This window comes from Nuphar pumila, chromosome 2 (assembly GCF_984573655.1).
Source record: "Nuphar pumila chromosome 2, dmNupPumi1.hap1.1, whole genome shotgun sequence".
Classification (NCBI taxonomy): Eukaryota; Viridiplantae; Streptophyta; class Magnoliopsida; order Nymphaeales; family Nymphaeaceae; genus Nuphar; species Nuphar pumila.
In genome coordinates, this window is record NC_143250.1 from 91996109 (window position 1) to 92068197 (window position 72089).

General features: G+C 37.5%; 4 protein-coding genes across 5 annotated transcripts in view; 2 read left to right on the top strand and 2 right to left on the bottom strand.

The window, feature by feature from the left end:
- The first annotated feature begins 19252 nt into the window (after positions 1 to 19252).
- LOC149846107 (aquaporin SIP1-1-like) lies at positions 19253 to 36873 on the top strand. The gene is made up of 3 exons (XM_089997852.1): positions 19253 to 19824; positions 19958 to 20230; positions 36324 to 36873. Exons 1-3 carry the CDS (start codon positions 19534 to 19536, stop codon positions 36468 to 36470), a joined length of 711 nt encoding a protein of 236 aa, XP_089853978.1. The 5' UTR covers positions 19253 to 19533; the 3' UTR covers positions 36471 to 36873.
- A 1543-nt stretch (positions 36874 to 38416) lies between these two features.
- Positions 38417 to 40844, top strand: LOC149846108 (uncharacterized). The gene is made up of 3 exons (XM_089997853.1): positions 38417 to 38772; positions 38898 to 38995; positions 39074 to 40844. Exons 1-3 carry the CDS (start codon positions 38423 to 38425, stop codon positions 40444 to 40446), a joined length of 1821 nt encoding a protein of 606 aa, XP_089853979.1. The 5' UTR covers positions 38417 to 38422; the 3' UTR covers positions 40447 to 40844.
- A 1106-nt stretch (positions 40845 to 41950) lies between these two features.
- Positions 41951 to 50489, bottom strand: LOC149846109 (ankyrin repeat domain-containing protein 2B-like). The gene is made up of 8 exons (XM_089996179.1): positions 50327 to 50489; positions 47304 to 47440; positions 45110 to 45319; positions 44861 to 45009; positions 44596 to 44767; positions 43014 to 43106; positions 42626 to 42765; positions 41951 to 42278 (listed from the first exon to the last, which is right to left on the bottom strand). Exons 1-8 carry the CDS (start codon positions 50337 to 50339, stop codon positions 42179 to 42181), a joined length of 1014 nt encoding a protein of 337 aa, XP_089852305.1. The 5' UTR covers positions 50340 to 50489; the 3' UTR covers positions 41951 to 42178.
- Positions 50490 to 68009: 17520 nt separating this feature from the next.
- The window catches only part of LOC149846110 (ras-related protein RABA5a-like), a 6676-nt gene continuing 2596 nt past the window's right edge, over positions 68010 to 72089 (bottom strand). The window contains exons 1-3 of one of the 2 annotated variants that reach the window (XM_089996178.1): positions 69735 to 69808; positions 68609 to 69185; positions 68010 to 68496 (exon numbers count right to left, since the gene is read on the bottom strand). In XM_089996178.1, coding sequence (XP_089852304.1) covers positions 68171 to 68496; positions 68609 to 68948 — 666 coding nt within the window. In that variant the 5' untranslated portion in view covers positions 68949 to 69185; positions 69735 to 69808 and the 3' untranslated portion in view covers positions 68010 to 68170. Of the gene's footprint in view, positions 68497 to 68608; positions 69186 to 69734; positions 69809 to 72089 lie in introns of those variants that run through there. The other variant, XM_089996177.1, reaches the window with a different exon arrangement.

Below are 72089 nucleotides of genomic sequence, written 5' to 3' on the forward strand. Positions count from 1 at the left end.
CTCGATCACAAGGCATATGAATATAGGAAAGAGATTCGATCTTTTCCTTTATCAATGGGATGGTTTCTCTTTTAAGAGTTATCATCTGACAGCATTCTCATTTGTTTCCGGAACGTTTCTGACCTGTAGCTGTAAATCCACAAGTTACCAGATATGGATTATCTTGTCTCTTGCTGAGATACTCTGATTTGGATTGGATTCTAGACTGGATATTTTAACAACCTACTCAAGCGCAATGGGTCTTGGATTACAATGAGCTTGCTAGTTAAGATATGAAATTGCCGAATCATGAGAGGCTTGGTCAGGATATCCGCAATCTGATCTTTGGATGATATTAACTTTTTTGACATGTTTCTCTCGGACAAAATGGAGATCTATCTCCATGTACTTGCATCCATTGTGATAGACGATATATACAGAAGAATGAAAACTTGCCCGTTACAAAACATGTTGAACCTGCCCACCATGGGAACTTTCTCTATATATGTGAATTTTCTCCATTATATTTGTAAATGTCCTCATGCATGTGCTTCTTATGCGTTTTTTATTAAAAAGAGGCTCGCACATTTTGGGAACATTTCGCAACCATGAGTCGTAAATATCCCTAAATAACCATGAGATAAAAAATGTGAGAGTTGTAAATACTCTCACATTTGTGAATGTCCTAACCTTCGCACGCGAATGTCCTCACACATTTGTGAATGTCCTACTTGTGCCCGTTATGCGATTTTAGTAAAAGAAGTTTGCACATTTTGGGGACCTTTGCAACTCATGGTTGCGAATGTCATGACATGTCAGGCAAAGGGCATTGGTATTTGCAAAAGTATTGTTAAAGGTAAAAAAAAATCTTTAGTGGTGAAAAGCACCACTGAAACCTTTAGAAGAAAATTTTCATATTCTCATTTTGAGGAAAATCACGTGTGAGAGAAAATTTCTCATATTTGAATATTTGAAAGGAAGTTTGCAATATGGAGGAAATTCTCTTATAGGGCCGGCATTGGAGAAGGGGGGAGGAGGCTCTGCCGTCGTAGCACTGGAGGGAGGGGCGACCTTCGCCGAAGGGAGAGGAATGGGGAGAGACGGAGGGAGAGGTTTGACATGTTAATCTGGACCGTAATGAACGAACAATCTAGAGATGGTGGGTAGGTTTAGCATGTTTTGTAATGGGCAAGTTTTCATTTATATATATAACAACCTCACTCACTTGTGAGTTCATTGTAGTGAAAACCCTAAGGTCTCTCTTGCCCACCAAGGGGTATACCCAGCCTTGTCATGGAGACAACAAGCTGCAGCCATTGGTCTCAGCATGTTGATCTTCACAAGTCACCTCTACCATATGAGCAAAGCCCTTTAGGCAAATCTACTATAAGGTTGGTTGTGTGAAAACAAATTGTATATATAGTAATTATAGGGTGCTCCCAAGCACCTACTTCTATCTAACAGAAGCTTCAAAATTTCAAAATTTGAGTGCTTTTTTTGTTGACTAGACCCTATAGATTTGATTTATAATCATTATTTAGTGAAAATCAAGTTTTGGATCATGTGATTATGGCACATTCAAGTTTTTTAAGATCTTTAAAACTCAATAGTTCACAATGTACCAAAATTAGTGACTTAAAAAGCCTATTTTGATGTCCAAAAAACATAATTCCTATCAAATAAATTGTGTTAAATACATCTATAAGGTTTGATTGAGAAGATGCAGCTTATATGTGACACTCTATAATTTGTGAACTTTTTTAAAAAAATAATATTTTGACTTATAATGAAAACAATGGAAGAAAACTTGGTTTATCAAAACCGATTTAAGAAAAAGAATTCTCAATATTGAATTTAACTCGAGTTTAAATCCAATAAGCTTTTCATTTCATTCACATGAGAATTCATTTATACATAGTTAAGTTCCAAATCAACAAAATTCATAACACGTGGAAGTCCCAAAACACACAAGTCTCAAGAATAGAATGGTCCATGATCCCATTCCAGAGATAACTTAATCCTCGCATCCATCACCTACATAACACGCCTACCCATAGGTACCTAAAAAGGAAAAGTAAGCAGGGGTGGAACCAACATTTTCTCAATAAGAAACTCAACCTTTTGTCTCGTGATAGCGAACATGACTAGGTCGACAAGCAAACTAACCTATCAAAGGCCCATAATACAACTGCAAGTCATACTCTCATCTCTATGCAAGATTTGACTCAATACATCCTCAACTTAAGAGGAAACACCAACCATGTGTCATACAAACCAAGACATGCATAATCTTAAATGCATGCACATATTTTAATTATTTTCTCCATTTAAGTTCTTCTTTTTCTTTCTACATGATGCAAATACAATTAACTTGTTTCGATATTAATTATTTTTTCTACGAGAGCACCACCACCTTGGGCCGCTATACGCAAACCAGTCTACATGGAGGTGTATTTTTAAACATTTACATATTTTATTAACCCCAAGAGCACACAATTATACCAGTACAAAGGTCCAAAACCCTTTGTCAAGGCATTTTTTTCTCCAAACAAAGTCGTAGTGCACTACCGCTAGCATACATAGCATGAACCTTCTGCTCTCAGAAGTCTTGTCCCCTAACCCACTATGGTTAGGGACTGGTTCACCCTTAATGACTAAGATGGAGCACACAACAACAACACGCCACCGTCACTGAGAAGGAATTTGTCTGCAACTCAGTATCTCACAGGGTTGGTGCAAACTCGCTCACAAGATGAGTACAAAGTCACTCAAGGTGACAGGTTACCCCATCTTTTAGGGTGTAACCACAAATTTTTTTGTAACTTGTTTCACTTTATTTTTAGTTTATATGCATTAATAAAAATCATCTAGGTACCCACACCAGTACCTTATCCATTTGCCCAATAAGCTACACATGAATTTATTAAACAACATATGTTATTTATGCATAATTTTCATTGCATACATGAGGTCGCCCTTGTACCCCAATCTACATCATACCATGTAGTGCCTATATCAGCACCACCACTTCGTATTGCCATATTTGTAAATACGAGGCAAGCAAAACCATGCATGTCTAAACCACACAATATCATGTTGTCATGCATGCAACAACAACTCTTATCAGTTACACTTAAAGAAAAAGAACATGAACTTACTCATGTGCATCATTTTCTTGCATGAATGCTAACATATGCATTTCAACATATAAATCAGGTTCATTCTTAGACTAACTAGCTCAAACTAGTGCATTATATAAAAAAAAAATACAGCACACAAATGTCTTCTAATATGTTCTCAAGGTGATTCACTTGAATCACATGCTTAACAACCATTACCCGAGCTCAAAACATCCATACATCGCATTCTGGTGCATAGGAGTCAACTCTCCTAAGCACAAGAGTCAACTTGTAGGCCAAAAAAAACTTAAACCATACTCAGGAGTCTACTCTTGGGCCAAACAACTCAAATACAACTCCTAGAAGTCGAAGGAGTAAACTAACAAGGTGTAGGGATCAACTCTTTTCAAAAGGAGTCTACTCTCCCACGACAAGGGTCGACTCTTGGTCTGCAAGGGTCAATTCTCCAGGGAGTAAGAGTTGACTCTTTCAAAAAGTGTCAGCTCAACATAATAGGGGTTGACTCTTCTTTGAAAGGGGTTCACTCTTACAAAGAGAGAGAGTCGACTCTCTCAAATTAAAGAGTCAACTCATTTGAAGTAGGCGTCAACTATTTTGAAATAAGTCAACTCTTCTACATGAAGAGTCAATTCTCTTTTTAAAAACAGGGTAAACCCTACCTAGAGAGATATGAGAGGAGTCGGCCCCCAGGAAGTAGGGGTCGACCATCGGGTTTGCTTGAACTTCTGTAAACAATAGGGGTCAACTTCTGCTCACCAGGGTCGGCTCTTGCACCTTGCAGAATCAGGTAGCTCTACCAAAACACCGTTATGAGTTACGATACTCTACCAAATGACGGTCTTCCTCAACAAACATTGTTTCAATATGCGAGATGTCAAAAATGAACAACTACAACATATATGGTTCATGAAATCTCAAGCATAAAAAAAAACTTTAAGCAATCATAACATGGATGCGAACTTGGGCTAGTCAAGCCAATATATGCATATTTCAACCCAAGGTTCATTTCTAACAAGGTCACAAACACATTTTTCATTCACAACACTCTAATTGTCATTTTCAACAAGGCTTTTTGCCTAAAAAGCCAAATATCAACATAGTTAGGAGCATGTAAATCCAGTAACATGGTAAATCATCAATTCTTCACATGAAATCTGCTACACATACAACCTCAAAAACAACTATCTAGATTTCAAATAAACATATTTAGAAATAGTCTACATGCTAAAACAAAGTTTTAGTTCATGTAATAGATACAAAAATCAGGATTTTAAACCTTTTTATAACAAAGTAGAATTATAAAAATTTCAACTCATTTAATAGTAAAAGCTTAGATTTTTAACACATTTGAACAGAAAAGAATAAAGGAATTTTCAGTTTCTTTAACAATTACAAAAATTAGTAGTATAAACATTCTTGCAACTAAAAATAATACAGATTTGCATTACCCACGATCTTCAACAACAAAATAAAACATATTTTGTTCTTAAAGCTTAACTTGAGCAAAGACACAAGCAAAAGCACATGGTTCAGTTGAAAATTTTAATGGTTCAACCAACTAATGCATGGTTGCCTTGGGCTGGTTCCACCAAATCCCAAGCATAACAATCCAAAAACCGCACACAATCTATATTATTTATCACTTTACCCACTCAAGAGTCGACTCTTGAGCTAAATAGGTAAGAACAACATACAACGATCGACTCTCCTGGTCCAGGAGTTGATCCTCGAGCTAAATTGCCCTTAAAAAGCATGTAGGAGTGGACTCAACTCACTAAAGGAGTCAACTCACAACCTAAAGGAGTAGACTCTCAAGGTGTATGAGTCGACTCTTAGACAAGAGTCAACTCTTACACAAAAGGAGTCTACTTTTCTATGACATGAGTTGACTCTCTTCCTTTCAACAATACCAAATAAGGGAAACAAGGAAGAGTCGACTCCTAGTTTGTAGGAGTCAACCCTCGAGTCCACTAGAACCTAAAATTTTATAAGAGTCGATCTCTGAACTTCAGGAGTTGACCCCTAAGACATTTTAGCTCGGTTTCATGCTTTTGAAACACCAAAATTGTGGGGTTTGAAGCCTCCAACATGACTAAAACTCAACTCCATCACATCTAGGGTGTTTCAAATAAAAAAACAACATCATCAACATTCAATTTTTTTTAACAAATTAAAAGCATTCTAAGCATGATCCCTAACATATTATTTCACAAAAGCACAACACAGTACATTCAGTTCTAGCATGCTCACTACATACGAAATAGAAATTGAGTTCCTACATCGAATTGCTTATCCGGTAGGAATAGGTCTACTAATACACAACACATACTACCAATGCACTATGCACAACTTACACACACGAACTCGGACTCCCAACTACTACACACAAACAAGAGAGTTTTCCACACTAAAACACAACCCAAACACGAATTGAGGTACCACTGAACATTGTTCCAGCTATAGCAACCCTCCAGCAAGGGTGCAGCTTGACCACAAGGTGGTGGTGACACTGGAGGGTCATCCAGTAAGAGAGGGAGAAAGTGAGAGATAGTTGTGTGTGTGTGTGTGAGAGAGAGAGAGAGAGAGTGTGTGTGTATATGTGGGTATGAGAATGAAGAGAGAGAGCACAAGAGAGAGAGAAAGAAAAATTTATAGCCTTAGAGGGGTTCTTATAGGGTCCCACCAAAAGGGTTTGGATCTGGCCTCAAACGGATCTAAGTTTGCACCAAAAGATCTGTAGCTAGTTGGGTTTCAACCAGATTCAACTGGCTAAGAGCATGCATCCCCAGTTAGCCTACTAGTTGGGTTAACTAGGTCCCAACCTAATTGTCTTAACCAAACCAAAGTCAGTAAAAAAGGGAACCCAACCACCTAGCAAGGGTGATGACCCTGGCAAGTCTGACCTGTTGGGGTTGGCTGAGTTGTGTAGCAGTTGTAGATGCTGCCCAACCACAATAACCAAATTGCCCTCTAAAAGCAATTCTTAGCCAAACAAGCCAAAAGAATTCAAATCTAGCCTTTATCCCCCAAAAACTAAAAGAACGTCATTTAATCAATTCAAATAATTTTGGATATATCCCCCCACGCAATTGATTGACTTGGTCAACTCTGGGTTAAACGACTATGTCCTTCGAAATCAAATTCCCCCAAGATAACCTAGAATTGACCAAAATGTTTCTAAAACTTGTTGTACGCACTCCGAACTCGTTTTAACTCTGTTTTTGATGAAATAAAGACCACTCTTGAAAAATCCATAAGAATGTAACTAGACACATCAATTACATAAAAAATTCATCTATGTTATTGTTTTTAGAAACTATAAAATAAAAAAATTGTCAGATATTACACTAAAACCATTAATTCTAGTAGGTGCTCCGGGAGAACCTACTCCCACCTAAAAAAAACTTTAATTTTTGAAAATTCTTGAGTTTTTTTGTTGACCAGACCATATAGATATGATCTACATGTATTTTTTAATAGAAAACAAGTTTTGAATCATGTGAATGTGACCTCTACGAGGTTTTTCAAGATTCTAAAAAATCAATGTCCCACAATGTACCAAATTTTCAAGACTTAAAATTTTTTATTTTTGTATCCAAAAAACAAGATTTCGGATTCATGTTGAATGCATCTATAAAATATGCGAATATATAACTTACACAATTGGTTTCTACTAGGTGGGAGTAGGTGCTCCCCAAGTACCTCCTCCCTAATCACAATCATGGGATCTATTAAGATTCAATGGTTGCCATAATTCATTTATTACAGGATACTAAAAAAATCAAAGTAAAATAAGAATCATTTATTACATTTAACATGGGTTTATAAACTTCTATAATAGATAAATGCATTTCTCTCTCTCTGTGACAAACTTAAATCGGGTGCATTAATCGCATTCACTGTGGTGTTTGAAATTTTCGTACTATAATTTCACTATGTGGCTATGCTCTCTCTATATTTGACAAACTTACGTGCTATATAACCCAATCTCAATCTACCGAGTTTGAGGATACCTCATCCTCAAACCTTGTATTCTATTATTCTAATATGTTTTCACATTATTCCTCCAAAAACTTCCCTACTTGGCACCAATAGCTCTCTCTCTCTCTCTCTCTCTCTCTCTCTCTCTCTCTAGTGACCAATATCACCATGTTTAAAAAAAAATTAAGTGAAAAATTGGTTGGCTGATATTTTCTGATAAAAATGTCAAATTATTTTTAAAAATTCTCCTTGTGAATAATAATTAAAATTGTTTCTATTTTAAAATAAAAAATGTTTCTATTATCATGGGAGTTTGATTGTTGATATTCACAAAATAAAAAACATTGTGTTCGTATGGTTATTATATCTAGCAGTAAGTTTCCAAGTGTTGAATCCTAAACCAATACAACCACAACTCACAAGCTTCAAATCTGTGTTGAACCAACAAACTATCTGAAGCATTCTCTTTATTATTACAAAATTTTATCTATTCATAACTTTTTAAATAAAAAACATTTATAAAATAAAACACATTTTATAACCCCACAATCTCTTTTTCTCATGTTGACATGTGTGTGTGAGAGAGAGAGCATAGCCACGTAGAGATATCAAATGTTATATTGAGATATCAAATGCAATTAATGCTCATTAATTTACTTTAGTTTCTTTGAGAGAGAGAGAGAGAGACAATAGCTACGAAAAAAAAGTTTTTATAGAAGTTAGAAAAGTCTGCCTTTAATATTGCATATTGAGTTCATTTATTTTTAAGCAACCGGCTAATCACAACCAGTGGATTGTTAAAGATCCAATGGTTGTTATATTATTAAGGAGTAGGTGCACCGGGACCACCATATATATATGAGAATGAGAATGTTGATTCTTTATTGCCCCCTTCTTGTTAGGTTATCATTAGGACCCTCAAAAAATCGCAAGCTTAAGTGTTTTACACTAGATATGAACCGTTGCATGTGTTATTGAAAACAAGTTTTGTTTCAAATTGAATTGATGTAAAAATATAAATATTTTATCATCAAAATTTAGTACAATATCAACCATTGTTTTTTTACCTACTCAAAAAGCACATATGAGCATAAAGTTGTTTAATCAAAAATATGTTTTCTATTAAAAAACAATGATAAAGGCATAAGACACTTAATTTTATGATTTTGGAGAGTCCTTAAAGTGACTAGGGGTGTCACCGGGCCGGGTTTACCTGCATGTTACCCGTACCAAACCCTATAGGGTCTGAGTATGGCGATAAATAAGAAAACACAATTAAGACTTGGGTTTGGACCCAAACATCCAATTAATACATGGATCCAGGTTTAGTTTGTGAATTTTTATACCAGACCCGAGCCCGCCCTGAGTTCCGATTAAGATTCTTAATTTTTCAATGTAAAATTGATAAAAATGGTATTTTGTCTGGCCAGTATGGCCCAGATCGGGTTTATGTAGTTCTTATTGGGTCTGGGTATGGTTTCTCTTATGGTAAACCCGACACCATACCTAAGTCCAAACCACTGATTGTGTTGATTTTCATAGGCCGTATGAATAGAATATGAAAATGAATCAAACATGTGAAATATACCTGATGATGCATGAAATGCATATCATTCTTATCATAAATTCATGCATTTATATGTGCTTTTATAGGATAAATAACCACGTTTATATTATTTTAGATACAAAGAAGCCACAGTTCGAATTTCACTCAAAATCGATTTAAAAAAAGAAAGATAGAGCTATTTCAAGGTAAATTAATCAGTTTTTGAGCTGGTTTGGATCCAGATCCGATCTAAAGTCTCCATCTTGGACCTTGGACCATACCCAAAGTCAATCCAATCCTAGATCCAAAGATCCAAGCTGAAAATTTTCAGGAAAACCCCCTTCAAAAGTGGCGCCTAGAGGTAAGTTGCAAATTTTTGGAATTTAGGTAGTTTTTCTGAATATTTTCTAACCTAGGTGTGTTTTAGAATTTTGTTAAAATATGTACTATAAAAACTAATCTTTTCATTAGGAAAAGTTGTCCAGACCTAGGGATTCACACCCCTTCTTCTTCTTCTCCAAAATCGTCCCTTCTTCCTCTCCATTGTCATCCTCTTTCTCTTTCCTGGTTCTTCTTCTTCTTCTCTTTTCTTTTCTTTATTCTTGTTTTCTTTGTGTTTTCTCTATAGTTTTGTTTGCTTTGTTGTGTTTTTATTGCAGATCAAAGTGGTTGGAGCTTCTTATTCGGATTTGGCGTGGGAACTCCATCTACTTCCATAGTCGGCGGTCGAGAATCTTCTTCATTTGCAACTGTCGACCCTCTATGCTTCTCCAATGATCTCCTTCCTCGTCGATTTGGGTCCAGTCTTAGATCCAGCAAGGTAACACATATAGCAGCAGATCTAAGAGACGTGTGACATGATTTTCAAAGCCTCAAATTGCTCTTTTCTTCTCCAAACTCGTCGGGCAACCCTTGAGGTGCGCCTTCTCACCCATTGCTTGTAGTTAAGATTGATTCTAATTAGATTTATGCATATTTATTTATTCTGCATATTTATTTATTTTGTTGCATCATAGTTTAGATATATAGGATTAGATCTTCTTTTATCACGGTTTTATCTGGTTTAAGTGTTTTTAAATAAGAAAAAATTGTTTCTTTCATTCATAAAAGAGTGTTTAGATTTCTGCATAATTAGATTTTTGTATAATTCTATTGTTGCACTATTTTCAAAAATCATTTTGGCCTTCTTTCTATAGTGATTAATTTTTGTTTTATTTTTTTCTAGCAGTTTAATATATTTAATTTATAAAACAAATATGCTTTAAGCTGTTTTTTTAGCCGGATTATCGGTGGTGAATTCAAGAACCAGATTTGTCTAGAACCTCTCAAGCGATAGGCCTAAAACAGAACCGTAAATTGTTTTGCTTCTCCATGCCAATCTTAAAGTTATTTTAAGCTAAAATTTGGAGAGTAGTATGATATATATGTCTAGAATCTACAATCCAAATTTGGGATCAATTGAATTAGTTGTTCAAGAGATATCAACATTTTATCAGGGTTTTATCTGGATTTTGCAAAACTGATTTTTGCCGAATCAAGATCCGACCCAACTCTGATCCCTGATTTTTCCATGATAGAATACTATGAATTTGCTGGTGATTTTTGTTCCTGTGTTTTTTATTCAAGAGAGTCATGTCTATATTTTTTTCTGATTTATTGAGTTGGTTTTATAGGTCATTTTGTCTTCTTTTCTTTTTCTTGCAGAAAATTGAGTTTACATAGTTAAAATTTGAGTCTTTGCAAAAATCGTGTTTTAGTCTTTTTATAGTTAAAATTGTTTCTTGTCTTAATTTAATTCTATTAAGGTAATTAAGAGTTCTTTATGTAGTAGCTTAGATTAGTTGCTAATTTGCTATGGTTGTGTAATTAGTTTTAGGAAGTTGCTAAATTATAAATCCTGCATTTTAATTCGTAAGTAGTGTATGCTTAAGTAGTTTCTATTTTTCTTGAATATTTATTTTCTAATTTAGTTAATTAAGTTTTAAAATTTTTTGTGCTATAATTTTAGAATAGAATTAGTTTCTAATTTGCCTCGTGATTTGGTTTAGATAGTTACTTTCTTATTTTTTATTTTTGTTAATTACTTTAATTGAATAATTTAAGTTAGTTAAGTAGTCTAGTCATGGGGTTCTTAGACATTAATTAGCTTTAGTTAGATAGATTAATTTAGATGGTTTACTTTTATTTTATTTATTTGCTTTGCATTATCATTACTCTTTGTTTCAATTGTTGAATTAATTAGTCTTCACTTGCTTTAAGTAGTTTAGTTGGTAACGTTTAATTGTTAGTATTCGGTTATTGTCAATATTGTAGTTAGTATAGATAATTTAGTTTTACTTGTTTTCAGTGGTATAATTGTTTTTCTTTATTTATTTCATATTTTAGAATAGAATAGCAGTCATTGAGCATCTATTTTAGCAGTAATTTAGTTTGAATTATATGTGTTTAATTAGATTATTAATTGTATTAATTATAATTAAAGTATAGTTAATACTAGTGTAGTTGCAAAATATCAACAAAATTTTATCAAACTTTGGGTTGTCATTTTATGTGGTTTTCTGTAGAGTTTTGACCTGAAGTAAGTTTCGTTAGCTTCGTCAAGATGGTGACTTAAATTCTAGAAAGTTTCATCTAAATTAGAATTGATTTGACTATGTCTACATATTGTTTTCAAAAACCGGTTTTCTGTGAAACTACATTCCTTATTTCATAACGGCAGGGATAGTTTTGTCTTTTCTAATGTTGTTTGACATGTTTTTGACAAAGTTCAGTCCAGGGGTAAGTTGGGCATGTAAGTTTAAGGTTTAAGCTAGGTATCAGCTGAATTTGGTATCTTGTCAATTTGTTTTGACCTTGCCCATAGTCTGTCCAACCCAAACAGTCCCTGTCTTAGTCGTTTTTAGCTAGTTTAGGGTAGTTAAGTAATTTTCATTAATTCTTGTTTATGCCTTGATATTGCTGCATTTTTTCTAGTTTATTTAAGTGTTTTTAGCAGAGTTTGTGCTCTAGTTTTTGTGAGAAAACCAGAGGGGTTTAGTTGATCAAGTTAGATTAGATTAATTATAGTGTAGTTTCTCTAAGTTTTTTTTTCTTGCTTAATTATTTTAGTGGTAACTTAGATAATTTATTATTTTAGTTAATTATTGTATTTCCTGTTATTTTTAATTTAGATTAGAATAATTTAGTCGATTAACTCTTATTTTGTTATTTAGTTATAATGTTAATTTGTAGTATAAATGTTGATGCAGAGCATCCTGAAGATCTAAACATTGAAGACAAGTTGGATCCAAATCTAGCTCACTAGACCCGATCCAGGATGTGATCCGTTGCAGATCCAATCATACAAGACTACATGAGTCCAATTGGATCTTCGAGAACCCAAATTAGTTTTGAATGTCGTATTTTAATTTTTGAGATATTTTGGATTTATCTTCTCAGAGATTGTATTTTTTTTATTCTATTTTGTCAAAATAAGAAATTATATTAAATATTTTTTTATATTTTTGTAGGTGTCGAATTCTACGAATCCGAATAGTTCTAGTGCCCTGTAGGATTTCTTTTGTAGTACTAGAGGGTGTATGGGGATCCAGGGTAGTTTTATTTTTTTATTTGCATTTTATATTAATGCATTTCAGCATGGGTCCGAATTTCAGCTAATTTGGAACTTGCCTAAGATCCAGATCCATAAATGGACCCCCTAGTTGGCGCCACCCTAGTGTAGACAATTCTAAGGCCCATTTGAATTCTAATTTGACTTTGAAAGTCAATTGGGGTGTTGGAGTATTGTTAATGCCCTTGTTCTAAAAATGGTTTTTTCTAAACCTTGGAATGGAGGAAGCCTTGGAAAGGCCCTCCCTCTCTTTATGATGACCATTTTTGGAGTTTAAGAGCCCAAGGAAGGAGGGGGGGGGGCATCTAGCAAGGGGAGCTTTTGTTTTGTTGAAGAAAAAATTCTACAAAGTTTGGAAGGTGTTAGACGTGAATGGTTGGATGATTCTCAAGGGAAGACCTTGTTTTACTTGTTGCTGTGAATGAGCAAGGGTGAAGACAGATTAGTTGCTTTGGTGTTCAAGTGTTCTAGAAGTCAGAGTTTGTGGTTTCATCAATCTGTGCTCATCGTGGTCGAGCGGTGTTGCTGCTACAATGCGAGTTGCTTGTGGCTGCAAGAGATACACATTTCTACAACCTATTATCATTTCCTGTTTGCATGCTTGTTATCGTTGATTTGCTGAAAACAACTGTTGAAAATTGTGGTGTTATTTCCAAAGTGTTAATGATATTGTTCAGGTGGATTTAGTTATTCTGAAACTCATTTTGTTGATGTATGTTTTGGGTTTTGGTGAATCTCATTTTTTTCCACTAAGGAAGTCATTTCTGCACTCGGGTCTGTCTGACGTAGTCTTAGTGTTTCAACCGTATCTTTCTAGTTACTGATCCGAATCAAGTGATCTTTGACTTGTTGGAAAGATAAGATCCTCCCCTTCAAGTTTTCTGTTTACTGTTTTTCTTGAAGCATCATTTTTTGCTATGAAAAATCCTAACAAGTTTCTGACGTCTGGACAAGATTAGAGTTTTGTCTGGTGTTTTGCATCCCTGCTATTGTTCTGTGTCTTCATTATATCTCCTTATATGTTGCATTAAAATTTAGGAGCCATAGCTTGATAGAAAGCCAACGTTTGTCTCTTTAAGTTTTTTGTTTAACTTTTTGCCTGATTCATTTTTGTTGAGCATCAAAATCACTGGTAAAGTTACTCTATTGCATGTGGCCTAAGTTAGACTCTATCATTTGAAGTTTCTGCTAGGGTTCCGTATTTGAATCATACCTTGCCCATTGCTTGGTTGCTTAGTGATTTGATTGATGTTTTGGAAATATAACACTGAAAGGAACAACTTTCATGTTTTACATATTTAGTGATTTGATTTTTTGCTGCATCAAAAAATTGGTTTGTTTCTGCATACTAAAAATCCCCCAAACTGAAACTCGTACAAAGAACATATCAATGCATTTGGCTCATATCTTCCTGGGTATAAATCCAAAAGTTGTAAACCCAAGCTTGTTGGAAAGATTAGATAATTTCAGACACTTTTTATGTTCTGATTTTTTCCAAACTTAGCAATCTGAGGGTTTAAAAATCCTTTCCAAGTTGTTAGATTGGTCACCGGTCTGTTCTGGGTGTCATGTCCATCTGCCTCATAAAATCTATTATAACTCTACATATGCAGATCTTCATCCAGCATCGTCAAATCCATTGCAAAGTTATGTGTATCGTGCAACTTTTCCATGTTGGCCACCTTTGTAAAAACAGAGTGCTCAGGCTTCGAATCATAAATTGTTTGAGTCTTGTTCGAACTCACCTGCTTTACTTAGCTTTCGCACGTGAAGATCCATTTGGATCTTGGATCGTGAATCGACTTATATGTTGATTCTACACCATTTTGGTATCAGAGCGAGGGTTGTCAGATTTTTTAATCAGACATGATTCAGGTGTTGTTCGCGGTTCATCCAAAAAAAAATTTTTTAGGGCTTTGTCGTCATGGCTTGGCGATAAGGAGGGCGCGGTCACAATGATAGAAATCATTTTTTGAGAATTCATTGGTCTCAAAGAGTGAGCCAGTTTGATTCTGATGATGAATATGATATTTCTACATACCCATATTTGAGTAGAACATGTGTCACCCCTAGAAGAATAAATTGGAAAATGCCTGAATTTGCAGGAACAAGTGATCCCAAAGATTTTTTAGAATAGTTAAGCAGGGTCAAGGCAAATCTGGTGTTCTGGGCAGTTCCTGAATACAATAAGGTAGGATTAGTTGGCCTTAAATTGAAGGGTTGAGCTGCCATTTGGTAAAGACTACTCAAGCAGTCTCATGTTCGTCTAGGTACAGATCCCATTGTTCATTGGGAACACATGGAGAAAAAATTGCGCACACAATTTTTACCTTTGAAGTCTCATAGTGAATTATATTCGAAATGTTCGGAGTCAAGTTATGCAAAATTTTTGCATAGGGATATGAGTCGATATACTCATAAGTTATCTTTACCATCTATTCGTTGACCCAATCTCATCTCATTTAAAACTATTAATGTTAGGGTTAGGTTTGAGGATACTTCGTATCTAAGTTGCGAGGATGAAGAAATCCCCATTTCTTATGGCTTAGAACCTCAGAAAATCAAAGAAGTCATAGGCGAGAATAACGATTTTGAAATTGATTCGGATTGCAAAAAAGAGTTTTAGTGCGAAGAAATTAGTCGCACTCATGTTATCTTCAAAAAGTATCCTCTAGAGGAGCCTTTTCATGAAATCTTTGGTGACCCAGTCTTCGATGACATTGAAGAAGAGGAACCCTCACCTAAATTAAGGATGTTCCTATGTGTGAAATTGCTAACGAACCTATTTTAGAGAAGATGTATGAAGAGATGTCGCACATTTCTTTATTTTGGGAAAAAGAACCGATAGAAGAACTTTCTAGTATCAGTCTTATCAACTCGGTCTTTGAAAAATTCTATGAGCACGTAGAAGAAATAGTCTTTCCTAAAGATGTGATTGACATTGTTGTCGACAATGACCTCACGCATGTCATTAATAATTCCAACTTTGAGCAAAATATAAAAATAAAAAAAATAGATTCTAATATTGGTGATCAACAGCAAACATGTATCATTGAAAGGTTAGGAGCTCAAAATAAAAAAAAAATTGTTGAATTGTTAAAAAATTTTGAGACTCATTTTAGTCTTAAATGTGAGTCAAACACATTAGGTCTTGCAAGCATGAAAGCTCCAATTTTTTTTTATGACCATCAGGGGTTTACTGATAATCTTGCTTATACCTCATTGATCAATTCTAATAGTAAGTTTGCGCTGTTGTTATATTGTGTTGCTTGTAAATTGTCTTGTAATTGCCAACAATTTTATGCTAAATTTGATATATTGAATAGCATGATATATAGACAATTGTTATCTATAGCTGATCCAAATTTTGTTACAATCATTAGAGCTTTGGTGCAAGGTAAAGTTGTTAAATACAATATCTTAGATGCTTTTGTGCTTCAATCATATTATTCTGAATTACATTTTCCAAAGCATATTGAATTGCATTACATAAATTATTATTCTCATTTTTATATGAAGTTAACTACCTTGCTTAGTTTATTTCTTATCCCTGTGGACAGATACTGCATTGATTTTATTTTGAATTTGTGTAGGGATTATGGAGTTTTGCATGACAAAGACAAGGCTCCGAGGACAAAGCCTTTCGATCCAAGGGGGAATAATGCAGAGCATCCTGAAGATCTAAACATTGAAGACAAGTTGGATCCAAATCCAACTCACCAGACCCAATCCAGGATGTGATACATTGCAGATCCAATCATACAAGATTATCTGAATCCAGTTCGATTTTTAAGAACTCAAATCCGTTTTAAATGTCGTATTTCAATTTCTGAGATATTTTGCATTTATCTTCTCATAGATTATATTTTTATTTTTTTATTTTATTTTGTTAAATTAAGGAATCATATTAAATATATATATATATATATTATTTTTTTAGGTGATGAATTCTACGGATCTGGATAGTTCTAGTGCCCTATAGGATTTCTTTTGTAGTACTAGAGGGTGTATGGGGATCCAAGGTAGTTTTTATTTTTTATTTGCATTTTATTTTAATGCATTTTAGTGTGGGTCCAGATTTAAGCTAATTTGGATCTTACCTAAGATTCATATCCATAAATGGACCCCCTAGTTGGCGCCACCCTAGTGTGGACAATTCTAAGCCCCATTTGAATTCTAATTTGACTTTGAAAGTCAATTGGGCTGTTAGAGTATTGTTAATGCCTTTATTTTAGAAAAGGCCTTTTCTAAACCTTGGGATGGAGGAAGCCTTAGAAAGACCCCCCCCCTCTCTTTATGATGACTATTTTCGGAGTTTTAAGAGCCCAAGGAGGGGGGGGGGATCTAGTCGGGGGAGCTTTTGTTTTGTTGAAGAAATTTTTTTGCAAAGTTTGGAAGGTGTTAGACGTGAATGGTTGGTTGGTTCTCAAGAGAAGACCTTGTTTTACTTGTTGTTGTGAATGAGCAAGGGTGAAGGCTGATTAGTTGCTTTGGTGTTCAAGTGTTCTAGAAGTCAGAGTTCGTGGTTTCATCAATCTGTGCTCATCGTGGTCGAGCGGTGTTGCTGCTGCAGTGCGAGTTGCTTGTGGCTTCAAGAGATACACATTTCTACAACCTATTATCATTTCTTGTTTGCATGCTTGTTATCGTTGATTTGCTGAAAACAATTGTTGAAGACTGTGGTGTTATTTCCAAAGTGTTAATGATATTGTTCAGGTGAATTTGGTTATTCTGAAACTCGTTTTGTTGATGTATGTTTTGGGTTTTAGTGAATCTCATTTTTTTCTGCTAAGGAAGCCATTTCTGCACTCGGGTCTGTCTGATATAGTCTCAGTGTTTCAACCGTATCTCTCTAGTTACTGGTCTGAATCGAGTGATCTTTGGCTTGTTGGAAAGATAAGATCCTCCCCTTCAAGTTTTATGTTTACTATTTTTCTTGAAGCATCATTTTTTTGCTATGAAAAATCCTAGAAAATTTCTGACGTCTGGACAAGATCAGAGTTATGTCTGGTGTTTTGCATCTCTGCTACTGTTCCGTGTCTTCATTATATCTCCTTATCTATTGCATGAAAATTTAGGAGCCATAGCTTGATGGAAAGCCAACGTTTGTCTCTTTAAGTTTTCTGATTAACTTTTTGCTTGATTCATTTTTGTTGAGCATCAAAACACATTGGTAAAGTTACTCTATTGCATGTGGCCTAAGTTAGACTCTATCATTTGAAGTTTCTGCTAGGGTTCTGTATTTGAATCATATCTTGCCCATTGCTTGATTGCTTAGTGATTTGATTGATGTTTTGGAAAGATAACACTTAAAGGAACAACTTTTATGTTTGACATATTTAGTGATTCGATTGTTTGCTGCATCAAAAAATTGGTTTGTTTCTGCATACTAGAAATCCCCAAACTGAAACTCGTACAGAGAACATATCAATGTATTTGGATCATATCTTCCTGGGTATAAATTCAAAAGTTGCAAACATAGGCTTGTTGAAAAGATTAAATAATTCTGAACACCTTTTATGTTCTGAGTTTTTCTAAACTCAGTCATATGAGGGGTCAAAAAACCTTTCAAAGTTGTCAAACTAGTCACCAGTCTGTTCTAGGTGTCCTGTCCATCCACCTCATAGAATCTATCATAACTTTGCCTACACAGATATGAATCCGGCGTTGTAAGATTCATTAGAAAGGTGTGTATGTCGCACAACTTTTCCGTGTTGGCCATTTTTGTCGAAACAAAGTGCTCAGACTTCGAATCACAGATTGTTTGAGTCATATTCAGACTCACCTACTTTACTTAGCTTCTGCGCGTGAAGATCCATTTGGATCGTGAATCGACTCATACTTTGATTAACTCTTATTTTGTTGTTTAGTTATAATGTTATTTGGTACTATAAATTTAGTATAGTTTTGCTTTGACAGGCCGTTCATTTACGGTGTGCTTTTGGACAAGGAGGAGGGCAACCTAAGGTGGCTATCAATTGAGGTTTCTTGGTTATGCACGAGCCTGGTCCCAAGTTTAGATTAAGATTAACTTTTGCTTTTGTATTTTCTTATTTGCATTGTATTTCGGAGATAGTGTAATTTTTTTTCTTTGAGATATTAATAAAGTGAGTTTGTAAGTGAAATAGTGTGCCTTAATCCCATTCTCTAAGGAAATGACTTGCCACTCTACGTTAGTGCAAAAACTGGTTTAAAATTTATTATTTGGTGTGCAATTTTTTGTTTAAAAATTATTGTCTTCAAAAATTGCATCAATACCCATATTTATCATCTTTCCAACAAGCCTAAGAATATGAAAAAGTGATCTACCAGCGCAAATATATTTCCTTTATCACTGTGACAGTGACAAGAATAAAAACAAAAAATAAAACAAAGATTGTGGATTTAGATCAAGATCTAAAAACACACAAAATGGAGTTTGCAGTGTTATCGTGACAACTTCGATCTTTAAATAGTCTCATAGTGGTTGTCATTACGTGGATACTTGATTTTTGAAAGCAAAAATAAAGTTTTTTTCATTAAAAATTTATTAAAAAAATAAATCCGAGATTCGGATCCGAATTTCAGAAGAGTGTGGGAAACCCATACCCAAAAATCAGGGCCAAGTCTAGTTCAACCTGGGTCCGAACCAAACCCCCGACCGGTTGACATGTAATATTTGAAAGCATATACAGTTCTTGTTAAATAATTGGTATGGTAGCCATGTTTTTGTAAAATTAACTTTATTATTATTATTATTTATGACAAGAAACCCTCGCTGAAGCCAGAAAATCCTAGGTGAGGCCCCATGACCACTCTACCTAAGAGTGGCCCACCTCTGAAAACTATAGACACATCTGTGTGCCAGAGAGGTTTATTACAGTGCCTTCGTCTTAGCACCTTTACAACAACCCCTCTAGCCGGCCATGACGGTGATATCATGATAGCAAAGCTGTTAACCTAGTCTGAAAACTAACTTTTAAAAGAAAATAAGTGGTATTTTTCATTTATCTAAACATGCATGAGTGTTTTCCATTGTTTTTTTTTATGATGAGGGGCTGAACAGCGTTTTTTCTTCCAATATTGGAGTTTTTTTTTTTTTATGACGAGGGGTTGTGTTTCTAGAAGTGACGTAGGTTCCTGACAGGTTGTTCTCCCGTGAAAAGCGGGAGAGCATCTTAAGACGAGTCCTGACCCATGTCGACTCTCCCCTCAAATCGAGTCCAACCTCATCTCCTCTTTCCATTTTTTAATTCAGAGAGACAGAAAGGAGAAGGGGAAGGAGAAGAAAGACCAAGATGGGTGTGGTGAAACTGGCCATTGGGGACGCAGTGGTTACCTTCTTGTGGGTGTTCTGCGTGTCTACGCTACGCCCGCTCACTTCCATCGTATCCTCCTACCTGCAGGTCAAGCCCCCACTTACCCTCCTGGTGACGACCGCCATCGTCTTCCTCCTCGTCTTCACCTTCACCTTCATCGGACGAATCCTTGGTGGTGCCAGTTTCAATCCGACGTCCACGGCTTGCTTCCACGCTGCCGGCTTCGGGCGCGATAGCCTCTTCTCCGTGGCCGTCCGTTTCCCCGCTCAGGTACGAACAAGATCCCCACCAAACCAATCTCTCTTATTCATCAGATTCCTTGTTCCTTTGATTCCATACAAAGGTCTTCTGTGGAGCTTTTTGCGTTTTCTTTTTGTCGGTGCTGCAATTTTTCGTTGTTTAGGCAATTGGTGCAGTGGGTGGTGTATTGGCCGTCAAGGAATTCATGCCTGTGAAGTACAAGCACATGCTCGGCGGACCGTCGCTGAAGGTCGATTTGCACACCGGCGCCATTGCTGAAGGAGTCTTGACGTTCATTCTCTGCCTTGCTCTCCTTCTCATCGTCTTCAAGGGCCCTAAGAGTTCAATTCTGAAGACGTGGTTGCTCTCCGTGTCAACTGTCACGCTCTTCACGAACGGATCTGGTTACACTGGTCCATCGATGAACCCCGCCAATGTAATCTCGAAACCTTCTATGCTCTGTTATTTACCACCTCTTTTTTCTTTTCTTTTCCTTTCTTCTTCTTGTTGTTTGTGATCCAAATAAAGAATGCACGGGATCTTTGTTCTTACTCCTTTTGATAGTGGTGGTTATTTGAAAATTTTGAGATTGGTATCTTTTGCGGTAAAGATTGTTTAAGTTTCTATCATGCTTTTTTAGTAGCGTCAGTATCTCTGAATCACAAAATTAAGAGCATGCATCTTGTATATTGGTGTGCTTTTTTTTTTTCAAAGCATAATCTGGGCCATCATGTAATTCTTGATTGTGAGGCATGCGAACTGAAAGGAAGTCATCAAGGTGACTAAAATTCGGTAAAACCAGGCTGTCAATGTGCTCCCCCTGGACGTGAATCCCAAGAGAGTCATTGTTTTTAGAGAAGTAGGGATTCTTCTCCTCAAAATTAACGTCTCTGGATATGTACAATCTCTTCTCGATAGGGTCATAACACTTGTAGCCTTGTTTAGTGGAGGAGTAACTGAGGAAAATACATTTGATCACACGATGGCGGAGTTTGTCACATTTTTAAGATGGCATAAAAACATGGTGCAACCAAAGCTGGGAAGTGATTGAGACTTCAGAGCATAGTCACAGATATCAACAATATTTTTAAAATATCGTGATATTATCGCTGTAAATTCAGCAAACAATAATATAGGTAAAATATCGTGATATTTGAAAATGTCACCTATTTGATAATACTGTGATATTATCATCATATGTTTGTGATATTATCACGATATTATAAATTAGTTTTACTTTTTTTTATTTTTTACATTTTAAATATGCTTTTATTCTTTATTTTATATATTTTTTCTTTTTTTACTATTTATAATTTTTTAACTAAACATGATATTTTCTTTCTTATTTTTTTTATTTTTTAAGCCCCGAGATTTTTCTGAGATTTATCACCAAACCTATAATATCGCAGGAAATAAATATAGCCTATACCGATACGATATCTGTGACTATGCTTGAGAGAGTTTTTTCTCCCTTTTAATGTCTCCATGGGAGACTTGTCTAAATTTTTTCTTGGGGTCCGATTAATGACATAACATGTCATAGAGACAACATCACTCCAGAGGACCAGAAGTCCTTGAGTACATTTATTTTGAACATAAGGGCCCTAGGGACCTTCAGAAGGTGACAATTTTTTATCTCAGCTACTCCATTTTGTTGGGGCATTTCCACACGTGGTTTGATGGGTGATCCCATTAATTCATTCAAATTCATCAAATAACTAATTAATATACTCAGTCCCATTATTAGTTCTAAGAGTTTTGATTTTGGTCTGAAATTGGATCTCCACCATCTTATAAAACTCTTTAAAGTGTGAAGGAACTTAGTTCATAAAGTAAATCCATGAAGCTTTCAAAAGATCATTGATGAAAGTAATGTAATATTTGTATTCATAGTAAGAGTAAGGGAGGAGGTCCCCACACATCAGAATGGACCAAATCAAATGGTTTTTCTGTAATTCTATCATAATGTGGGAAAGGAGCTCTTGTGAACTTCTTATAATGACAACTTCACATGGAATGGAGTCAAAATTCAAATGTGGCATCATCATTTTCAATGCCTTATCAGACAGATGGCCTAACTGACTGTGCCAAGATCTACTTTCTTCTTCAGCAATTTCTTAATTGCATATGAGCGTAGAATTATTGTGATCTAGAATGTATAGCCCACAGATGGCTTTTCCTTTTCCAATCATAATATCATCGTTAATTTTGTTGCTCAAGAAATGAGTGTCACCGATGCCTTTGACTAGAAACAAAGTTCTCTTGGCGATGGTAACATCACCATTAATGTAGGAGAGATCTAGATTGGATAGAGATTCTAGTCACATGGTCAGAATCCCTGGAGTCAATGATCCAAGTGGGTTGCACAGAACTATAAGCATAAAAAAGAGATTACTTGATTTACTGTCTTAGTGGTAGTGATAGAAGGATTGGTGGCTGCCATCTCTTCTATCCCTAACTTTGTGCGAGTACTTTAAGGTGCTAATCTAGTTTTTCAATGGTGAATGGAGTCTTAGATCTCTCCTCACTGGCGGTGTGAGCTGATTTGCCTTTGTCCTTATTGATCTTAATAGCATTGGGCTTGTCTGTTAATTTCCAGCACCTCTCTTGTGTGTTTGTCCTCCTTTACAACAAGAGAAGGTAATTTTCTTGCCTTTGAATTTACCCTTATCGTTGGACCCCTTCTTGTTGGATGATAGTGGTTGGCTCGGTTCAACTCGTTCGGCAATGAAAGCGGTTTTTTCATGTCTCTTAATCATCACCCTTAATCAGGTCCATCATTTTTTATTGGACTTCCTCTCTCATGAAAATCAAGCTAACGGTGTTGAGAGAGAGAAGCTCTGGGGACATGAGAATCTGACTTCTTAATGTCTCATAATCTGGCCCTAAGTCTGTAAGTATGTAAAAGATCTTTTCTTGCTCTCTTTGCTTCTGGATCACTTTGGGGTCAGATGTTGCAGGAGTGTATGAGTCATGCTTATCTCACATGCATTTAAACTCAAGATAAAAGTTTTCATTATGGCACTTTGCATGCCACATTGTATGATATCATGCTGTAGGGGCTTATTTTACAGTTCACTTGCTGTTGATTATTTGTGTATTTGTCCTGCCAATATTTCTTTGGTTTGTTTGCTTTAGTTACAATGACTTTTCAAGTTGTTTCCAAATTTTAATGGGAATCATGAATTTTATCATGATTGAAAAAGAGATGAGGCTGTTGATCATTCAGTCACTAGTTTTAGTCATTCAATCATATAGCATGATGGCAACTCTAATTGCATGCAGATTGGTGACTTAATGGGTAAGATATTTATAAAGACTTGTTTTTTCAAAAAAAGAAATTTGTTTTGGATACAGTTTGGATTGAACCAGATCCGGGTCCAACCCCCTGTATTCTATTTAAGCCCCAGGGAGGGGGTTTCTGTTTAATGCAAACCCCTACCCCCCCCCCCCCTCCCTCCTGCCTCTTCCTCTTTTCCGGCCAGTAGGCAGGGGCGACGCCCCTGCCTCCTCTTTTCTGGTCATCAGGCAGGGGCGCCGCCCCTTGCCTCCTCTTTTTCCGGTCATAGGCAGGGGTGACGCCCCCTGCCTCCTACAGCCCAGGCTTGGTCCCGTTCAATGGTAGGGTCGGGCTCGACAGCCAGACCGAGCCCAGCCTAGTCCGTAGTCCCATGAGGACCGAGCCCAAGCTCAGTCCGATCCTAGGATGGGGCCAGGCTTGGCCTGGAAGCTGAGCTCACCCACTTACCCTTTGTTTTATGTTTCGATAGGAACCGAGCCCGGGCTTGGTTGGGGGTCCAACCGAGTTTGGCTCGGTTGGGGCTTACCCAGCCCACTCGACCAAGTTGAGCTTGATCCTTACCGAGTCCAACTTGCGGCCAGTCGGGCTCAGTCGAGCCCGGCTAACCCTAGGTTCCAGCTCGGCTCACCCCAATTCGAGACCCGGCAGAACCAAGGTCGAGTTCGGCCCCGCAACACAAACCTGGTGCAAATGTGTAATTTTAAAGAGGAATTCCCTTGTTCTTATTTTCGCAGTACGATGAATACTTTAACGCACCCCATCGGCACAACGGACTCGACACTCGTACCGAGGCACTAGCCATTTATAACCTACGCTTGGAATTGTGAGTGAATCCCACAATCTTCGAGGTAGGGGAAAGTTGCATACAAGACAATGGCAGGACAATTCTAAAACATGTGTATATATATACGCTTTTAACTCAATGACGTAGTTTTGTGAATCCTTGTCCATTTAAATTTATGTCATTTATTTTGCCGCCGTGTTGTTATGTGCACAGGCTACTGGTTACGCAATTTATTTAGCCGATGTACAGTTTCGTACATCGTGCACTGTTTACGCAATTTATTTAACTGATGTACGGTTTCATACATCGTGCACTGCTTACGCAATTTATTTAGCCGATGTACGATTTTGTACATCGTACACTGCTTACGCAATTTACTTAACCGATGTACGATTTCGTACATCGTGCACTGGTTACAGAATTTATTTGGCTGAGGTACGGTTTTGTATATCGTGCACTGCTTACGCAATTTATTTAGCTGATATACGGTTGCGTATATTGTGCATCGCTTACGCAGTTTATTTAGCTTGATATGCTTTTCATACGTCGAGTCTCGCTTTATGTCATTTACATTGTCATTGTGTTGTAATGTGCACATGCTTATGTTTTGATATATATGTATTATATATACATATATATATAGCTTTGTAAGGTGCCTAGTTTTGCGTACTCCTGCCTGCCTTGCATTACGCTTGCATTTAAAGATGCAGAATTGCGCATGCTCACTAAGTCTTTAAAGAAAAGGGAAATTTCATGCGAGATTCCAATGTTTGTAATATTCGTTGTTTTGAAAAGCAAAAACAAATATTTGGCGGTTGCAAATTCGCAACCAAGTCTTTCCCTCAAACCTGCGTAGCCCTAAGTGGTACGTATAGTCCTTTATGATATATGAAATAACTCGAATACTCTCGGCCTAAAACACGGGATTTTGAGATTTCTAAATGATGTTGGGGTTTCTTTCTGAGAAACCGATACCCCTTTCATCGTAGCGATACTATCAGACATGCGCGACATGTTAGTACTACGATGACTGGATGAGAGGTTTATGGTAACCTCATAGCGTGCAAATGCACAATGATAAAAAGAAAATCATATAAATCGAAACTTTGAGATTTCTAAATGATGTTGGGGTTTCTTTCTGAGAAATCGATACCCTCTCATCGTAATAGTACTATCAGATATGTGCAGCATATTAGTACTACGATGATTGGATGAGAGGTTTATGGTAACCTCGTAGCGTGCAAATGCACAATGATAAAAAGAAAATCACATAAATGGTGATAATCGTCTCCACAGGCAAGATGCTCAAGTTGGTTTGAAAGACCAGAGCATGTAGAATAGGTCGTCAGTTAAAATAGAACCTAACATACTCATTCGTCGTTATGGTTTCGTCAAAAGAGAGGATGAGTTTGTACAAAAACTTTGATGGACAGGTTGTTAACAACTACATTCTTCGAGCAAATGACTCGGTGTCCTCAGTCATTGGAGTTAGGGGACTAGGCTACCAAAAATTATCCTAGGTGGTAGGTCTCAATGACTTCTACAAAAGTATGGATGCATCTCCTTGAACGAGTGGTCTTTGGGGAATTCCCTTTCGGTCATTGGTCGTCCCCTTAGGAGCAGACTCAGCTAGTTGCTCGGGATATCAAAATACATAGCATAACAAACCCCCGGGCAGTCTCAGTTGTTTCTGCGTTTTTCCTGTGCGTACCCTCAAGACAGTTTAATATTGAAACAAAGTATCATGTTTATTTTACTTATTTTGATTTGCACATCGCGAAAAGAACAACATATATGTTAGTTTGATTCTGAATTCTGTTAGCATGCTCATTTAGCATATTCTAAACTGCACATCACGAAAGGAGCAACACATATGTTAGCCTTGTTCTGAACTGTTAGATCTATGCACCTACCAGATTTTTATCGATCTGACCTCATTTCATGGGTACAGGTGATGATTAGGTTGGTACGACAAGCGATGGCACGATGGCGTGATGATATCAAGATGAGACTCTTTTCTTGACGTTTCGCTCCTGAGGACATCTTTTGTAATTTGGTAAAAGGGTTTCTTTGAAATTCTATTTTTCGTATAAACTTTAAAACCTCGTTTTGAATCTATTTGGTTTCAGTGAATGTAAGGAGTTACGAATTCGTTGTGTAATGAAAAAGGTTCACTCGTGATGCGTCCAAAGTCCGTTGGCTTGTTATTTCGAACACCATTTTTCATTGAACTGCTATGTTAAACTCTGAAAAAGGAATGATTACAATGCTTTCAAAAAAAATCCTAAAAAGTTACAAGTCTGGGATTTTGGTTGCGTCAGAAGTGGTATCAGAGCGACAGGGAAAACAGTGATTCTTGATCATCCGGCATCTGCATCACTCTGTAAGTATTATTGATTAAATTGTTTTTATTTATTCTTATTAAAGAAATATGTTTCGGTTTAGATGTCATACAATGAGATGCACGAGGCAATAAATGCCTTGACCGGAGCAGTTGAACAACTCCAATCAATGGTCCAGAACCTGAATCGTAGGGTGGCTTGCGAAAGCGCCCACCTAGGACAACATGATAACCGGATGGAATGCCATCAAGCTCTTCCAGGTTAAATGTGCCCTCGGGATCCTAATGATTGTATCTTATGTGGAAAGATGGGTCATTCTGTAGAAGAATGCCATCTTAAATGAAGTCACGACAGGAGACAACTGGCCGCACAAGGCCTTGAGAAATGGGAGTAAGTTAACGGTATACAAGACAAAAAGTTCGTTGGAAATAGTGCGGGCAACAAACGGCGACCTGCTAAAGACAAAATGCAAAGACCCCCATTCAAAAAACAAAAACAAGGTAGAGGAATCGAACCACGACAATCGCCAAACCAGTTATGCTCGAAGTGCAACTATATTCATCCTAGACAACCATGCCCCCGAGACACTGGAGGTTGTCTATATTGCGGAAAGATGGGGCATTACGCCCAAATTTGTCGCAAGAAGGCAGCAGATTGGGAGAAACAAACTGCAGGTGAAAGTCAACAACAACGACCTCAACAGTAACCACAAGAGAAGTGTCTAGCCGCATCTATGCCACCATGACCGAACAAGTAGAAAATAGCAAATAGACACTCTAATGGTCGTAGGTTAAACTTTTTGTGATTTAGTGCGAATTTTGCCAGGCAAAAATTCATCAATGAAATCATGTATATATTTTGTTCAACCAAGTAATTAGCTCAAAACTTTTCTCAGAAACTCATTATGAGTTGTCTTGATCACTTTAAGGACTTATATGTTTGGGTACACACATGTTGTGCATCCTCGCTAATACCGATTAACTTAGACTACAATATCTACAGAGAACCTTTGAAGAAAATTTCAAAAACAAAATTCTTTTTAAGAAGGGTAGGTTGTAAAGACTCGATTTAAAAAAAATGTTTTGGATCCGACCGGATCTGGGTCCAACCCCCCCGTATTCTATTTAAGCCCCAGGGGCGGGGGGGGGGGGGGGGGGGGGGGTCTGTTTAACGCAAACCCCTACCCCCCCCCCCCCCCCCTCGCTCCTGCCTCTTCTTTTCTGGTCAGCAGGCAGGGGCGACACCCCTGCCTCCTCCTCTTTTCCGGCCAGCAAGCAGGGACGCCGCCCCCTGCCTCCTCTTTTTTCGGACACAGGGAGGGGCGACGCCCCCTACCTCCTACAACTGGGCTCAGTCTGAACCGAAACCAACCCGTACATAGCTTCAGCAGGATCGAGCCTAGGCTTGGTCCCGTTCAATGGTAGGGTCGGGCTCGACAGCCAGACCGAGCCTAGCCCAGTCCGCAGTCCCATGAGGACCGAGCCCAAGCTTGGTCTTGTCCTAGGATGGGGCCAGGCTCGGCCTGGCAGCCTAGCCCACTCCCTTCCCCTTTGTTTTTTGTTTCAATTGGAATCGAGCTCGGCTTGGTTGGGAGTCCAACTGAGTCTGGCTCGGCTGGGGCTTACCTAACACACTCAACTGAGTTGAGTTCGGTCTTACCGAGCCCAACGCGGCCCCTCTCCGCTTGCGGCTAGTCGGGCTCAGCCGAACCCGGCTAACCCTAGGTCCCAGCTTGACTCATCCCAATTCGAGACCCGACTCAGCCAGGTAGCCCGAACCAGGGTTGAGTTCGGCCCCGCGACACAAACCTAGTGCAAATGCGTAATTTTAAAAAAGAATTCCCTTGTTCTTATTTTCATAGTACAATGAATACTTTAGCGTACCTCATCGGCACAACAAACTCGACATGCGCATTGAGGCATGAGCCATTTATAACCTATGCTTGAAATCGTCAGTGAATCCAACAATAGCTAAGGTAGGGGAAAGTTGCATACAAGACAATGGTAGGACAATTCTAAAACATATATATATATATATATATGTGTGTGCTTTTAATTCAAGGACGAAGTCTTGCAAATCATTGTCCATTTAAATTTGTCATTTACTTTGTCGTAGCGTTGTTACGTGCGCAGGTTACTGCTTATGCAATTTATTTAGCCGATGTACGATTTCGTATATCGTGCACTGCTTATGTAATTTATTTAGCCGATGTACGGTTTCGTATATTGTGCGCTGCTTACGTAATTTATTTAGCCGATATACAGTTTCGTATATCATGCACTTCTTACGCAATTTACTTAGCCGATATACGATTTTGTACATCGTACAGTGCTTACACAATTTATTTGGCAAAGGTATAGTTTCGTGTATCGTGCACTGCTTACGCAATTTATTTAGTCGATATACGGTCGCTTATATCGTGCATCGCTTATGTAGTTTATTTAGCTCGATGTGTGGTTTCACACATCGAGTCTTGCTTTATGTCATTTACATTGTTGTTGCGCTTTAATATGCACAGGCTTATGTTTTGATATATATGTATTATATATATAGCTTTGTAAGGTACGCAATTTTGCGTACTCCTGCCTACCTTGCATTACGCATGCTCGCCAAGTCTTTAAAGAAAAAGGAAATTTCATGCGAGATTTCATTGTTTCAAAAACCAAAAACAAATATTTGGCGGTTGAAAAATCGCAACCAAGTCTTTCCCTCAAACCTGCGTAGCCCTAAGTGGTATGTACGGTCTTTTATGATTTATGAAATAACTTGGATACTCCCGGCCTAAAACAAAGGACTTTGAGATTTCTAAATGATGTTGGGGTTTCTTTCTGAGAAACCGATACCTCTTTCATCGTAGCGATACTATCAGACATGCGCGGCATGTTAGTACTATGATGACTGGATGAGAGGTTTATGGTAACCTCATAGCGTGCAAATGCACAATGATAAAAAGAAAATTACATAAATAGTGATGATAAAAACTTTGAGATTTCTAAATAATGTTGGGGTTTCTTTCTTAGAAATCGTTACCCTCTTATCGTAACGGTACTATAAGATATGCGCAGCATATTAGTACTATGGTGATTGGATGAGAGGTTTATGGTAACCTCGTAGCGTGCAAATGCACAATGATGAAAAGAAAATCACATAAATGATGATCATCGCCTTCACAGGCAAGATGCTCGAGTTGGTTTGAAAGACCAGAGCATGTAGAATAGGTCGTCAGTTAAAATAGAACCTGACATACCCATTCGATGTTATGGTTCTGTCAAAAGAGAGGATGTGATTGTATAAAATCTCTGATGGACATGTTGTTAACAACTACACTCCTCGAGCAAATGACTCGGTGTCCCCAGTCATCGGAGTTAGGGACTAGACTACAAAAAATTATCCTAGGTGGTAGGTCCCAATGACTTCTGCAGAAGTATGGTTGCATCCCCTTGAACGAGTGGCCTATAGGGAATTCTCTCTCGATCATTGGTTGTTCCCTTAGGAGCATATTCAGCTAGTTGTCTGGGGTATCAAAATACATAGCATAATAAACCCATGGGCAGTCAGTTGTTTCTACGTTTCTCCTGTGCATACTCTCGAGACAGTTTAATATCGAAACAAAGTTATTATGTTCATTTTAATTATTTTGACTTGCAAATCATGAAAGGAACAACGTATATGGTGATCATTGCCTTCGCAGACAAGATGCTCGAGTTGATTTGAAAAACCAGAGCTTCTAGAATGAGTCGTCATTTAAAATAAAACTTGATATACTCATTCGTCGTTATGGTTTCGTCAAAAGAGAGAATGTGATGATACAAAATCTCTGATGGACAGGTTGTTAACAACTACACTCCTTGAGCAAAAGACTCAGTGTCTCCAGTCATCGGAGTTAGGGGATTGGGCTACCAAAAATTATCCTAGGTGGTAGGTCCCAATGATTTCTGCAGAAGTATGGATGCATCTCCTTGAACGAGTGGCCTCTGAAAAATTCTCTTTCAGTCATTGGTCGTCCCCTTAGGAGCAGACTCAACTAGTTGCCCGGGATATCAAAATACATAGCATAACAAACTTTCGGGCAGTCTCAGTTGTTTCTATGTTTCTCCTGTGCGTACCCTCAAGACAGTTTAATATCGAAACAAAGTTATCACATTCATTTTACTTATTTTGACTTGCACACCGCGAAAGGAACGTATATGTTAGTTTGGTTCTGAATTCTGTTAGCATGCTCATTGTGCTTATTCTAAATTACACATCAAGAAAGGAGCAACGCATATGTTAGTCTTGTTCTGAATTGTTATATCTATGCACCTACTATATTTTTATTGATCTAACCCCATTTCATGGGTAGAGGTAATGATTAGGTCGGTACGACAAGCGATGACAGACTCTTTCCCTGGCGTTTCGCTCTTTAGAACATCTTTTGTAATTTGGTAAAAGGGTTTCTTTGAAATTCCACTTTTCGTATAAACTTTAAAACCTCATTTTAAATCTATTTGGTTTCAATGAATGTACGGAGTTACGAATCCGTTGTGTAATGGACAAGGTTCATCCGTAATGTACCCAAGGTTCGTTGACTTGTTATTTCGAACACTATTTTCCATTGAACTACTATGTTAAACTCTGATAAAGGAATGATTATAAGGTTTTCTAAAATTTTCCTAAAAAGTTACAAGTCCGAGATTTTGGGGGCGTTATAATATTACAAGCCAATGCTACATGGTGAAAGCCTATTAAGAGGACAAATTTCTTATCTTTAAGTCAATGTTACTTTTATTTGTATATAAGAACCAGAATGATAAACAACAATGACTTCATGGTAGAGAGAAGGGGAGAAAGAGATTTCTAAAGTATAGATGAGGACACACTTTACTTTATGTTTCTTCATGCCTGATGTGTTAGTTAAGAAAGTGGAAAAGAAAAAACAAACTGATGAAAAAGTAATAGAACACCAAAGAACAATAAGGGGATGCTTCTTTCACCCTAAATGGTGGGAAAGGGGCCCATTTTCAGGTGAAAGTGGACCTCTTTCGTGCTTTGGGTGAAATGAACACCCAAGTGGAAAGTAGCAGTGGGGCCCACATGTGTAAATAGGTGGAGAAGCAAATGCCGTCAAAGTCATGCCCCGCCCCCCCGGGAAATGACGTTGACAGCATTTCTGCTCTTTCATAGCAAAACGCCTTCCATGCTGAATGCATGTAACAAACGGGCCTTAAAAGAAGACAAAATAAGGGACCAACTGAAATAAGTTGCTTGTGATGGCTGGATTCATATTGGATTTTTTTCATATTTATGACAAAGAAAGAAGTGTGGAAAGAAGAATATCCAGTCCTCTCTCACTACCACCACCACCTCCTCCTCTTCCTCTTTCTTTGTTTTCTTCTTCTTTGGTTCCTCTTATTTTTCATTTTCTTCTTCATTTTCAATTGTATATATTTAATTACTATTTTTAGTTTTTTGTTATTTTTTTTTAAATAATTGTTTGGCCCCTAAAACTAAACTTTTAGAAGCCTAGCACCTAGTACTCTTGACTACATGTCCTTGAATCAATCAAGGTCCTCTGAATCCAAAAGGAATAGAGTTCCTTGATTCTATAAGGATTACATCTTAGAGAAACTTGAAAGAAACTCAATGAAAAATCAAAACTATATTAAAGTGAACTAGTTACTCCCATATTTGTAAGCTTAAATTTCTAACTCAAATAAGTAGCTCTTACTGAAGAAGAAAACTCAGAATAAGAAACTCTTGTCAAAGAATAAAACTCAAAATAAGTCTTGTTTTCTCGATAAGATACTCTGATCCTCCTACTTTCTTTTGAACAGACGTACTAAAACTCCCATCTTACTCTAGACAAAATTTTCCTAAATAGAAAGCTTCCTATACTGACCACTCTCAGACAAGGTAAAGGTCACTTGCTATTACATCTTTTGCCCCTGACATCATTTGTCAGTAGTCCCCTCTACTCTTTAGGATATTGTGTGCTTATGATAGATGGCAATCAAATAAGTTAGCCTACATTAATGTGGGAGATATATTCACGTCCTCAAGAACAACTGCAGATTCATTACTATTAATTTTCTTAATAATCTGCATGCTTCTTGTTCTTGAACTTGCCACAAATACTAGTGAGAAAGCATTCTTTTCCAAGATGTACCAAAACCATGTCACCCTCTTCTAACAGCTTCAATTGCCCATGTTTATTCACATTTAACTTATACTTAGCGTTAAAATTTTCAAAACACTTTTTTGCATCTACATGAACTGCTTTAATTTTGTGAGCCACATTATTTGTCGCTATGCTCATGCCAAGAAATTTTGGTTACTTCACAAGAACTAGAATATGCTCAGGAAGCTGGCCATAAAGAATCCGAAAAGGATGCTATCCTAGATAAAAAAAATCTATAGAAAATTTTTTATGCTCTCCGGCTTTGAGCTTGTCTTAACTTTCCATAAAGGTGGACATATGTTCTACAACAATTTATAACATGTTAAATCTGATTTTTTTCTTTATTTTTTGTTGTAAATTGCAGTTCTCGGGCTTTAGAAGAATTGTTTCATGAAAGTGCATGAGTTTTCATTCACCGTTTAAAAAGCCCTTTTTATTAATTCTAATTGTTATATTATCTTTTCGAGTGCATCAACAATAGAACTCAGTCTTTTCTCATGACCAATATGCAACTCGCTTCAAGCCTATTGCACAGGAGCATTGAAAGGTCAGCTGACTGAATAAGTTTAGAAAGCAACTTTTATTTGAAACCTACGCTCTCTATAGATGAATTGCAAAAGATCATAGAATGAGTAGGTACTCATTACTCAAACTTCTTGAGTTATGAAGGATGCAATTTCTAAAATAGGAACATCTAAACCTTCCAGAATTTCTGCTTGCTCTTCCTTGCTGGTGGATATTTTCATCATGGTGACGGCTTTAGTTTAGTGGAGCGACATGGCATCCTCTGCCAACCGATATTCTTTTGATATCACCTGAGATGCATCTTCTTTCAGATTGATGAATACATAACCCTTGTGTGGCCAGCAGCCTGGCAGGCCCAATACACTTGGCAGAAACTCAGAGGGATTATGCCCGTATGATACTATCTTTGTGCAGATCAGAAGATGGAAAGATCTTGTCGTACCAAATAGGAACATGATTTCTTGCTGCTAGGTTCCTTTTCGTTTATAGATTTTCTCTTTCGGTCTTCAAGAAAGAAGAAAAAGTAAAAAGGGTCCTCTCATTATTGGTCTCATCCATAAAGTTGGTCTTTACCGGCATTAACTAACTCCAACTAGTTATATAGCTCATGGGGTTGCTTCCTTTCTACTTTGCATATGCATAATATATTCCTTTGGCATGTGCAGCATCTGAGGACATATATCATCAACTAATAATTGAATTTCAAATCTAAGTAGCTGCGGTTACCTATTCTGGATATGCTTTTTTATTTTGGGAATGATATTGTTCATGGTTTGTGTTAAAGAGGCACAATGTAGCTACGAGTGACGTTTTGATTGTTTGTATTAGATATAGTAGGAGTGTCATCCTTCACTCGCTCTGTGAACATGATGGAGTCTTGTGGTCTTTTTCCACTCATCAGATGATGATATGAACAAAGTCTCATTCAGCACTTCCAAGTCTCTATTAGAAGCCTATTCCCTAAAAGCAAGAATTGCATGCTGATCTTACCAGACAAAATGTGTAAGCCATGTTTCACATAGAAAGAGGAAAGGATCTTCTTGGATACAAGATAAGTGTATGATGCAGGTAAAAACAAAGAAGTTGACTTTCAGCTCCAAAAGCCATGTGATATTCATGTTCTACTTGTTATGGAGAACATTGTGCGTTTTATTATGGATGAAATGACACACTAAGCTTCCGTTATCAGCGCTTCATGATTGGATTGAATTGAGATTCAAAGTATGACACTTTTTCGCGTATAAGTTTGGGCTCATGCCATATTTGTTCCTATTGATTTAGGTTTTGTATGATGGTATTTTTGTAGATGGTCTATGTTGGCATGGGGACCTCCTATCATTCTTATAACCGTCTTTTTTTCTTTTTGTTCTAAAATTTCCAACAATGATTCTTCTATAGTAGTTTGGTGTCAAAATTAGATAGTTTTAGCTCTCATCTATTACTGAAAGTCTCAAACAAAGATTGCCTGCTGTAATTGTTTCAGTGTATGTTTTCTCACACACATACACACACGTCTAGGCATTCATGCATGTGTGCATACATACACAGGGGTGTAATTCACCAAAAAAATATTATTCTAAACTTATTTAAAATGGTATGGTGATTAGATGTATTGGTTGTCACCAACGATTGTGTTATGTTAATTTCACTAAATGCATGTGTAAAGAAACAAGTAGCCTTCGATCACGAATAAAAAATATACACAAGTGTTTTCTAAGGAACACACTCACAAAACCCATAAAGGGTACACACAAGAAGGCTCATAATATAAAATAATAAAATTTTATTAATCATCACAAGTATGCAAAATGCATGCTTTACAAGGAGGGAAAGACCCCTATATATACACAAGAGAGGAGAGGAGAGAGGGCTAAGAGAGCCAAAGAAAGAGAGAGGGCCCATTCTCAACGTCTTGATTTCTAGCTGTTGGAAGTTGTTGGGGGCCTAGTCAACTTAGGTTGACTAAGTCCAAAAAAGGAAAAAGAAAGAAAGAAAAAAAAAGGAAATACATAAATATATATTTATATGTATGTACATAATACATATATATATATACCGTTTTACATATATGTACAATTTAACAGCATGAGTGGTCATTGTGCATTTCCAAAGTACAGCTATTGACTTTATCATTCTTTATTTACAAATTTATACAAATTTACATTCACATTATATAAAATTGCAAAAATGCCCATGGTGATAACTAATATATAAAGCCACCAAGTGATTTTTATATTAACAGTGTGTGTGCATGTGCATGTGTGGGTGTGCATGCATGTTTTTCAGAAACTATAAGAAACTTTAGAGGAAATCTGTTGGAAAAGTCACCATTAACATGTCAAAAATGAAAGGTAGATGATTATGCAGTCCCCAGAAAATATCTGCACAAGCGTTACACAGTAGACATGGAAATGATTATCCTAGGCAATTTGCTAGGTTAGAGTGAAGCATGACAAGATATACTAAAGACCTCTGAAACTGCCAAGTGAGCTAAGCTATATAGAAATGAGATATTTGCCCTCGTTTAGATGTTTAATCAAATATTTGTAGGTAGGATAAATTGCAGAAGGTGTTCACCTAAATATAGTGTACTTTGTCTTGATTTCTCATTCTCGTGAAAATTCTTTCCAATTCAATCTGTCTGGGCAGTCTATATTTGTTTTTCATTTGACAAACTGTTATTAGTGATTCTTGCAATCATTAGCTTCGGCTTTATCCTAGTTTTTAATTTGTGTTTGGCAATCATAATGTTTGTAATGAAAACATCCAATCATAATGTTTGTAATAAGGTTTTTGACCCTATCAGCAGTATCTGGCATCCTTGTAGTAGATTTTCTTAATTCAGTATTTTCAATCATTTAAGGAATTTCACTAGGCTAATTTAATTTTTCTAGTAATTGCTTTATCCTAGTTTTCTTTGTCCCGAATGGGAGCACGTGGTGCCGTATACCCTCGCTTATTTACTAGTTAACACTATAGCCTATCATTTTGAGTTCTTTTATATATGAAAAATCTACAAAAACATGCCTAACTTTTTGTCTATTTACAAACACAGCCAAACTTTTTAAATATTACAAATATATGTTTAGTTAACAAAGCAATTTTCAGAAGTTAGGTGTGTATTTGGAATATTTCAAAAGTGAGGCTGTGTTTGTAAATAGGCCAAAAGTTAAGCGTGTTTTTGTAAATTTTCTTTATATATTTTTTCCATCTTGCTAGACATCTTCATGTGATATTAGACTGATCAGACTATACCCTTGTACCTTTTATCATTTAAGATTTCATGGTAGTAGGCCTTAGTAACACCCAGGGTATTGGACTTTGTTTTTCTGTGAACATGCATGTTCTGGGCTGTGCCTTGCATGTAAATTCTTGTTGAGGAGTAGATGGAAGTCTAAACGTTGATTTCCTTTGATTCAGGCATATGGTTGGGCATACGTTAACAACCGCCATAACACATGGGAGCATTTCTACGTGTACTGGGCCGGTCCTTTGATTGGTTCAACTGCTGCTGCCTTGATCTTCCGGCTCTTCTTCTCTCAAAAAGAAAAAGTGAAGAAAGCCTAAGTGCAGATACCAAACGGCTTGGTTACAGTTGGAAAAAATGAACAATGTTGAGGCATTTTGTATGTGACAAGATGGTAATTGGTACTGTACAACCATGTTGATTGTTCTCTTGATGATGATAAATTTATGTTACTTTTAACTCGTTGAGAAATGGGAAGGCAAGGTTATCAGGGTCACCATAATATGTACCATGTTTCTTAGAACAGTTGTATGATTGAAACATGAACATGCAGTGGACCACTCTTGTCCACTCTTTGATTTCGGTTTCAGTTTCTCATATACTCCTCCTACCTGTACAGTGCTATTGTACGCATTCTACCCGTACAGTGTTATGAACCAACTGATTGATTATAACTGCTAGTACAAGGGCATTTCTCTTAAATTTGAATAAGCATTGAATGTCTTTTATATCCTCAAATTTACAGGGATCAGTAGTGCTAAGCTGCATCCCTAGGGGTGTGTTTGATTGCTTGTCCAAGGTTGGATGGAACAATAAAACATGACAGATAGAACACATGTTATGTCTGTTTTGTAACAACTGTACTACATCACAAGAAGTTGTGTTCTTTGTGTCGGGCATTTGATTTTTTTTACGTTGTGTGGACAGCTTGGATAATGGGTCGGATAACTTCATTTTGGATTGTACGACTCGATCTGCCCTGCCATATGAGTGTTTTAACACATTCTAGCTCCGGATATGGATTTAAATCAAAACTTATTTAAAATTTAGGTAATTTGGGAAAAAAATAAGAATTGATATTTTTTATATATAAATGCTTTAATCGGTGTTACATTGGATCTAATTATAAAAGTTTGTCAAAAAATTATGTAATTTAGCCTCCAATATGGATTTCAAACTAGATTCAAGTACCAAAAAATTTTAAATTTTAGGTAATTTGAGATAAAAAAGATTTTGTATTTTTTATATACAAATATAAAAATCATAAAAAATTTAAAATGCAAAAAAATAAGTTATAAATAAACCAAAAAACCCTAAACTACAAGAAAAATAAATCATAAATAAATTATAAAATTAAATAATAAAAATTCTTAATTCAAACCTTAATCAAATACAAGAAAAAACCTAATTAAAAAAATTGATTAAAAGCCTTAATGAAATAAAATCAAAGAAAAAAATAACTAATCAAATAAAAAAATCCTTAATTAAAGATATTTGATTCAAAGCCTTAATCAAAGAAAAAAATCTCTAATCAAATAAAAAAATACCTTAATCAAATTAAATATTTTTTTTATGATGAGGAACCTCCGTCGAAGCTAGAAAAACCCTAGGTGGGGCCCTATGACTGCTTTGCGTGGCCCACCTCTGAAAGCTACGAACACACCCATGCGCCAGTGGGGTTTGATCTGATGCCTTCATCAGATCACCTTCACAACCACCCCACTAGCCTCAAATTAAATATCAAAATCCTAATTAAAGATATTGATTTGAAGCCCTAATCAAAGAATAAATCTAATAAAAAATAAAAAAAAAATCTCTAATCAACTCAACAAAAAACTCTAATCAAACTAAATATAAAAAACCCTAATTAAAAAAAAATTGATTTAAAGACCTAATCAAAAAAATTCTTATTTAGAGCTCTCATAAAAGAAGAAGAAAAAAAGAGTGAAGAAAGAGAGGAAGAAGAAATAAGAAAAAGGAAGAGAGAGTAACAATAATTTCCCTGCACCTGATCGCCGTTCATCATATCTTGGGCCCCACAACTGACAGGCCTCTATCCCCGAGATGGAAGGTGATCCGGTGCAGCACACTAAAAGTGTGCAATGACATTGCATCTGATTTTTTTCTTACCGTGGGGAGTGGTCCGATTTCTTTACCAAACGCGACCGCAGGAAATTGACGAAAAGGACACCTTCGCGATATGCGCATTTCTTCTCTCAGCTCAACCCTTTCTCCCTCTGCGAATCCTATCCCCCGCGACCTTACCGCTTCAATGGCTGGTATGGAAGGCTCTTCGGTAAGCTGTGGTGGGAACCCGTCTCCAGGGTTCAGTACCTGCTCAGCAGCACCTGGTCGTCGACGACTACTCTCACAATCGTTCATCAACAACCGATTCTTGCAACGGTCCCTTCTCTTACTCCTTATGCTATCATGCATCCTGGTTTACTTATACTGTACGGTTGGGAGTGGAGGAGATACAGGCAAGGACAAGGCGAACCGCTTCTTAAAGGAGAAGCCCGAACAACTCGAGCAGGCCAACGAGGAGAATCTGAAAACCGGGAAAGAGAAGGGGAAAGAAACCTCCGAGTCATGGACTGAATGGGCCAAGAATAAAATCTCAGAGTAATCTCTCTCTCTCTCTCTCTCTCTCTCTCTCTCTCTCTCTCTCTCTCTCTCTCTCTCTCTCTCTCTCTCTCTCTCTCTCTCTCTCTCTCTCTCTCATGTGTAAGCCTTTAAAAAAAATGCAGGCGTCTGGGTCTGAAGCGTGACGATAAGAAGGAAACCGTTCAACACGTACAACACAAAATCGGTGCCAACAAAGACAGGTTGAAGACTGCAGCATCAGGTAAGCAGTCAGGCCCCTATGGGAAGAACTATACGGTCCGTTTTTAATACTACGATACTTGTGGATCATACGCTGCAGAAATGGCAAGTCGTGGCACGGACGAAGTACATGAGAACGAAGAATGTGCAGAAGAAAAGGGTGAAGCCTTGATGGAAGAGTGCAAGAGGGTGGCACAAAAACAGATCAAGCAGGCCGAGGAGCAGCTGAGCCAGGCCAAGGAAAAAGCAGAGGGAACCGAGGACACGATTGGCCATGTCCACAAGAAATCAATGGACAAGGCTGAAGAAGCAGCTCAGAAAGAAGAGGCAGTTGGTCGTGTTTTCGATGTAATCACAGACAAGACCAAAAAAGAGGGGACTGAGCATGCCGAAGACATGGCTGTCTATGCCTACAATGTGATCAAAGACAAGGTGAAGGAGGGGACTGAGCGAGCCAAAGAATTTGCTGGTCGTGCCTACGATGTAATCACAGACAAGGCCACAAAAGAGGGGATTGAGCAAGCCAAGGACATGGCTGGCTACGCCTACAATGTGATCATAGACAAGGTGAAGGAGCGGACTGAGCAAGCCAAAATCTTAACTGGCCGTGCCTATAATGTAATCATAGACAAGGCCAATAAAGATCGAATTGAGCAAGCCAAGGACATGGCTGGCTACACCTACAATGTGATCATAGGCAAGGTCAAAGAGGGGACTGAGCGAGCTGGTCGTGCCTACAATGTAATCGCAAACAAGGCCACAAAAGAGGGGACTGAGCAAGCCAAGGACATGGCTGGCTACGCATACAATGTGATCAAATACAAGGTGGAAGAGGGGACTGAGCAAGCCAAACACTTGGCTGGTCGTGCCTACGATGTAATCACAGACAAGGCCACAAAAGAGGGGATTGAGCAAGCCAAGGACATGGCTGGCTACGCCTACAATGTGATCATAGACAAGGTGAAGGAGCGGACTGAGCAAGCCAAAATCTTAACTGGCCGTGCCTATAATGTAATCATAGACAAGGCCAATAAAGATCGAATTGAGCAAGCCAAGGACATGGCTGGCTACACCTACAATGTGATCATAGGCAAGGTCAAAGAGGGGACTGAGCGAGCTGGTCGTGCCTACAATGTAATCGCAAACAAGGCCACAAAAGAGGGGACTGAGCAAGCCAAGGACATGGCTGGCTACGCATACAATGTGATCAAATACAAGGTGGAAGAGGGGACTGAGCAAGCCAAACACTTGGCTGGTCGTGCCTACGATGTAATCACAGACAAGGCCACAAAAGAGGGGATTGAGCAAGCCAAGGACATGGCTGGCTACGCCTACAATGTGATCATAGACAAGGTGAAGGAGCGGACTGAGCATGCCAAAATCTTAACTGGCCGTGCCTACGACATGATCACAGATAAGGCCAACAACAAGGGAAGATGGCGGAGAATTATAAAGCTGCAAAGGATACTGTAACTGGAGGCCCGAAAGAGCACCCAAGCAGTCATGAGGAACTATAAATGTAATTTGTGCTTTGATGAACGACCACCCTTTTGGTACCAATGAGTGTGATCCTTTGCCTTTGTCTAATTATATGAAAAATCTCTTGTTCACAGTTCCGGTCGTCTTTACCAAAAACAAACACCGAATAGACTAAATAAATATCTAATCCATCCTCCAACAATACTGCGGCCCGCAGTGTAGTGAAGGGCGGTATTTTTGTTCTGCTTAGCGCATTTGATCCAGTTAAGAATTGGTGTCCTATCCGGAGATCGACCTCTTCCCAAAAGTGATTGCATGAGTACCAACCGGGGGGCTCCGCTTGTCTGGTAGCAGCAGCTAATGCAAGTCACCTTGTGTTGGGACGTTGCAGGTTCAAAACCCAATGGTATGGTTGTATAACTGGTAGGGGTCTGACTAACCCCAGCTTGCCTTTAAAAAAAAAAGAAAGTGATTGCATGAGCATGGTGGTCGTGCTTTGTGGATGAGTTACCGAAGGTGCAAATGGAGGGCTTTTTTTTAAATATGTATGTGGTTTCTTTCCAAATCCTGTCTTAGACCAATCCACGCCATCCGAGCGAGACCTTTGCCATGTAATTGTTTGTATCATGAGTCCACTCCACGCATATTCTTTCAAAACTCCACAGTTTATGAATTAGCTCTTGCTGCTCATCAGCAACCTGAATTCCACCTCCCAATGCTGCATTTACTCACTTCATTACTTCACTCTTTGAGCTTTCAATGATAACCTTATGTCTTCCTTCAATTTCTTTGAATGATCTCTGTCCAAGGGTGCTAAAGAGTTTCGCATGAACAGCACTGACATAGAATGTTGCAAATTGTGCTTCACCATCTACCTCGGCAGAAGTTCAAATTTGGCATTCAGCTGTGAGAACTTGCTGGTCTAACGAAAAGTAATGCCGGGGAAGCGGGAGACCTATTTGTCTTCTAATTTTCTAACCAACTTAGCCGTCAGGCTCTCTCGCTCTCTCTCTGGCGTGACAATACAAAGGAAACCGTTCAGCAGGCTGAGCAGCAGCTGAGCCAGGCAAAGGAGAAAGCAAAAGAGGGAGCAAGGACACCACCAGCCATGTTTGCAAGAAAATGGACAAGGCCGAAGAAGGTGCTCAGAAAAAAGAGGCAGCTGGCCCATGGCCACAGACAAGCCAAATGAAGGCAAGGACATGGCCGGTTCCGCCTACGCTGCGATCAAAGACAAGGTGAAGGAGGGGGCTCAGCAAGCCAAGGACGCAGATGGTCATGTCTATGACAAAACCAAAGAGAAGGCAAGCGAGTCCTTCCAAGCTGCAAAGGATACAGTAACTGGAAGCTCGAAACAGCACGCAAGCAGCTTCGAGGAACTATAAAATGGATGTAATTTGTGTGCTTCGATCAGCGGTACTCCTTTTGGTACCACTGTCTGTGACCCTTTGCCTTCTTTAATTATGTGAAAAATGTCTTGTTCATAGTTATGGTTGTGTGCAGCAAAAACAAACACTGAATAGATTGTATATAAACATCTAATAAAGGTCGATGCCACTCAAAGCACAGAAAAATATAGGAACTTGCAAGTATTTGATAAAGAAAAACAGATAACTAGGCACAAGGAAAACACGGAGTCCTCCATTTCCCCCCAACAAAACCAAGCCTCCTGTTCGACTGAAACAGGCATCACATGGAACACTGGAGCAGTTCCCAAACTGAAGCCTCATAGGAACGCATCTTTCTCGAGCAATTTCAGCACCTCCTTCTGGTCGTTCAATTTGGCGACATCTATGGGTGTCTTCCCATCCAAGTTTTGTAATGTCCTGTCACATTTAAGCCTCGTTTTAGATGTGGAACAGCAACAGGAAAGACTGGACATTCTAAACCAAAGCACGCGAAGAAGTAGCTGTCTGCATGCACTGCAAGCAATGCCCCAACTCCCCAAAAACCATGGCCTTAGCCCAGATAATGTTCATTTTACAATATCATACGGCAACTAGAGTTCTCAACGTAAAATTTCCAGATGGGAAAGAGGTGGGGTGGGGAGAGGGGCATAGGCTAGCCTGGTGCATGCCGGATTGGGGGTGCACTAGCACAGGCCAATTGAGAAAAGCCAGAAACTACGAGTGGTTTTTGCCAAGACCCAGTATTAAGAAGATGGTGTTCTTACACAGAAGCTCCATGCTCAAGGAGAAGGGCAACGCATTCCTTCCTACCGTAACCTGCTGCGTAGTGAAGGGCGGTATTCTTGTTCTTGTCAAGTGCATCTACTTTTGCTTTGGCTTCGAGAAGGACCCGAGCACATTCCACCTACATGATTCAGCAAATCATGAGTACCACTGTACCACCAACAAGGAAGAGCAATTCCTTACACGTCTCCTACTGCAAGTATGTCCCCATCCAATTATCTGGATAAATTTATCCTCGAATAGGAAATGGACTAGAAATGAGCATAGGGGGGCTATGAAAGTGATCTGGGGAAATCAAGGCATTCTGTTTAAAGGGCAAGAGATTGAGCAAGAAAACACCACTGGGCTTCCCAAAGAAAATGGATTTACCTCACCATAACCGCAAGCAAAATGAAGAGCTGTCCGGCCTTCTGAGTCTTCCTCATCTTTGTCTGCCCCAGATGCTAGTGCATTCTTCAAACCCTGTAGACCCGCATGAAAAAAGAAGCGAAGTCAAAAACCATGAAGGGTGTACTCGAATACCAAGGCACTTCTCCATGTTAGCCAATAAAAAGCGGGCATCAAAAGGATGCCTATTGTTGAAGAGAAGACATGATGCCTCTCGATGTAGGAGTAAAATAGAATTAAAAGTAGGGAAAAGCTTGTCCTTGGCACTATAAAACTGTATATATTATCTATATTCTGGACATCCATGTGTTTGGCATTGAAAAATGCTGCCCGCTTCAGCAGATGATCTCAAATCCAATGTCATTGTAGACCTATGTTATGATAAAAGTTTGCAGCATGACATAAAGCTAGTTTGAGGTTGTCCAAATCACCTATTACCAGGCATTGTGAGGGCTGCACAAAGAGCAGCATTGGCCTGGCTCGGACTCGTCTGAGTAAGTAAACGAGCTGAGCTTGATCAGGCATTCGATCTTGAATAAACTCGATTAACCCAACTAAACGCAACTAATAGTCATATGGTAGCTAGTGATAGGATATGTAGAATGTTTGTTTAATAATAAGCACAGAAAACGGTTTCAACCAAGTGGGTAGGGTGTTAGCTGATTACATATGAAGTCTAGGGTTCAAATCCTGCCCTTTGTACTGTCGTTCTAGTTTTTTTAATGAAATCAAAGTTGGCTCAAGCAGAACCGTGCCAAGCTTGAGCTTGAACTCGAGCTGAGTTTGTACACACTACTTTCAAGCTCGGCTTGAACAAAACAAGCTTTTTGAGTCTGAGCTCGGCTCAAGCCCAGCTCGTGTGCACCCCTAGGCATTGCAACAGACAACCGAAAGGACACATAAAGATGCAATTAAAAAAATGAACTGAATGTGGAGCTCAAGAACAAGCTTCCCTGTTGGTAAACTCGTAGAAAAAGCCACAACTTCCAGAATGCAAAAGATTTTCATATTATCCAAACCATAATTGCATAAAAGTCACTGATTCATTCTTTCAGAAAAAAAAACCCACTGATTCCTCTTTTGGAACCATTAAATTGTTCCTTCAAACATTGCAATGTTTTCATTCGCCCTCCCAAAATCCTGTACGATGGAAACTTTAAACAAAAAATTTGTTGTAGCAAGAAACTGGGATACTAAATGAAACATGTATTACAAGCAAATCAGAAAGCAAATAGACAATTATCACCATCATAGCACCATGTTTTGTCAATTATGCCAAAACAGCTAATGTATCTTTTCAGGTGACAATAAGCAACAACATGGAGGTCTCGAACACTCACTGACGCATCACCTAAAATTGCATGGAACATGTGTCATGGAGCTACGAAAAATGTTTTTTAAAAGGTACGACTTTGACTCAAATTGTAATCACGTCTGTGGATCTCCATAAAGCAAACAAGCGGCAAATGTCGTGGAGCATGCAAATGATATCATTAAACCCAGCAGAAAACAAAACATTAGAAAAATTATCTGCATGAAACTGAACAGACAACCAACAATGCACCTCTACATCACCAACACTAGCTGTGTGGTGAACCGAAGATTCATCTTCATATCCAGAATCTTCTTCACCTTCAGCTGGTGCAGATAGATCAGCAGAAGTTTCAGCCTCTCCAGCAGCACCAATGCCCATTGCATGGCCTAATTTCTGCAAAACTTCAGGATCATTCCAATACCTGAAGAAACAGGTAATAGGAATGAATGATATAGCCCACTGTTAGCATACCCACAAATTCCAACTCCAAGGCTACAACTTAAGTAGTGCTTACTTCATCATAGAAGCCGGACCTCCACTCTCAATCTCTTCTAGAATAGGCTTCAAAGATGGGTCTTCCTTTATGTGTGCCATCCGTTCCTCTAAACGCTCTTTCTCAGCAGGATTAGCTAAATTCTCCAGCATGTTGGCCATGGATGGGTCCTGCAAGAGCAGGATTGGAAAAAATGAGGGATAAGTTTTCCATCAAAAGTTGCTCATATTCACCACACAAAATTATCTCAAAGCCTTCAATCCTAGGTACCTGCATGAGAGCGTTACCAAGGCGCTCAGCCATGGCCATAAACTGAGGATTCTGCATAACCTGTTGCATCGTAGTCAAATACTGTTGTGTATCCACTTGAGGGATACCATCATTACCAGCACCTTGGACACTCTTCTGGAGCTGCTCAGCCATCTGGTTGAATGAAGGATCTTTTGCTATTTGTTCTGCTAATTCCTTTATGCTTGGGTCCTGTTTCCAGTTATCAGAGGTTTTATGCTCAAGTAAAAAGTAATGAAATTCTAGAAGGGAAAGCGTATATTTAACAGGTAAAAAACAATACAAATGGTTATACAACAGCTTAACAGAATTTGAACAGAAAGATGATTCTAAAAGATATAAAAAGCACAAATTTTTTTCAATAGTATGTCATCAATATTATCCAGTATAAAATGCATCCAAATTTTTTTTACTACTATCGTGTATAACAAGAACAACACTGCTGAAAGTCATTAATGCCAAGAGAATAAATCTGCATTCAACAGGCAAATATGCTGCAGCAGGTTTTGGTAACTCATTCTGTGTGAATTGTTTGCATCAGGATATCAAGTGAGCTCAGCCAATTCTCAACATTAAATGGCCTAAAAACATATATTAGGTTATTATGTTTAAGAACTCATAACATTCTTTTACACACTTGCCAATTCTTTCATAAACCATCCCAATGTTTATTAGCAACCCATCAGAAGTTTTTTGAAACCATGCCAACATGCATTTAAGGTGAAGGTGTACCCAAAATATTTTAGGGATCTTCATACCAGTATCAATACCCTGCTTTAGCCCTTAAAAAAGTGAATCCAGTTAAATAAATTTATTTTTATAAAAGTGACGTAGGAAAAAAGGAAAAGAAAAAGAAAAACTCAGAGGGAGTCGATGAACATGATAGATCAAAAGAAGCTGATCATGTCCCAAATGCATTCAATTGAATTGGACTGCTCCATTATGATTTGGCAGATTTTGAATTTTGGGTTAATCTAATTCAGATTGAAACAGGTAAATATTTGAATACCAATACCAGGACAGGTAGTATGGAACCAAACCTATTGTTCTTCAACATATCAGATCCGCAAAGGAAACCAAAAAAGCCAACAGGTAGAAGTTACATCACATCTAGGCATCTTTACAATCTTTATGTCTACAAATTTTTCTTGTTTTACAGATGCATCATTTAAAGGTTTTTCCTGCAGACTCCATGAGGTACAGCCATCTAACATGCATCACGTAATTAGCATCTTCAAAAAACATATATCAAGCCCGCATATGATGCAGCAGTCTAAGGAAGGAAGCTTCAGTGATTCTTCTAACTGTAACTTCTTCTGATGGTAAAAATATCAAGAAATACTCTTGCAAATTCTGATGCATGAAATAGACACTGCTGTTTAGCAAGCCATCAACTTAAACACTTTGAGAACAGAAATTAATTATGCTCCTAACTGGGAAAGCAGGAATATCTTGCAGCAGTAGAACATGAAATGAAGTGGAACATTCTGAGAGAGAAGGACAATGTTAACCTAAGATCTATGATATATCATGTTCTATGAATGGGAGCTAGCAATCTGCACCATACAAAAGAGGTTCTTGAGACACTGCATGGAAGAGTAACAATATTAAGTGAGGTCCAAGAATGAAGAAGGGAAACGATGAGATGAATACAAGCTGTGGCTATTATCCAAGGCATAGAAGCATTTTCCAAGGGACCTGAAACCACTAAGGGTGTGTTTGCATGACACGGAAAGCTAGGGCTTTTCGCAGAAACACACAGCTTTTGAGGTGTTTCTGCGGGGCTCCCTTCCCCCCATCCCTCCCCCCCTTCCACAGTAATGGTTCCCGTGGAGGGTGGGAGAGGGGGTGTCGGACTCATCTTCTGCAGAAGAGACCTCCACGGTAAAAGCTATCATGGAGCTCTCTTCCATGACACAAACGAGCCCTAAGTAAGCCTATTTAGGGAGGAAGGTTGACAAGACATTCTGAACAGGTGCTCAGATAGTGTGATACATAACGTAAGGCCCTCGATATTGCCAAAACAAAAGGCAGAAAATAGATGATAAGCAACAACGAACAGCATCCAGAAAATAAAAACTAAACAAACAAAAAAAATTGAAACTAAATGTAACTGCACCAAATGGATTGTACTAAGAGCAGAATTTTGAGCTAAGAAACTATAAATAGAACATACATTCAGTAACCCAGACATTGCAGAGAAGTCAAACGGATTTGGAATAACTCCTGCACCAGCCTCTGAACCTATGCCAGAAGTAGCGCTTCTCCTTGCAGGCTGTGACTCAGATGTTTTACTTTTGGGAGACTTCTCGTCTGGGAACAAAAGACAAAGTCATGCAGAAAACAATATATGAGAGAGTCTTTTGAGAAAATCAAAATCAAGTAATTAGAACACTTCCCAACGTACAAACCGTTGCATTACTATAACTTATTCCCAGTCAGAAATTGTAACACAAGAAGAGAAATGAAGAACATGGTAAAGATCAGTTTCATGTACTAGGATCATCCACTTGATCTCCCTCCAAAAGAGGTGAAGTACCAAATTTTACATAATCTTTCTTCCTAATAAGACAATACATTAACTTTATCTGTCCTTTTATGACTTGATTACTCCGTGTTCACTTGTGCTATTTTTCTTTTGAAATTGACAAATTACATTACAATTCAATTTCAACTTATTTTTATTATTTAATGTTTTTATTTATAGTCATAGAATTTCTGTTCAAGAGTTTGTACTTGAGATGACATTCATGTTTTATTGCTTTAGGTTAAGAATTATATGTTTGTGCACCTGTATGTGTCTGTATGCAACACTTAGCAAGAGACTTTGTCTCATGAAGGATCTAGAACAGTTCACCTCATATTTCAATATCACAATGTCCATGACCTCATTACAGCTGTCCCTTCATAGTTCTTTCCCCATGCATCTCAAACTCCCACATACGATGCTCATACAAGATGCATGAGGAGATGTGTGATGAAAGAGACACGTGAACTACTCAAAAAACTTTATCGTGTACACAATGTCCAGTCTAATCATGGTAAAATAAATATTTTTATCTGTACATCTTGACATCCTCAAAAGCACCCTCGTTTGCTCCATGCCCATGAATTTGCTCAATGAGGGGAAAAAATTTGCACAACGTATTCTGATATTTTTTCCTAAGAGGTCTAATACATATTTCCCTAGAGATATCAAATCCTTCCTTTTGACATATCCTCTTCCTGCACCTAACAGTAGACCCTTTATATCAAACGCTTGATTCAGGTAAATGTGGATTTTTTATTCACCCACAAAAGACCATGACAACAACTTTCCTCTTTCCTTCTGATGAGCAGATGAAAAAAAGCAAATCTTTCATACCAAACTTATGATTTCACAATTCTAGAACCACGCTTTCAAGAACTTCGCAAACCTGTCATGCTGACTTATTATAATAATGAGATTGGCTTACAAAAAAATCCAGCCAACCCTCTTTCACATTGTCGACAACTAACTAGATATTACCTGATAATTCCCTTGGCAACCGTTATAGATTCCATGAGACCAAACACTTTTCACGATAAGAAAAAAGTTGGATAGCCATGATCATAGTGACACACTGAAAAAAGTCAAAAACAGCAAAATATAGGCAGCCAAAAACTCACGAAAATTTGGTTTTTTTTAAATCTCCCATTCCTTTTGGCAAAATCTTGATAAAATAAATAAATAAATAAATAATAAATTTTTACAAAGAAAATATAAATAAAAATATTCAAAAATAAAAACCACACGGTTTTTCACGATAAATAGCTAACAAAAAAATATTAAAATGAGATATTTATGTTTTTGACGAAAAACTCGCAAGAAATTTCCATTTTTACTTTCTGGTAGTTTCTTGCAATATTTTCATGAAATTTTAATAAATCTAGCAAGATTTGTCACTATGGCCATGATAACATTTTTAAGCTTTATATGAGTCCACACCCAAAAAAAAAAAAAAACTCTGTAGACCAGGCAAAGAAAAGCTTTTGATTAAGGAGGGGGGGAAGAAAAAGGCAACACATAAACTATTGGCAGCATAAGGCCCAGATCACACTGTTTTTAATTCCTGAAGAACATCCAATCGGCAGAAGAGGGATGCCCAAAGAAGAGGCCCAATTCTTCAAGTGCCTAGAAATATTAAATAAGATAAAATAAGATGGAGGCCGAAGCACATAACATTTTCCAGATTTCCTCTCCTTCTAATTACTCTACAAACCAGAGCATAACCACCAAAGCAACAGGAGGTGGCAATACTTGCATCGGAAACGCCATTTCGCCCTGAGTTTACTCCCTTAGTCCCTTATAAAGATTCCCAGGAGAAAATACAATAACGATTTGCATTTCTCCACCATTCCATCACACACCATGCACGTGTTTACCACAGATTCACTTCATCTACCCAAGTTTCTTCGTTTTGAAGGCGGCCCTACTAACAGTGCACAAAGAGAATATCACAATTTCGATTCAGATGGACATAACATTCAATGTGCATCTTCTCCCATCACCAAGGTAAAATTCAACATTCGAATGAACCCAATTAAGGTGTCCTCAAAAACCCTAGCATCCTCAATCGCATCCAAGGCCATATATCACCCACACACACACACACACACACACACACACACACACACACACACACACCACCCAAAAAAAAAAGACAAGAAAAAGAAAAACACTCAGATAACCAAACTAATCTGCACAAACCGAAAACAATAAAGACAGTATTATAGTTTTCTCCAACCAGAATCAACCCAACTCAATCACTCGACCCAACCATCCAAACAGACAAAAATGCAATTAAAAACATTAGTACGACATGCAAAGATACATAAAACCATAAAGAGATCTCAAAAGAAAAACACTCAACTCATCACAGACACGCGCCTTTCAGAACCCATAAATACTCAATCGAAATAGAGACACCCTTCCCAGGACAATAGAGGAAAAGAATTCTAACCCCAAAATCATCCGGATCTGCTTCAAAACGAGAATTTTCGGAAACGAGAAACGACGGAAAAAAAATAACAACGAATCCACGTAAACCTAATCTTCAAACAATTGCTAAACGAAAAATCTTATCGTTCCAAAAGACAAAGCAACACAAAGAAAAGAAAGCAGAGAAATCGAAATTCATATCAAAATTTTGCAGGATGAGCTCGGTCGATCGAGACTACCAGAAGACGCCATGGCGGATCCCAAAACCCTCTCTTGTCTTCGAGACGAAGATCGACTCGCTGCCTATCCCCTTCCTACTCTCCGAGTCGCACTCTCGACGACGGGTTTAAAACCCCCAACCTCTATCACCATCAACGATTATAATCCTCACGCTCGGACCCCTCCTCTTTTTTTTTTTTTTTACGGAAAATTTTCAAGATAACCCTAATTCTTGGCCATATTAGACTTAAAAATGCATTGATCTTTAGATGATTATCATTGTCATGCCACAACAAATTAATCCAAACTTATAGAAAGAGCCAAAAAAAAGAATTGGAAGAAAAAAAATATATGGCCCTTCGGCGAATGAGTTGTTTGATTAAGCACAATATATTTTACATATTTCTTGAAAACTTCTCAGAATGGTGCGTATTTTTAAATTATGAAGAAAATTGGGGTGCTAATTTGAAAATTACTCTATTTTTTTTTCCTAATCACACGCTTAAATCCGCAGTCAGTTTCCTTTCTTTATCTTCTTTTTACTAAATTATTATTTAACTATTTAAAGGCAAAATCGGATGTCTGAATGACGAAAGCGCCCCCGGATTTGAACATGAGTGGTTATTGCACCACATGGAAGATTTCGGTTGGATTTCCGGAAGCACCCCTATTGAAATGCCATATTAACATCTAAGCCCTCTTATCCATGGAATCTCGTTTGCTGGCGTGTTGTGTCGTGCCAATTCAACGTTGCCAGCCTCGCCTCATCCTTTGCCCAATGTTGTCAGTAAGTATCGGAATCGGACCTATATCGTTTGGCCAATCGATTCAGGTCGATTCTCAAATGAATCGTTCTAAAGTGCTCAAAAAATAATTAAAAATATTTTGTATCAATCAGAACGTAACACGTGTTAAAGACATTAAAATAATATTATTATTATTTTAATTATTAAAAAATAGCCTATTCAAGTCGGTATCTATCGATTTTCTGGCTATACGATACGTATCGACCGATTCAGGCGACACTGCAGTTTGCCTTAAAGTTGGCCCCTCCTCTTTGCTCCTCTCCCTTTTTCCCTTTTTAGCTTCCTTACTTTCGCTTTGGGTTACCGGCGAGCCCGTGCAGAGGTTGGTCTATGACAGTTTAACACCTCGTAGGTTAGTACATGAGTCACCAAGTTGACCTGGCCGAGTCATGGATGAGTCATCAAGTGGACATGACCGAGTTATGGATGAGCCATGCCGAGTCATGCATATATATATATATATATATATATATATATATATATATATATATATATATATATATATATATAAATTTAATAAAATTATACATTAAATAAATATCATATAATACATATTATATAATATATTGATAAAATACTATAAAATATACATAATATACATATTTATATATTATATATAAAATATAAAGTTAGTGTGAACAGCCCGAGTCACTGATCACTGAAGGACGAGCCTAGTGACGAGTCAATCAGTTTTAAAATCACGAGTTTCTCTTTCTCTTGGCTTAATAAAAGAAAACACTTTTAATTGTTTATATTTTCTTCATAGGAGTATTATATGTTTTTTTATGTTAACATATGTTTTATTAGTTTTTTTTTATAAAAACTAAGAATTTTGTAGTGTTGAGAATTGTGACATTGACTTCAATATCAAGGCCATCGTCCAGATAAACTAGGATATTGCCTTTGCATTCCTAGAGCATCTTTTTCTCTATTTTTTTCAGATAAGTAGGTTCATCAAAGCATTCCCCAAATGCATCAACTGGCTGAAAACAATGGCCATTTTCTCTCCATTTTTTTCCCTCTGGTCTAAGAACAAACTAAGGACGTGCAGCATTCAAGGCCTCATTTAGTGGGTGATTGGGTAACATGTCACAACTCACAACGTATTAATGCTTGGGCCAGTCTTGGACCCAATCTATAGACGTGAGCTCTGTTGACCTGGTCTGAGCTTCTTCTTCTTCTTTTTTGAAAGGCAAGATGTATACCACTGGGATTTGAACTTGCAACGTCCCAACAAGGGGTGGCAATCAGGTCAGGTTGGCAGGTCGGGTTGACAGGTTGGCAGGTCGGGTTGACGGGTCAGCATACCTCAACACGAACCCAACCCGTTTATTAAACAGGTCGGCTGTGGCAAACACGAACCCAACCCATTTATTAAATGGATAACCCGACACCACAAGGTTAACCCGTTTAATAAACGGTTCATCAAAACATTCCCCAAATGCATCAACTGGCTTAAAATGGACATTTTCTCTCCATCTAAGAACAAACTAAGGACGTGCAGCATTCAAGGCCTCATTTAGTGGGTGATAGGGTAGCATGTCACAACTCACAACGTATTAATGCTTGGGCCAGTCTTGGATAGGGATGGCAGTGGACCGGGGGAAAGCGGGGCCCCGCCTCGCCCCGTTTGGACCGGGGATGGAGGGTATGAAACGGGGATGGAGGTGGGGACGAAGGTTAAAATCCATCCCCGTCTGGGGGTGGAGGCGGGGATGGACTGGCACGTTCCCCCGCCCCGCCCCATCCCCGGCCCCGCCCCGCCCCGACACATCCCCGGCCCCGCCTTGCCCCATCCCCGTCCCGGCCCCGGCCCATCCCCGCCCCATCCCCGCCCCCAACCCTTTATATTTTTCTTACTGTTTACTAACCCTAACTCCCTTCCCTAATTTCCTAACCCTGGAGCCATTGAGTCGGGTCGTCGCCTCTTCCCCTTCCCCATCCGCATTATCATTGGAGTCGGGCCGTCGCCGACCACCGTTGGCCGACACGATCTCTCCCTCCTTTCATCTCTGTCGTTGCCTTGTGCCACTACCGTGAGCCTCCTCTATGGTGCCATCTCCTCCCTCTTTTCTTTTTCCTTTCCCCGTCTGTGGCCTTGCATCGTCGGAGCAGCGTCGTCGCCGACCCCTCTCCTCACCGTCTTCTTGTTTCTTTGCTTCGCTTCTCTTAGGCTTGTGATATCGTTTTGTTCTTTCTAAGTCGATCTGTGACGGAACTCTTATAGCGGAATTAGGGTTTTTAAAATATCGTTTATCGGTTTTGTATCGTCTTGTTACGGGTCTGTGGTTGAGTTTTGTATCTATTGTGTACAATAGATTTGTGTTGACTACGTGATTCGGTTGCAACTCGATTCTCCATGCATTTTTTTTATTTCTGAAGAGTCGTTTGATGTGGATTTTTTGCTGGTATCAGTGTGATTCTTGTTGATGTTACAATATTCTGGTTAGATTTCCAATTAATGTTGAATAGTTGTGATAACAGAGCTTTGCTTGATGAATTGGTGGGGAAAGAAATCCTCATATGGATTTTTCGCAGGGTGCATTTGGATTTTGAGATGAGCATTCTTGTAAATGAGAATTCAATGGATCACGGTTTAGGTGGAAGTCCAATCCAACACATGATACCCCTGTTGGATATCATATATTTTGAATCCACAATAAGGTCTTTTAGTTTAATTGGAATCCTATGAGATGCTTATGGTTAAGAAGGTTACCTTTCATGATCCATTCAAAACCTTGGTAATGTCGCACTCAAAACCTTGGTAATGTCGCACTGCCACTCATGAAAATAAGCATTATTATGACAGAGTGTAATATTGCTTAGGACAGACTTTGTAGAATATCAAAGAGTGATGCAATTTGATAAACGAGGACGGGACGGGGATGGGACGGGGCGGGGCGGGGGTGGGGATTAGAATGTTGAGACGGGGCGGGGGTGGAGCTCCAAAGTCTCCCCCGTCACGGGGGTGGACCGGGGATAAAGGTTACATTTTAGAGACGGGGCGGGGGTGGAGACCTTGTCCCCCGCCCCGGTCCACTGCCATCCCTAGTCTTGGACCCAATCTATAGACGTGAGCTCTGTTGACCTGGTATGAGCTTCTTCTTCTTCTTCTTTTTTTAAAGGCAAGATGTATACCACTGGGATTTGAACTTGCAACGTCCCAACAAGGGGTGGCAATCGGATCGGGTTGGTAGGTCGGGTCGACGGGTTGGCGGGTCAGCATACCTCAACACGAACCCAACCCGTTTATTAAACAGGTTGGCTGTGGCAAACACGAACCCGACCCATTTATTAAATGGGTAACCCGACACAACACGGTTAACCCGTTTAATAAACGGGTCGGGTCGGGTAAATGGGTTGGCGGGTCGGGTTCGAGTAAACGGGCGGGGCGGGTCGGGTAAACGGGTTGCGGTCGGGTTTGGGCAAAACAGGTTGAGCCGCCCGCCTAACCCATTTATTAAATGGGTCAACCAGGTTGGCGGGTTGGCATACCCCTAACACGAACCCGACCCGTTTAATAAACGGGTTAGGCGGGTCAACCCGTTTACGACACGAACCCGTTTAAGCCAAACCCGAACCCGACTAAGAAGCGGGTTGACGGGTCGGGTCAGATTTTGCCGCCCCTAGTCCCAACACAGGGTGATGTGCACTAGCTGCTCCCACCAGACAAGCGGAGCCCACATGGTCCGAGCTTAGAGGCCCCCCATACCAACAACTTTTTTTGAACGAAGGCCTCATACCAACTAAACAAGACCCATTCAATTACATGAGTGCAAGTTTCTCTCATGGTCCAGCCAAGCAACCCAGAGTTGTCGGTGTCAATGTAGCAGAGTTGGGCCTGGTTTTGGTCCTGAGCAGTGTTGTGAGAGGTGTACGCCTCAGTACCTGAAGCGTACGCCTCATAGGCGAGGCGCACGCTCAAGGTACTGAGGCATTGTTGTGATGCGCCCCTCATCAACCTCTGACCAGTTGTGACCACCGACCATCCGAGTTGTTGTGCTGCAGTTGCTGCTCAGTCTTCTCCGACCACCGGACGACCGGCATATCCCTCGCTTCCGTACCAGCTGGGCGGGTGGTCCTTCTCTTACTGCCTCCCCTCCCACTGCTTCACTTCCATTCCAGTTGTGAGAGGCATACGCCTCAGTACCTGAGGCGTACGCCTCAGAGGCGAAGCGCAGGCTCAACGTCTCGCTTCGCCTCATCGCATTTAACAACCTTGGTCCTGAGCCCAACCATAAGGGCAAATATCGATAGTTTTTGGGAATAAGCAATATTTCACCGGTCGATAAAGCAGTTAAATATTGATAGAATATTTTCCTTATTTTATTATGTTTTCATTTTATTATTGTTTTTAATTAACTTATTGCCATATTTGCCAATAAAACCACGAGACAAATAAAAAACCATCAATTTTGCATGAGAAAAAGGTGGGTGTTACCAAACAAAACCTGGACAGATCAGGGTAAATTTTTCGCAGTTAATCAAACGCATGGTCCACAGGATACGTTGAGTGCACAGACGAGCATCCCACCCCACTCACTGCCTCACTCGTGAGAGAGAGCAACACATGCTGGAGTCTGGACATCACAGTAATGGCAATAGATAGGAATATTGCAGAGAGATGACGAGGGAACCGGCCCACCATCTCAAGACAGACAGAACTTGTTACCAAATACTATCCAATAAAAAACAACAGAACAAGAAACCACCGAAAAAGAGTGAAACATGAGGTACCACACCACCTTTATCCTCCTATAATGTACACCCAAGCACTTGAACGAGGAGACTCGATGAAATAGTTGTGTGTAAGAGAAGCAACTCAAAAGATGAGGATAGTTGTCACTCGCCATCTATCATTAAAATTTAAGTATATGCTTATTGGCCGAGGAGAATTGACATCAAAATCTGAAAAAGATGCATGATCATATGCACGTTGTTTATTCCAGAAATAATTTTACTGTACAATAAAATGACATGTTTTCTGAAATGCCTCACAATTTTTTAAATGTACCTTATGTTCAAATTTGCAAATGCTTGACTTCTTTAGGACTTTTTTACCTTTTGCACCAGCAAACTTTTTGAGGTTCGCACGATATATCGGTACACTCTCTTGGTATCGCAAACTCGCACTAAAATGTAGATTTGCACTTTTTTTTTGTGAACCTCATGAAGTTCGTATAACCAAATTTGTGAATCTCTTGTAACTAAAATTTGTGTAACTTTGCAAATACAATACTAAATTCGCATATATAGTACGACATTCATGAAATGACGTGCAAACCTCCTTTCAAGAATTCATCCTCAAGGAGATCTACAAATATATGGCGATCTGTGTAAATTTTTGACATGCAAATTTTCATACATTTGCATTCTTGTTAAATCATATATAAAGTCATTTTTGTTCATTTTGTTTCTTTTTTGTTTGTTTCTCAAAAAAACCATAACCTTTTTTTCTCTCAAACCCTCAACATTTTTTCTTTTCTCTTAAAGTGATTCTTGTAAAAAAAATGTATTGCATTCTGATGAGATTGTGGTATCATTCTCATCGACTTCTCGATTAGGTCGAAAGGTGAGTTTTATAGAAATAATATATATGCATATTGTTTTATTTCATTTTGAACTTTTTTATTTTTTTTGTAGATATGAGCATTTAATAGCCCCATGTGTATTTACATTTTGTTGTTGTTGTAGATGTTTTGTATGTTTTTTTATGTTTTATTTAATATTTACCATAAGATTTATTATTCAGGGTTTACTATGTTTAAGGTTTATATATATGTGTGTGTGTGTGTGTGTGTGTGTGTGTTTGTATTGTAGCTAATTTATGTTCACACTTTTTTTATTTAGTTAATAATGGGTGTTTTTGTATTGGTGTACTAGGGATAATGTTGATTGTGCACAAGCATTAAATAAGGATTAAGAGTTATTGTGGGTATTTAGTTTTCATCATGATTGTGGTAGGTAATTGTGTTAATTGAATATATTAAGTACATATGGATGACATTTTCTCACACGTTATTTTCATTAGATGAATGATATGTTGTGTGGTTGATGTAGTCAGTTAATTATGGTCTTTGAAAGGGCTAAATATATTATTGTAATGTTGATCACCCTACTTGAAGATCTATAGTGGTCTCTAAAAACAAAAACTATAAAAAAATTATATCTTTGATGTCTCGTAAAACCAAATATGTGAAAGAGTCAATGATCATACGATATAGTTATTCTTCAAAATTAGATAGCCAAAATATATGGATGGATATCTTGTACGATAATGATATATAATTAAAGTTATTTAGTGATGACGTTTACTTTCAAAGTTAAATAAGAAACATTTATTGCAAAGTTAAAGAAAAAGTTGTTTTCAAAGTTAAACAAGAAATAGATGGAAGTGATGCACAAAAAGCAATTGATGAATGGAATGATGGGAATCATGTGAAGAATGTGCATCTCTCTCAGGCACCATCTACCGAGCACAGTTCTTTGGAAAACATCCAACTTTCACAAACAGTGAACGATATTGATATCTCAAACATTCAGCTCAGGCACGTGGAGGGCATACAGTTGCTTGAACCGATTAAGGATATAGATATTCGATGTGATGGCAATGAAAAACTTTCATGAATAATTTATGTTGTATATGATCAGATGATCACTACAGAGGATGTAGAACCAAGTTGGCAAATCAGTGTCAGCGATCTTCATGGTACTAATTTGAATAGCATCTAACCTTTAGGGCAAATGGCAAATCTAGATACAAGTTGTTGGACATTATAATTTATTCTTGAGATGATGGTGTTAATTTTATGGTTAATTTTGAATATTGAAAATACATAAATGTTGCATGCATGAAAGCAAAAAAATCGATAAATACAGTAATTTTTTATTTAGTACAGTCAATTAGTTGTAGCAGCTATCACATTGACAACAAAGAATCATATGAAATCAATGATGACTATACCTTGTCGGTTGGGTCAGACTCAGAAATGATAGGAGAGGACAAAGACATTGATGACACGGGATAAATAATGGTGGGTACAAATGATGCGTGAATGTCAATTGGGAAGTTGAACCATTGTTATGTTGTATAAGTTATATGAGTATTTATTGTGCAGTTGAATTATTTTATGTTTTTAGACTAATGAAACATAGTTGAATAGGTTATCGTTCAATGAATTCTCATATAATAAAGAGCAATTACAAATCATTGGAGCCAAAGCATCTCAGTTGTATAACAAGTTGGGTAACAAAAAACTTAATGATTGAAAGCAAAATATTTAATGATCTTCAGCATTGTCGCTAGTTTTTGAAAGATCATGTGATTAGGAATAATTATAAAGCAAAATCCGTGAAGTGCTCAATAACAAAAGCATTGTCATATACACGAGAAAGAACCTACAAACTATGGTTGATTGTCCTTGAAAGATTCATTGCACAAAGGTGTGCAGAGCAGTATTCTTTCAAGTAAAGAAATATGAAAGCAAGCATACATGTGGTGGATCATTGGGCAATATTGTAGTAGAAAAAGAGTCTTCCAAGTGGATTTCAAGTGTTATTCACAAACATATGCATAATAACCCTAAGATGACTCTAAGAGAAATCATGAATGATAATTTTCAATATTCTCTTAATGTCCAAAATCGCAAATATCTAATATCGTTAAGACACTTTTACTCTTCACAACTGCGAATTTACTCATTTTTGCGATAAAATTGCATCTCCTGTTGAATATGTCCAACACCCACTTAAATCTAGAATCATAAATTTTTTATATAAATTTAGACCTCATGAACTTGCATAAATTTATTTATGAAATCTCGATGAAATTGATACCACCAAAATCTCAAATATCCTACCCTTTTGCATATAATAAAAAATTTCGCATAAAAATATTTGTAAAACATTTCTTGTAAATAACATAGTTTCACATATATCCTAAAATTACATAAATTTATGTATGAAACTCCACTTAAAGAGAACCAACGAAATCATAAATATGTTACTTACATATTTATAAAAAATTTATTGTATGTGATTTTTCTTAATAGTTATGATTTTATTGAATCATATATATACTTGTTTTTGTTTTAGAGTTTCTTCTTCTTATTAGTATTTGCAAAAAACTTTTTTGTAGAACCATTGCGGCAATTTCTGCATTCTTAAGCAGTTGTGGTATCATCCTTGTGATTGATTTCCCCATTTGCAGTTTCGAAAAGTGAGTTACATACAATATATACATGTGTATCCCCATGTGTATTTTCTAGGAGGTTGCGGTATCATCCTTATAATCGACTTTTGTTTAGGGTTTACTATGTTTACAACCTTTTTCATAAAAATATATATTATTGTATATGATTTATGATTGTTTATTTGTCTTTTAGTTAATATTTGTTATTCTTGTATTGGTGTAATGAGGCTAGGGTTCACTGTGCACAAGCATTAAAAGGGATAAAGTACACTATCGTGGTTGTTTAGGCAATCAATGATGGCATTTGAAAGGTCTAAAGTACATTATCGTAGATCTGATTACACTAATTAAAAATCTATAGTAGTCTTTAAAAATATTACTTTTAAGGAATTTGTGGCTTTGGTGTCTCATAAAACTGGATATACTGCTTTGACCCTCTGGTATAGTTATTCTCCAAATAACCAAGAAATGTGAATGGATGTTGAGCATGATGATAATGTAGAATCAATGTTATTTAGTGGTGATGTTTACTTGAAAGTATTCAAAGTTAATGAATGAGCAATTGATCAATGGAATTATGTGAATCTCATGGAGAATGTGTATCTATCTCAAGCATCATCTATTGATTTGAGTCTTTTGTCGATTTTTCAACTGTCCCAAATAGTCGATGATATTGATGTTGTATTTGATCAACAAATCATTGCAAAGGATGTAAAACTATATGGGAAAATCAGTGACAGTGATCTTCATCACAGTAATTTTGATGACATGTAGTCTTCCTAGGCATACGATAATGCTAGGTACAAGTTGTAATTTTGATGTAATTTATGGTTGAGATATAGGTGTGATGATAAATGTGACATTTTGATGGTTAATCTTGAATGTTGAAAATACATGAATAATGCATGCATGAAAACGAATGAAGCGATAAATACAGTGAATTTTGATGTAGTTGGTGTAACTTAGCAGTCAATTAGTGATAGCAGTGATCATGTTGACAGTGCAGAATCGAATGATATCGATAATGAGTATACCATGTCGATAGGAGATGGTAAAAGCAATAAAAATGATGCACCAATGGCATTAGAGAATATGAACCATTGGTTCTTGTTCAGTGGGTTCTCATACAATGAGCGGAGACATCTGATTTGTATAAGCAATTGTATAATGAAAGACTTAATGATTATGAACAATTCCAATGGCTATCAATGCACTCAAACGATCAAGAAATTACTTTGGGCAAAAGGTTTAATAATCTCCAACACTATTACGAATTTTTGAAATGTCATATGATCAAGAATAGCTATAAGGCAAAAAATTTAAAGTGTTGCAATAACATAGTTAATGTCATATGCACGAGGAAGAACGCTCATGATGGTTGATTGCCCCTAGAAGATCCATCGCATAAAGGTATGTGGAGCGGGTTTCTTTCAAGTAAAGATGTATGATAGCGAGCATACATATGGTGGATCACTAGGCAACCTTGTAATGGAGAATATGTCTTTCAAGTGGATTTTTAATGTTATTCACAAATGCATGCTCGATACCCCAAATATAACTAAAAAAAATCATGAATGACATCAGTCCCAAGAAAGATGTGGAGGTTACTTCAAACAAGCATGGCAAGGATGAAAACACAATAAGGTTGTATTATATGGTTCATTTGAACAATCCTTCAAGATGATTTTCGCCTATTTAGATCATCTAATAATGCTAACCAAGGATCACTATGGTATATTAAGACCAATAGGAAAGATCAATTTAAGTACATATTCATATCCTTTCGGCAAAGCATCAATGGGTTTTTAAAAGAATGTCCTCCAGTTCTTATGGTAAATGGTGTATTCATAAAAGAAAGATACACGAGTATATTGTTGTTAGTCCATAGTATTGATCCTTGTGGTGAGATATTTTTGGTAGCATTTATCGCTGTTGATAAGGAGTCCAAAGATTCATGGGTTTGATTTTTAAAGGTATTAATGCACAGATTCATGCACTTTGATGAGTTTAGAGATAGAGGAGTATTGACAGTTGTCTCAAATAGGCATTCAGGTTTAAAGTATGTTGTCCCTCACACATGACCTATATGTCATGTTAGATTTTGAAGCATTTGATGGACAACTTTTCAAAGAAATTTGGTTTACCACTCAGTGCACTTTGGTGGAGTGCAACTCGAGTAGCCACAAAACAACAATGTAATTATTTTTTTGATAAAATTAAAAAACAAAGCACGGACACATACAATTATATTGCCACTGACGTGGAGCCAAAACATTAGGCTAATTGTCACTTCCAAGCAAAAAGTTATGGTTGTTTAACATCTAATATAGTGAAGAGCTTCAATTTATATATTATCGCCATATGTGACAAGTCCCTAATTTCACTTATTGAAAACCTTTGTCTCATGCTGATAAAACGTTTTAAAAAAAGAAATATTACGGGGCAGTATATGATAGACGTTATGGTGCCGAAGGTCAAAGAAAAGCTAGAGGAACTGAAGAAAAAGACACAACAAATATATGTGTAAGTAGTGCATTATCTCTGACAACAGTACGAAGCTCGTGATCGATCTCCCGGTTACAGTGTTAATCTTCAGAGTTGCTTGTGCTCTTGTGAAGAGTGACAAGTTAGCGGAACATCGACCAGTAATCGTTTTGAAGTGGAGGTGGAATCGATCCAGAACCATTATGTGCTATACCAGTCGATAGCGTATGGAAAGGGCTTTGCTTCGTTGGTATAGTAGGTAGAGCCATTTCTTGCCCTTGAGACTTAGATAAAAAACAACACTGGATAAAACGATTCTTTCATAGGAAAACGAGAAGCTCCAACTAGATCAATCCTTGTGGACATGCAATCATATGCATTTTCTATGAGGGCAATTTACCAAAAGATTATTGTGACAAGTAGTTCAAAGTTGAATTATATCGAGCTGCATATAATCAATATTCATTCTTCTCGATAGCGGATAATGTCTCACACATCGCTTCACCTACTCTTATAGTTGTCTATCCACCAAAATTGGTTCATAAAGTAAGACGACTTAAGGTTAATAGACGAAGAATAGAACAAAATAATGTTGTGTCATACAAGTGCAGTGTATGTAGTGAGGTTGGCCATAACAAGCGGCACCATGAATAACAATATGTATATATATTCAGTATTGCTTAATAAATTGCTTCTTTTGTGCATATCTAGTATTTTTTAATTAATAACTTCTTTATGTGTATATCTAATGTTTTTTAATTAATTACTTCTTTATGTGTATATTTAGCATTTTTTAATTAATTGATTATTTATGTGTATATCTAGGTAGTTCGAGATGTATGTACACGTTCTTACAAAAAAAAGGATTCAAAGAGCCCTAGTTTCAATGAACAAGGAACAATAAGTCATACATGAGGTATAAGCAATATCCTGAATCATGCATGTATATTTGATATTAATCATATATAATTTATTTTATTATTAAGAGCATGTTAATGAAAAAAATTTATAGAAGAGAAAACAAGAGAGTTGAAAGAGTATGAGTTTGACAAAGAAACTCTCTTGGCAAGTAACGTAAGTATTTTTTTTGCACGTTAATTTTTTTTTGTTATGTTTGCACATAAATTTGTTCATTCTTTTGTTACCAAATTGGACTTACTATATAGCATCTAGTAAGATTTGTAGAAAGACTACAAGCAGCTCATAACGAGGACAAAGAAAGAGACAACTTACTGAAGACCCTTTACCTTACCTTGTATTTCTCTATGAGTTATAAAAGCGATGTTTATATTATTTTACTACCGATTAATAAAAACTAACTGGTAAACATTATCTATTTATAGTAAATGGTCGCAACTAAAGGGCAGCAAGGTGTGGCAATTGACAGCTTGGAGAGCAACGACTTGCCATATCATTTTTTTGATACTGACAAGGTAAGTTTTTATACAACTTTGCATACTTATAAATAAATTTTCACGTGCACAACGATGTTACACTAGATTTATATTGTAGTTCTTAATTTTTTCAACTGGGCAACAAGCAATGAGTTTTTTGAAAAATGGACATTAAGAAAAAGGACTTTAGGTTGTACAATTTCACATTGAACACGTATTTAGCAAATAAAAACCTCAAACAAATAGTATGATAACATAACTTAATAATATATTTTTTATTATGTTTGTTATCTTATTTTTTTGTGTATGTTTGTTATCTCATTTTCGTGCATGTGTTGTTGGTTCATTTTTTTAGCGCAATTTGGGTTCGACTATTACAAAGATTGAACGGCGCAGAGGATGGAGAGTATTCCTCAACAAGGGAATGAATAATTACTTTGCATTTGTTTGTTAACTCATTTTCATATATGTACATATTTTTTACTTGATATTTTCTCATTTTACAAGTATGACTGTGGTATATTTTTTATACAATATATGCATTAATTAGATAGAAATTGGAATTTAAACTTCATGTAGGTATGTGTATGTCACTTGTTCACTAGTTTGAGATGTTCGTTATAGTTAGTTGTTTGCTAATAAAGGATTATTTTCATCAAGATGTCACTGATATAAGGAATCATATAATCAAGTTATACAAGCACATGAAGGAAAAGGCTTCCAAGAGTGCAAAAGACAATGAAAAGGCAAAGACATCAGTTAGAGAGGTGTCAAAAGATTCTATTCGGCTAACTGAGTTGTGGACAATTATGCACCTTTGTAATAGATCAAGTTAAACTTATATTTATAATTCGATGAATCAAGTTAAACTTATATTTGTAATTCGATGAATCAAGTTAAACTTTGTATTGAATATAATTTTGTAATTGTTAAACTTCAAGTTATCTGATTTCGTGCAAACCAACTGTAGTTAGTTTTATGTTAATCATATTGACTTGTCTATACATGGAAAAACAGTGTTGCAAAACTATTCAATTTTTGCCGATCAGTAGGATTCTTTCAAATATACTTCACAATATTTCAGAACATATATGCGAACAAGTATAATTCGAGAAATTCATAAAAAATAAGAAATATAGTATATTTGTCATAATTTCACAAATATTTAAGTACGATATGTGCGATATCTAGAGATTAACAAATAACTTCATGCGAGAGCGTGCAATATATGCAAAAAAATAAGTTATTTGTGAAATTAATGGTAAGTATTTCGCACATAAGTAAGCTATATGCGATTTCAGGAAGTATATGTGAAACAATATGATATTTGTGAGAGGTGTTTCACAAATATATTTATGCAAAATATTTTTTTATATGCAAAACATGTAGGATATTTGTGATTTTGGTGGTTTCAATTTCATCAAAATTTTGCAAATAAATTTATGCGATGTTGGTGAGGTCTAAATTCGCATAAAAAAACCCGTGATTCTGGATTTAAGTGGTTGTTGGACATATTTGATGGGTGGTGCAATTTTATTGCAAAAATGAGTAAATTTGCAGGTGCGAAGGGTAAAAGTGTCCTAACAATATCAGATATTTGTGATTTTAGACATTAAGAGAATATTAAAAATTATAGGGCTTTTAGATAATCACGTCAAATTAGTTGTGCATTACGGCCATTTTTCGTTCCTAAAATACTTTTTTGCCAATGCAGCATTGAGTTAGGCCTTTGTATGTTAGCCTTATGTCACAAAATATGGCTAACCTTTGACATATAGAATGGATCCATGCTGGTAACACCACCTAAAAAGAATTCTGGAAACCCCCATTTCTCTACCAAATTGTTCCGAGAGGGTGCAAGCACAGGAAATATACAGAGTGGGTGCAGAATACAACAACAACAACAACTACTATGCCTTCATCCCAAAACAATTGGAGTCGGCGATATGAACCAACAAAGAAAATCATTCTGGGTCTTCCACATGAATCCTTCTCCTCCATTCATTTATATTCAATGCCATGTCCTCGGTGAGGTTCAAAGCATTCATATCCTTTCCTATCACCTCCATCCATGTCTTCCTAGGCCTACCCCGACCTCTTTTAACTAATATATTTTCCCATTTCTCCATCCTTCTAACTGGAGCATCATTAGGCCTTCGTCGAATATGTCCAAACCACCGTAAACAATTCTCTCTCATCTTATTTTCAATGGGTGCAACGCCTACCTTCTTACGTATCTCCTTGTTCTGAATCTTATCTTTTATTGTATTTCCACACATCCATCTCAGCATATGCATCTCAGCTACACTCATTTTTTGAATATGATGTCTCTTGGCAGCCCAACATTATGTATCATATAGTAAAGCGGTCCTAATAGTCGTCCTATAAAACTTTCCCTTCAACCGCAATGGCATTCTACGATCGCACAACACTCCAGTTGCACTCTTCCATTTCATCCACCCAACCTTTATCCTATGATTTACATCTCCATCAATTTCTCCATACTTTTGAACGATAGATCCCAAATATTTGAAAGAATCATCCACCGGTATTTCTTGCTCACCAAGCTTCACTACACTCCCATCTCTATTTCGTTGCTTACTAAATCGACATTCCATGTATTCTGTCTTACTCTTACTCAACTTAAAATCTCTTGCTTCCAATGTCTGTCTCCATAATTCTAACTTAGCATTAACCCCAGCTCTAGACTCATCAATCAAAACAATATCATCAGCAAACAACATACACCACGACACATTTTCTTGAATTGATCTCGTAAGCTCATTCATCACTATAGCAAATAGGAAAGGGCTTAAAGCAGATCCTTTATGTAACCCAACCGTTATAGGAAAATTGGTTGTCACCCCTCCACAAGTGCGGACATTGGTTACTACTCCTTCATACATATCTTTAATTATACTAATGTACTTGAGAGAAACACCTTTCTTCATCATTGTCCACCAGAGAACGTCCCTAGGTACTCTATCGTAAGCCTTCTCTAAATCAATAAAAACTATATGCAAATCTTTGTTCCTCTCTCTATTTCTCTCAATAAGTTGTCTAAGAAGATGTATAGCTTCCATAGTAGATCTTCCGGGCATAAAACCAAATTGATTCTCCGATATCATGACAACCTTCCTCAACCTAGACTCAATCACCCTCTCCCAAAGTTTCATAGTATGACTCATGAGTTTTATACCACGATAGTTTGTGCAATCTTGTATATCACCATTATTCTTATATAGAGGCACCAAAGTACTCTTCCTCCACTCATTAGGCATCTTATTTGTCCGTCAAATCTTGTTAAAAAGATTTGTCAACCATTCTAAACCTTTCTCTCCTAAGCATTTCCAAGCCTCGATAGGTATACCATCTGGGCCAACTGACCTTCTTGATTTCATTTTCTTCAAAGCCTCTGCAATTTCTTTCTTTTGAATCTTGCGCATGAAGTCACGATTCATCTCATGAAAAGGAATGGAAAAGTCTCCAAGATCCTGAGCATGACTTTCATTAAATAGCTTATCAAAATAATCTTTTCATATCTCCTTAATCTCCTCATCTTTGACTAAAACCCTTTGTGTTTCATCTTTGATACATCTAATCATACCCAGATCCCTCGATTTCCTAACCATACTGAGTGGGTGCAGAATACAAAACAAAAATCCTAAGTTTAATATGGGAAGTTCCAAACAGAACATAAGAGAGAGTGTGTGTGGAATCCAATTCCAAGCATGAATAACTCGATGGCAGAAGAAAATAGCAAAGAAAGAATAATTGAAAACATGTAAACCACTTCAGCATCAGGGATTTGCATCAAGGGTATGTTTGGTTGTATCCCGTGATTTGGAATCACATGAGATGGAACCAAATGTGATTTGTCATGTTATTTCAAATTACATATTCACAAGATTTACTTCAAATGTGATTTCAAATCACATTTCATTTCTTGTTTGCATGAGATTCCAAATCACGTTTGGTCTGTGCAAATGAGATCATTCACTGCATGATATTCCAAATCACATGTTCGGTTATCTATGCAAATGAGATTCATTCTCTCATTTGCATGAGATTCCAAATCACATGTTCGGTTATCTGAATGCAACCAACCATACCCTAAAAAATGCACAACACCAGCCTTTATGTTAACAAAGATGGTTTCAACTATATTGAAATTAAAGCACACCTGCGAGATACTCTTTTAGATGCAAGGAGTCACGCATCCATTTCTTTAAAACATTAGGCTCTTAATTGTAAATTCTACATTCTCTATGCCTCGAGCATCTAGATGTAAATTGCCCAACTTCAAAACACATACAGACTGGAACTTCAAATTGCTTCCAAGTTTAACGCGACTCTACACGGTGGGAATGCTTATTTTCATATGAAAATAATGAAACAAACACCAAAATGATGGGCCCCATCGCTTTCGTAAGAAACACTGCACTTCCTACCAAAGCACCGTCTCACCTCCCTCACCGGGGAAGTGCTTTCCCACCTGTTGGTTGGAGTATTTTCAATAACACACATGAAACAGAGCCTAAATGAGAATTATTACACAGCCAGAAATGCTGGGTTTGCAATCAATGCCAAATTCAACACGTCCTATCATTAATCCGATATTACTCGTTTTGGTGAACTCAGTATTTGTTCAACAAACTACCACCAAGCTGATTCTGATTGACTCGATTCCACCAAGTCCATTCTCAAACGCTTTCTGCATTAGAAAATGCATCAACTAGAAGAGAAAAAACACCCGTGATATGCAAAACCAGTAGATGGACTCATGAATCCAGTGATAACATCCACAGCCAGAGCCTTGAAGACATTGTTCAACCAAGATCACCAACCTGAACTGATGTTTACCAATAACAGGGGTCTCACAATTCCTATACAGTTGGCTGGAAAAACATTGCAGCACAGACAACAAAAGAAGCATGAAAGAATGTAAACAGAACAAAACAAAACAAAACAATATTAAACATTTGCAAGTTAGGAGAAACAACACCCTGAACCCTTCGTCTCATGCTCACTCTCACTTCCCTGCAAGACCACTGTCTTCCCATTTCCCAACTTGCCCTCTAGCTTCTTCTGCTCTTGAGACAGGAAAACTTTCCTAGTTAATATCCTATAGATCTCTTTGACCAAAGTACGAAATGCAGCATCTACATTGGATGAATCAAGTGCTGATGTTTCCATAAAAAACAGATTATGAGCCTCAGCCAGAGCCTTCCCCGCCTCTGTGCTCACCTCTCTAATATCCTTGAGATCGGTCTTATTTCCGACAAGAATGGTGACAACATTCATATCCGAATAAGCTGTTCGCAGTATAAAAGATAAAATATGAGCATATCTCCTGCTATAGCACGCACACACACACACACACACACACACACACACACACACACACACACAGAGAGAGAGACTTGCCTTGCAATTCATTGAGCCACCTGCCAATGTTATCGAATGTCTGGTGTCTACTGATGTCATATACAACTAGCGCACCTACAGCACCTCGGTAGTACGCAGAGGTGACAGCCCTGAAGCGTTCTTGACCTGCAGTGTCCCAAATTTGGGCCTTGACCTCCTTGCCATCAATGTCCATTGTATGTGTCTGAAATTCAACCCCAATTGTTGACTTTGAATTGGGATAGAACTCATTTCGAGCAAATCTTGCAAGTAAATTGGATTTTCCAACAGCAGAATCACCAATCAGAACAATTTTGAACAAGTAATCTTCACTACGTTCTTCCTCTGCATATGACATCATTTTTGTCTTCCCTTTCCTGTTTGCTTAGGACAAAGTTCCAAATTAAGACTCTTACTCCCATCCTAGGAAAAAGGGCAAGAGAACTCGATCCCCAAAAACTAAAAGAGGTCTGTAATTCATTGCAAAAACATGGTGTGACGATTGTGCAAGTAGATGCAAAGCTTATCCCAAATTTTCTTCTTTTCTCTACAAGTACTCCAAATGAGGTTGATGATTCTTCTACCACTTACTGAGAAACTGAAAGCAAAGAGAATCACTACCATGGATGAGAACTCGATACCAGACCCCCAAGTACATAATAAGCAAAACTATATAATACTAAGAAATTGAGGCAAAAAATCACATAATAACCAATGGATTTGGTTGCAAGATAAGAATATAGTTCCCAACTTTGCATCAATTCTATTGGCAAATTAAGTAGATTTGAAGGATGAAAAATAATAACACCAACGCTACAAACACATAAGATTGAAAGGGAATGTGAAAATTACACACACCATCTGATATGTTTCCCTTGGACTTCTAACGCATTGTCATATCTGAATCTCAAGATGTAATTGTTCCCAAGATGCAATAAATTAAGGAAACATTCTCAGTATGTAGTTGTTTCTGAACTGTATGACAACCTTAGTTTCTATTACTGGTGTACAACGTTACAGTATAAACAGAATGCAATAATTCGTATGAACCATAAGTCTATCATTGTGCTGGTGTAGCATGAGAGTTTATACTGCAAGTACCGAATTTGGACATAGACTATCTGATAATGCATTAAGAGAAACATACATGGGCCACAATTCCAAAAACTTCTGGGTATGAATGGCATGTCGTCCAAATACTTTCATAGCTTCAATAGGCTATTCTATACCTAGTGTTACGGTATCAACAAATTGTAATAATTCTTATGAACAATGGCTCTATCATTGTGCTGGTGTTGCATGAGAGTTTATACTGCAAGAATGATGATGTTCAGAAAAGCATAACCTGCAATCCATGTCACACACAGTTTACCAAATCTGGACATAAACTATCCGATAATGCATTAAGAGAAACATGCATGGGCCACCATTCCAAAAATTTCCTGGTATAAATTGCATGTCAACCAAATATATTTCATAGCTTCTAGAGGCTGTAGCTAATCTACTATTTGATGTAAGTCAAACATGCCACTGACTAACACAGAATAAACTGTGCAATTTTAAGAAGCCTTACCAAATTATAAAGAATAGGGAAAAAACTGATGGAATGTAGCATTGTCTTGCTGATATTTATTTTTTGGCTAATCATGACACATAGGTTAACTATGAAATAAATCAGTTATGACTTATGAGTTGGATGATTATTTTGTTCTTTATGACATGATTCAAGTAAATAACTCACTTAATTCCTCGCGGTCATGTAATTAAATTCAGTAGGTTCTGAGTTCATACAAGTTTGGTGCCAGTGAAATGAATTAATAACAAGGTAAAATAACTCACATAAAGGTCTTAAAGAGGTCAAATCTTTGAAATATTGAGAAGGCACGTGGAGAAGCACAGGAAAACAGAAAAGGTATGATTGGAAGTAAAGATGTAGAGCAAATTTCTTTAGTAGCATTTCCCTACTTATGTGACATATCTCAGCTTCTTAAACATACTAAATTTTACGACGACTGCGGTGATGACAATATACCAGCTCAAGTTTCCATGTGTAGCTTTATCAAACTGTATTTGCACCTGATGTAAAATGAAATGAATCAAAAGCTTTATGCACACTTTACTCCCTTTCATGTAAGTCAGCACCCTAAGAAACACCCTTCAGGATGCCACAACTTATTATACACATAGCCTAGACCTGATCTCATGAAAGCATTGACCCAAACCTGGTCTCACACATAGTTCAACAAGTTTGTAGCCTAGATATGACCACCAAACACAAAACTGATTTTTTCTTTCAAATATCAAAAATAAAAACACAACTCAACGGATGAACTATGGAGAGTTGTAAGTTCAAAAGTTAACATCTTAACATTTCACCAGCAGCATCTCCATCACATTTAGTTATTAAAGATGTCAGCAGCTAGGTGAGCAAATTAGGCATTGCCAGCCCATCTGGCAGGGTATCTGATATGGGTCAAGTGGCCAGTTTTTACTTTTTAGGACTCAAAACTATTCAATCCAGTCCAGGCTCACGCCAGTCAAATAGATATTGGACCAGCTAAGGCTAAGCTTAGGCTTCAGGTTGATTTATTTAACTTTACATAATTCATATCTAAAATGCAAACATACACGGGTTAGGTATGGCCAGACCATGTCCAATTGAGGTTGGGCTTGGGCTTATGCTTATCTACACACCCATTAGGCACCGAATGATGACCAATCATTTTAAGAGCTTTCTGCTCTCTTATGGAAATATAAGACATGAGCACCCTGATAAGGAAGTAATAATAAGAAGTATAATCAGCCACTAGCCACAGAGATTTTGAGAATCTGACTGAGAATAGAAAAAAAAATAAACAAAACCATTACCAATGATATATAAGTCTCACATCCTTCTGTTCATCAAACCCACTAACTCATTATGGATAGAGAATGCATATCATAATCCAAGCAAAATGCAAAAGGGAATATAATTGAATTAAATGCATGCCCCAATAATTAATTAACAATCCAAGTTGCACCCTAACCTGAATGAAACTAAAAATTAAATAAATAACTCAGATACACTAAATTGGTCAACAATCCCACTGCTGCTAACGGGATGCACATGTACCTTGAAGGCGGAAGCATCCAAACATGGAAAGTTACTGATAGCCTTGTAAGTCATAAATACGCCATAGAAGCATGTCATAGGCCACTCAAGCCAGAGAGAAAGTTTAGAAAGATAGATGCACCATCTTATCCAAATTAGAAAAAACATTCAACCTTTAAGTTCTATGTTTGCTTTTATTCAAACAGAATCACACATCATGTCCAAACCACAGATAATTGTCCACTATTTAAAAGATTGAGGTCTTCAAGCTCTACGGTTGAAGCAGAGCTGCCTTGAATCACAAACACAATATCCTTTCTAGAATCCGACTTTTAGAATAACCTTGCATCAGCAAAATCAAAGATTTCATTTTCATAGCTAGAGAGACCACCTCTTCAAACAGTTATTTTG

Excerpts from the sequence above, each read along its gene's own strand:
- LOC149846108 (XM_089997853.1), top strand. The coding sequence starts at position 38,423 with ATGGCTGGTATGGAAGGCTCTTCGGTAAGCTGTGGTGGGAACCCGTCT. Across the intron at positions 38,773-38,897 it reads GCCAAGAATAAAATCTCAGA|GCGTCTGGGTCTGAAGCGTG; the intron begins GTAATCTCTCTC and ends AAAAAAATGCAG. Across the intron at positions 38,996-39,073 it reads GTTGAAGACTGCAGCATCAG|AAATGGCAAGTCGTGGCACG; the intron begins GTAAGCAGTCAG and ends CATACGCTGCAG.
- LOC149846109 (XM_089996179.1), bottom strand. Across the intron at positions 45,010-45,109 it reads TTGGTAACGCTCTCATGCAG|GACCCATCCATGGCCAACAT; the intron begins GTACCTAGGATT and ends CTGCTCTTGCAG. Across the intron at positions 42,766-43,013 it reads TTGCTTGCGGTTATGGTGAG|GTGGAATGTGCTCGGGTCCT; the intron begins GTAAATCCATTT and ends TGAATCATGTAG.
- LOC149846107 (XM_089997852.1), top strand. The coding sequence starts at position 19,534 with ATGGGTGTGGTGAAACTGGCCATTGGGGACGCAGTGGTTACCTTCTTG. Across the intron at positions 19,825-19,957 it reads CCGTCCGTTTCCCCGCTCAG|GCAATTGGTGCAGTGGGTGG; the intron begins GTACGAACAAGA and ends TTCGTTGTTTAG. Across the intron at positions 20,231-36,323 it reads CATCGATGAACCCCGCCAAT|GCATATGGTTGGGCATACGT; the intron begins GTAATCTCGAAA and ends CCTTTGATTCAG.